The sequence below is a fragment of the Oncorhynchus kisutch genome, linkage group LG13, assembly GCF_002021735.2.
Source record: "Oncorhynchus kisutch isolate 150728-3 linkage group LG13, Okis_V2, whole genome shotgun sequence".
NCBI lineage: Eukaryota > Metazoa > Chordata > Actinopteri > Salmoniformes > Salmonidae > Oncorhynchus > Oncorhynchus kisutch.
In genome coordinates, this window is record NC_034186.2 from 32,237,579 (window position 1) to 32,309,667 (window position 72,089).

Consider the following 72,089-nt stretch of genomic DNA (forward strand, 5'->3'; position numbering starts at 1 on the left):
AAACTGTTTTTCAGTCTCTTGGTCCCAGCTTTGATGTACCTGTACTGACAAAGCCTTCTGGATGATAGTGGGGTGAACAGGCAGTGGCTCGGGTGGTTGTTGTCCTTGAGGATCTTTTTGGCCTTCCTGTGACATCGGGAGCTGTAGGTGTCCTGGAGGGCAGGTAGTTTAACCCCGGTGATGCATTGGGCAGACCGCACCACCCTCTGGAGAGCCCTGCTGTTGTGGGCGGGGCAGTTGCCCTACCAGGCGGTGATACAGCCCGACAGGATGCTCTCAATTGTGCATCTGTAACAGATTGTGAGGGTTTTAGGTGCCAAGCCAAATTGATTCAGCCTCCTGAGGTTGAAGAGAAGCTGTTGCGCCTTCTTCACAACACTGTCTGTGTGGGTGGACCATTTCCGTTTGTCAGTGTTATGTACACTGTGGAACTTCAAGCTTTCCACCTCCTCCACTGCTGTCCTGTCAATGTGGATAGGGGGGGGGGGGGCTCCCTCTGTTGTTTTCTGAAGTCCACTATCAACTCCTTTGTTTTGTTGACGTTGGGTGAGAGGTTATTGTCCTGGCACCACACTTCCACACCACATTGAGGGGATTCGATTAAGAGGGTCCAGTTCACCAGGTGGTGGAGTTTGTATGGAGTTCCTTTTGTGCCATTAATATCAAGTAAAACTTTTGAAGGTGAGAACAAAATTCTTTGTATTGCAAACAAAATAATGATATTGAAAGCAGAACATAAACCCAAAAGAATTGAGAGCAAAAATATTGCAAGGAAATAATTTAGAAATGCCAGAACAAATGTATTGTAAATTGATGCCCCCATATTTGATGCATTTATTTGATAACGCGATTAAAGTAAACGCCTCCCTCTTTGCCTGCAAATGTTCCTTGCTTTTGTTACATTACCCTGGTGTTTGCTTTAGTTTGTAAGTTCTGGTGTATTCATTCCAGTAGCATAGCAACCTGCTTTCCACTGCTGGTTTGTCTCCAAAGCTAAGCAGTGTTGGTTCTGGTCAGTCCCTGGATGGGAAACCAGATGTTCCTGGAAGTAGTGTTGGTGGGACAGTAGGGGGAACCCTTCCTTCTGGTCTTTTGGATGGGCTGTTAAACTGATGTCCTGACTCTCTGTGGTCATTTAAAACCCCATGGCACTTATTGTAACATAAAGCTGAATTATCACGACAAAGCTGGTTGGCTAATGAAGATGCATTATATATGCTGCCCTCTAAACCCTACCTACATTGACTGATAGGATTTATAATAGTGCCTTCCTACTTTTTTACATAGTAAGGGGGAAACTCACCTTATCCACCCCTTGGGTGATGCACAGCAACCATTTTGTGCTAAAAAACACTCACCCACAATACTTTAAAGTAGTAAGTAGTTTTTTGGGGTATCTGTACTTTGCTTTACTATTTATATTTTTGACAACTTTTACTTTTACTCTTTTACTCTTTTACTCTTACGACCCTCCCACTCTGTCTGCCGTATTCTCTCTCTGTTATTTCCTTATTAGGATGCTGGTGGGCGGAGTTGGGAGGGTCGTCAGCTACATGGGAAACACCTGGGCCCGGTGTCTCCCAGGATAAATACACCACTTCCCCATTCATGGAGGAGACACTCTCCATGCAGACACCTTTATGGATTTTGTTGTGTTTCTTGGTGGTTTTTGGGTTGTTTGCGACAGCATCTTTCAACACCCTGCATTATCACATTCATGCATGCAAAACACTCACTTACACTACTGATTACTGATTACACACACCATTGTATATTTTCCTTAGTTGCTTTAGTTAATAAATATATATTTTGTTACGCCTTATCTCCACGTTGTCTCCCTTTTGTTACGGGCTTTGAGCCGGTTCGTGACAACTACTACATTCCTAAAGAAAATAATGTACTTTTACAACATATATTTTGAATGCTTAGCAGGACAGGAAAATGGTCCAATTCTTGCACTTATCAAGAGAACATCCCTGGTCATACCCTGCCTCTGATCTGGCAGACTGACTCAACATAAATGCTTTGTTTGTAAATGATGTCTGAGTTTTGGAGTGTGCCCATGGCTATCTGAACATTTTTAAAAAGAGACTTGTTCTGTCTGATTTGCTTAAAAATGAACTTGAAATTATTTATACTTTTACTTTTCATACTTGACTATTTTTTAGCTATTACATTTACATTTGATATTTAAGTATATTTAAAACCAAATACTTTTTTACTTTTAATCAAGTAGTATTTTACTTGGTGATTTTCACTTTTATTTGAGTCATTTCTATTAAGGTATCTTTACTTTTACTCAAGTATGACAATTGGATAGTTTTTTCACCACTGCCTGGGGTCCACACAATACTTGAAACATGACATAATACAGAACATTAATAGACAAGAACAGATCAAGGACAGAACTACATCCATTTAAAAACAGCACACATAGCCTACATATCAATACATACACACAAAATATCTAGGTCAAATAGGGGAGAGGCGTTGTGCTGTGAGGTGTCGGTTTATCCGTTTTTTTAAACCAGGTTTGCTGTTCATTTTAGAAATATGAGATGGGAGGGAGTTCCATGCAATAGTGGCTCTATATAATACTGTACATTTTCTTGAAATTGTTCTGGATTTTGGGACTGTGAGGAGGAGGTGTTATGGTGTGGGGGTGCTTTGCTGGTGACATTGTCTGTGATTTATTTAGAATTCAAGGCACACTTAACCAGCATGGCTACCACAGCATTCTGCAGAGATATACCATCACATCTGGTTTGGGCTTAGTGGGACTATCATTTGTTTTTCAACAGAACACTACATGATTCTCCTATAGGATTATCTGATACAGAGCAGAATTCATGGTTTCTTCTATTAAGGCAAGTCGTCCAGGTCCTGAGGCAACAAAGCATCCCCAAACCATCACACTTGACCGCCATGCTTGACCATTGGTATGAGGTTCTTACACTTGGAAGCACCTGAAGGATCATCAATAATGTTCTATGGACAGATGATTCAAATGTATAACTGTTTGGATGACATGGTCACATTTCAACTGGCGAAAACCAAACACTTAATTCCACAATGTTGACTCAAGTTTGCCATAAAAGCACCTGGAAGCATTTGTAAGCACCTGCATGATCATCAAGACTCTTGGAAGAATGTTCTATGGACAGATGATTTAAAAACATAACTTTTTGGATGACATGGGTCCCATTATGCCTGGTGAAAACCAAACACTTCATTCCACAGTAAGAAAGTCTGGTGATGGTAGTGTGATGGTTTGTGGATGCTTTGCTGCCTCAGGACCTGGACAACTTGCCTTAATAGAAGGAACCATGAATTCTGCTCTGTATCAGATAATTCTATAGGAGAATGTCAGGCCAACCGTCTGTGAGCTGAAGCTTAAGCGCAGCTGGGTCATGCAGCAGGACAATGATCCAAAACACACAATCAAGTCTAAATGAAATGCAAGAAATTTTAAGTTTTGGAATGGTCTAGTCAAGTCCAGACCTAATCCCAATTGAGATGTTGTGGCAGGACTTGAAACGCACAGTTCATGCTTGAAAAACCACAAATGTCGCTGAGTTATAGCATTTCTGCATGGAAGACTAGGCCAAAATTCCTCCACAGCAACGTGAGAGCTTGATAAACAACTACAGGAAGTGTTTGGTTGGAGTCATTGCAGCTAAAGGTGGCACTTGAGTGTAAGGGGGCAACTACTTCTTCACATAGGGGCACTGGGTGTTGCTTAACTTTGATTATGAAATAAATTAAATACATATGTCATTATTGTGTTATTTGTTCACTCAAGTTCCCTTTATCTAATATTAGGTTTTGCTTGAAGATCTAATGATGTTCAGTATCCAAAATATGCAAAAGTAGAGACAATTAGAAAGGGGGCAAATACTTTTTCACGACACTGTAACATATATCCGTGGCCATAGAGTCAGCTACCATACTCAGTAGCTTTCCATCTAAGTTGTCAATGTCAGGAGGTTTGTCATTCTTGATCGATAACAATCATTTCCCCACTTCTCCCACACTAACTTTACAAAATTCTAACTTACAATGCTTTTCTTTCATTATTCTGTCAATTTTATGCATGAATACATTGGCTCACTGTTCGTTGTTGGCATTTCCTGCCTAAGTCTGCCCACTTGGCCAATGAAGTAATCATTCAAATAATTGGCCTACATCAAATGATTTTGTGATGAATAAGCCATCTGATTCGATGAAAGATGTAGCTGAATTCGTCTTTCTGTCCATAATTTCATTTAAAGTACTCCAAAGTTTTTTTTCCATCTTTCTTTATATCATCGATCTTGGCTTCATAATATAGTTTCCTCAATTTGCAGTAAGTCAGCCAGTCAGATGTGCAGACAGACTTATTAGACACTCCTTTCACCCCATCTCCTTCAACCATAGAGTTTTTAAATTCCTCATAAATCAATGGAGCCATAACAATTCTAATAGTCCGTTTCATAACAGGGGTAATAATTGAAAGAAGTTCAGCGTCTGGATGCTCCTCATTAATCACGTCAGACCAACACATATTTTTAACATCAAACATATGAGTCACAGCAACATCTTTTGTATGATCTCTAATACATTATTGTAGGCCCAGCTTTTGGAACTTTGGCTCTGCTAGATACAGCTACTAGATTGTGATGACTGCATTCAATGGGTACGGATACAGCTTTAGAACCAAGTTCTACAGTATTAGTATGAATGTGATCAATACATATGGATGATCTTGTTCCTGTAGTGTTTGTAAACACCCTGGTAGGTTGATTAATAACCTGAACCAGATTACAGGCACTGTTTACAGTGAGAAGCTTTCTCTTGAGCGGACAGCTTGATGTAAACCAGTCAATATTCAGGCCACCAAGAAAGCTGGCCTCTGTTTACATCACATACACTATCAAGAATTTCACACACATTATTTAGATACTTACTGTTAGCACATTATGTAAATTATGTAAATGAGTCTCAGAAATGGCCAATGTATGAATGTTATCTGATGTTAGCAAGTTATTGATTTCACAAACCTTATTTCTAAGCTACATATATTAATTTAGGCTATTTTCTGGGCTTTTCAGAGATAAACATAATATGGGAAATAACAAACAAAACAAACAAACATTCAGAAGTCCATCAATCAGGTGTGTGTAAGTATGTGTGTGTGCTGAAGCTACAAACCCATAGGTAAGGCCCTCTCATACCTTCTAGGCTTTTGGGAGGGAGGGTGGACAATGACCCTATCATAGCGGATGTAAGCAATGCCCCTACTCGCTCTGGCAGCTTTCATGGCCGTGATAAGTTATTTTCTCTTCTGGCACATAGCTTCAGAATGGTCCTTGTTGAGGAAGATGTACATTCCTCTCAAGTTCTTGGCTATTTCCAGAACAGCTACCTTGTCCTTGAACCTCTGGAACTTGACTGGGCCGGTCACCTGAGCCGGTGGTTGGTTTTCCAATCCTGTGGGCGCACTTCACTTCAATATTCCTGTCGTCCATCTTCAATTTCTAAGAGATCATTTCCCTCACTTTGTCCTCAGACTCCATCCAGGTGTCATGTGGAGATTCTGCAAATAGTTCTGCCTTGATTATCCCTTGAAATAATCTGATTTCTCCATCATTGTTATCATGGATTCACATACAAAACTGATGTCCTCTCTCAATGACATGCAGATTGCTGTTATCTTGCCTTTTAACTGTTTGAACTCATCGAGCTGACCCTGGGAGAACTCTGTACTGTTCTTCAGGTCCTGAACCTCTGGTCAGGTCATCCATTATTTTATTAGTTGACTCCACCAGTAATTATCAACATGGAATTGGGCCATGTTGGTAATTTAGCCATGACACCAGGTAATTACCACCCCTAGTCTTACATTAAGTGCCATGGGATTTTTTTAAAGAACCACAGAGAATCAGGACTTCAGTTTAACGTCCCATCACAAAGACGGCAACCTAGACAGGGCGATGACCCCATCACTGCCCTGTGGCACTGGAATATGATAGTAAAACCAGAGGGAAAAGTGTCACCTACTGGCACTCCAACACTACTTCCAGCAACATCTGGTCTCCCATTCAGGGACAGACCTTGCTTTTAGCTTCAGAGGCAAACCAGCAGTGGGATGCAGTGTGCTATGCTGCTGGAATCGATGTGATAAGCAAAGGCCAGGGTACCATAACCAGGCAAAGAGCAAGGCATTTGACCACAATCACCTCATCATCTAAAATTATTTTCCTGCCTGGGTGTGAAGTTGGTGATGTAAAACATTGTTTATTATAATGCATTTCTTTATAATTATGAAATAAAGATGTCTCCAACCACCATATCAGACACTCACAAAGTGAAATCATATGTGTGTACATTGAACAATCAATTGGTGAGCCTCAAATATTCCATTCATATGTACACTGAGTGTACAAAACATTAGGAACCCCAACTCTTTCCATGACATAGACTGACCAGGTGAATCCATGTGAAAGCTATGATCCCTTATTGAAATCCACTTATATCAGTGTAGATGAAGGGGAGGAGACAGGTTAAAGAAGGATTTTTAAGCCTTGAGACAACTGAGACATGGAGTGTGTATGTGTGCCATTCTGAGGGTGAAAAAACAAAATATTAAAGTGCCTATGGACAGGGTATGGTAGTAGGTGACAAGTACACCGGTTTGAGTGTGTCAAGAACGGCAGTGCTGCTGGGTTTTTCACATTCAACCGTTTCCCATGTGTATCAAGAATGGTCCACCACCCAAAGGACATCCAGCCAACTTGACACAACTGTGGGAAGCATTGGAGTCTTCATAGGCCAGCATCTCTGTGGAACTCTTTCAACACCTTGTTGTCCATGCCTCAACGAATTTACGCTGTTCTGAGGGCAAAGGGGTGGAACTCAATAGTAGGAAGATGTTCCTAATGTTTTGAAAACTCAAAGTATATATCCACTGCGTAGCCTACATGAATTGCAGCAAAGTTGGTTCCTGTTTCAGTCACATCTGTGGCAGGGGTGAAAGTAGATTTAATTTCTTCCAAGTGTGGTGAAACTGATGGTTTGTCGGGAACTGATGGCTTCTACGGTTGTAGCTAGATGGAGTTAGGAGGTTAGGAGAATTAGATTAAGGTTAGAAAAAGAGTTATGCTTAGCTAAAATGCTCCGGTTGTCCCTAATGCGACAACTAAGTGGAGCTGTACTCCATCTAGCCACAAACGTAGAAGCCATCAGCTCTGAGAAGTCGTCAGTATCACCATACCAGCTTACTTACACTCCTGGTCTTTGGTCATACTTGTGTGGGTAAAATAAACACCATAATGATTGGTTGACAATAGAGCCTACCACAATGCAGGCGATGGCTGCAGAATGAAGATGATAAAGAGAATCTGCGGCAACTTGCAGTCAACTGAAGTTAAAACTTCATGACTGTTGATCACGTGGCTTTTATAAAGTTCATGCAGTCTACATAAAGGTGCAGGTCAGACAGTTTATTCCCATAATGCAACACACTGACTTGGTAAAACCAAACCGCCCAATATGATCAGTTTTGGAGTATTTTCCAAAACTGAGATTTGCGAGATTTAGGGAAAACTATTATGTTCCTAAATCCTTCGATATTTTAGGGTTGGATATTGATTTCATTCATGCCCAGTAATGCCCAATAACATGGGATGGTAATGCTGTGGGAATTTACCAGTTGTGAAGTTGTAAATATCAGTTGGATGCATTCATGTGCTTTGAACTCATTGAGAAATGCAGATTGGCTAATGGCCAACAAGCTGCATCAACCATAAAACAAAAAGTACCGCTATCATGCTTGTAAATTCTAGTGTTCAAAAACCATAGATTACTTTTTATAAATAATGTTTTATTGTAGCATTTAACTGCCAAAAATGCTGTTATCAAGGTGACATCAGAAGTTAGTATGTGGGAGAAGTTGCAGCTAAGGATGAAAGACGAATTTCCCACAAATAAATACCAGTTTGAGGGCCGTTCAAGTGGATTTTTCCCAGTCGTATGTGGTTTATTCGCACTTCCCACTTGGTTACGAACACAGCATAATGCCTAAGAAGAATTATCATGCAAGGACAAACAGCTGCACTGAGTGCACTCTGTCCAATCAACCAACAGAATCAACCTACAGAAATACACGAGACAGCAATACATAGACATCTTTGCCAATGTTATGTTGAAATAAGGAGACTTGGTGTTTATAAAGGACTTTCCAACTCAAACATCCTCACATTCGTGAGCTAACGTTAGATTCACAAACACAATGGTCATCAAAGATAGAGGTTGTGTTCCCCTGCTCAGATGCTTCTGAAGCATGCCGGATATTACAATGCCTGGATACTGTAGGTAGGCTATTTTCCTTATCAGCTAGCCACATCTTATGTTGTAACAATCTGTTGCCCGAAGCTACAGTTAATGATGTGACATGCAACATCTGAGCAGGGGAACATGACCAGATACTGATACTCTAGAATTTAGGAAATGCTCAGAGGTTGGGATTCTTGACAAATCACATTCATGTTGTCATGCGTCACAAGGATGCTAAGCCATTCGTCACGCGTACAGTGGCTGTTTGGGATGTTTCAAGTAAAGAGGAAGCATAGAGATAGATAGAGGACTCTAGTGCCAAAAAGCCAGTTTTAGCATGGGCATTTTCAAGTAGTAAACTGGATGGGACTTCCTATGGTCTAATGATGAATCACATAATTCCATCCAGGTCACCAGGAAGGATCAGCCAATTAATTATACTAGTGAGGAAACAGTCCATAACTGCAGGTGGCAGTAAATCGCCAAACTTGGCTTTATACCTGTTGAAACAACACACTCTAGGTGGCAGTGTGCACCTGTTCAGTTTTTTTGCCAACTCATAGAAGTAGTAAAAAGTACAATTGACTACTACAAAATAGAGCCCCACAGTGGAGGTGTCACAACCCCCATAAAACCTAGCGGTCAAACAGGGAAATGGTACCAATCATTTTTCCACCATTCATTTTTTTCTCATAGGGAATTTTATAAACACTTAAAATAAGTGCTGTGTTTCGTGTAGGCTTATCTTGATGTGACTTTTTGATAACCTGGACAAGGTGACTTTTATCAATATATTCAGCTTAATTTATTCTCAGACCCGGAAATGCTAATTAGGATCAGCAGATATCATGCAAGACTACAAATCCCTGCAAGCTCCTGCACGTCCTCTCTAGCTGACACCTTTGTCAACAGGTATTGGGTCAATTTAAAACTTGCACAAGGCAGTTCACAGAATTGCACATTTAAAGACATTTTGCCAATTTATTCATTACTAAATTTAGCTAACATTAGAAAGTTAATCCAGAGATTCTTACCTTTGCCTCGATATGGCAGTCTCGTCTAGATCATCATGGCATTTGTAGTTCTTTATGATAGCCACATTATCAGCTAATTAGCATTCATTTTTATGGGGTAAATACAGGCAAATATATTGATAAAAGTCACCTTGTTCTAGAGCAATTTACACAGTTATCAATATGTCACACCAGGGTAAGCCTACACTGAACACAGCCCTTAAGCGTTTCTAAAATCCGCTATAAGAAAAATGAGTGGTGGAAAAACGATTAGAACCATTTCCTTGTTTGACCTCTAGGTTTTATGGGTATTATGACATATACTGTGATACCCTGATCTCTCTTTTGAAGAACATATCAAGACCATTTCAAGGACAGCTTTTTTCCATCTACGTAACATTGCAAAAATCAGAAACTTTCTGTCCAAAAATGATGCAGAAAAATTAATCCATGCTTTTGTCACTTCTAGGTTAGACTACTGCAATGCTCTACTTTCCGGCTACCCGGATAAAGCACTAAATAAACTTCAGTTGGTGCTAAATACGGCTGCTAGAATCCTGACTAGAACCCCAAAAATGTATCATATTACTCCAGTGCTAGCCTCTCTACACTGGCTTCCTGTCAAAGCAAGGGCTGATTTCAAGGTTTTACTGCTAACCTACTAAGCATTACATGGGTTTGCTCCTACCTATCTCTCTGATTTGGTCCTGCCGTAAATACCTACACGTACGCTACGGTCACAAGACGCAGGCCTCCTAATTGTCCCTAGAATTTCTAAGCAAACAGCTGGAGGCAGGGCTTTCTCCTATAGAGCTCCATTTTTATGGAACGGTCTGCCTACCCTTGTCAGAGACGCAAACTCGGTCTCAACCTTTAAGTCTTTACTGAAGACTCATCTCTTCAGTGGGTCATATGATTGAGTGTAGTCTGGCCCAAGAGTGGGAAGGTGAACGGAAAGGCTCTGGAGCAAAGAACAGCCCTTGCTGTCTCTGCCTGGCCGGTTCCCCTCTTTCCACTGGGATTCTCTGCCTCTAACCCTATTACAGGGGCTGAGTCACTGGCTTACTGGGGCTCTCTCATGCCGTCCCTGGAAGGGGTGCGTCACCTGATTGGGTTGATTCACTGATGTGGTCATCCTGTCTGGGTTGGCACCCCCCCCTTGGGTTGTGCCATGGCGGAGATCTTTGTGGGCTATACTCGGCCCTGTCTCAGGATGGTAAGTTGGTGGTTGAAGATATCCCTCTAGTGGTGTGGGGGCTGTGCTTTGGCAAAGTGGGTGGGGTTATATCCTTCCTGTTTGGCCCTGTCCGGGGGTGTCCTCGGATGGGTCCACAGTGTCTCCTGACCCCTCCTGTCTCAGCCTCCAGTATTTATGCTGCAGTACTCCTTGCTGTCCCCAGTCTACCTGGCCATGCTGCTGCTCCAGTTTCAACTTCCACCTGACTGTGCTGCTGCTCTAGTTTCAACTGTTCTGCCTTATTATTATTCGACCATGCTGGTCATTTATGAACATTGAACATCTTGACCATGTTCTGTTATAATCTCCACCCGGCACAGCCAGAAGAGGACTGGCCACCCCACATAGCCTGGTTCCTCTCTAGGTTTCTTCCTAGGTATTGGCCTTTCTAGGGAGTTTTTCCTAGCCACCGTGCTTCTCCACCTGCATTGCTTGCTGTTTGGGGTTTTAGGCTGGGTTTCTGTACAGCACTTTGAGATATCAGCTGATGTACGAAGGGCTATATAAATAAATTTGATTTGATTTGATTTGATTTGATTTGAGTAGTTTGTGTCGGGGGGCTAGGGTCAGTTTGTTATATCTGGAGTACTTCTCCTGTCCTATTCGGTGTCCTGTGTGAATCTAAGTGTGCGTTCTCTAATTCTCTCCTTCTCTCTTTCTTTCTCTCTCTCGGAGGACCTGAGCCCTAGGACCATGCCCCAGGATTACCTGACATGATGACTCCTTGCTGTCCCCAGTCCACCTGGCTGTGCTGCTGCTCCAGTTTCAACTGTTCTGCCTTCTTATTATTCGAACATGCTGGTCATTTATGAACATTTGAACATCTTGGCCATGTTCTGTTATAATCTCCACCCGGCACAGCCAAAAGAGGACTGGCCACCCCACATATGCTCTCTCTAATTCTCTCTTTTTTTCTCTCTCTCGGAGGACCTGAGCCCTAGGACCATGCCCCAGGACTACCTGACATGATGACTCCTTGCTGTCCCCATTCCATCTGACCGTGCTGCTGCTCCAGTTTCAACTGTTCTGCCTTATTATTATACGACCATGCTGGTCATTTATGAACATTTGAAAATCTTGGCCATGTTCTGTTATAATCTCCACCCGGCACAGCCAGAAGAGGACTGGCCACCCCACATAGCCTGGTTCCTCTCTAGGTTTCTTCCTAGGTTTTGGCCTTTCTAGGGAGTTTTTCCTAGCCACTGTGCTTCTACACCTGCATTGCTTGCTGTTTGGGGTTTTAGGCTGGGTTTCTGTACAGCACTTTGAGATATCAGCTGATGTACGAAGGGCTATATAAATAAATTTGATTTTATTTGAAATACATTTGATTTGATTTGATTTACTGTGGTATTCTATCGAGATGGCCTAAGTGGCGCTGCCTGTGCTCTCACAGACACCATAATGGGACAGATACAATCATGTGATCAGTGTTGGGGAGTAGTGAACTACATCTAATTCAATTAGTAATTTAATTACATTTTGCAGTAGCTTGGTGGCAGTTGAACTCAATTCAAGTCTTGGTAGTGCTGTCAGTAGTTAATGACTTTTTTGTCATGCAGTGGTGTAGCCAGCTAATGGAACTACACAAAACGTTCTTTGCTAAAATAAAATATGGGTGAAATAGGCAAGAATGTCCTTTCTTTTTCAGCATCAGACCTGCCTAATTCTTACTTGAAACATAGTTTTCGTGGATAATAGGCTGAATTACACATTCTGCTAACATCTGACTCCAGAGTGATCTGACCTTGCAATTTGTAGTCTACACCATTTCAGATTTAGAAATGATAATTTATCACAGAGTAGTTTGGATGTGGTGAACTGCTTTTTCAAAGAAACTTTAATTAAGTAAACTATATGTTTCCCAAGGGCTTTAGTGTAGCTTAACTTTTCCACTGTGAAGGTATTGGTAGCTTGGTAAACTATATTTTCAGAGTAGCTTCCCCAACACTAGATGTGATGTCCATCTAACTCTACGAGAGGAACACACAATGGTAGTGAACATAACACACCCACTTCAAACACTTCAAGTTCAGCCCTCCTTTAATCAACTCCATCAGTTTTTGATGACGCTGGTATTGTCACACCCAGATCAGTTTCAACTGTCTTTGTGTTTGTCTCCACCCCCTCCATGTGTCTCCTATCTTCCCCATTATCCCCTATGTATGTGTACCTGTGTTCTCTGTTTGTATGTTGCCAGTTCAAATCAAATCAAATTTTATTTGTCACATGCGTCGAATACAACAAGCCCTTAACCAACAATGCGGTTTCAAGAAAATACCTAAAAAAAAGTAAGAGATAATAATAACAAATAATTAAAGAGCAGCTGTAAAATAACAATAGCGGGGCTATATACAAGGGGTACCGGTACAGAGTCAATGTGCGGGGGCACCGGTGTCGGGGTAGTTGAGGTAATATGTGTATGTAGGTAGAGTTATTAAAGTGGCTATGCATAGGTAATAACAGAGAGTAGCAGCAAAGTAGAAGAGGGGGGCAATGCAATAGTCTGGGTAGCCATTTGATTAGATGTTCAGGAGTCTTATGGCTTGGGGATAGAAGCTGTTTAGAAGCCTCGGACCTAGACTTGGCACTCCGGTACCACTTGCTGTGCGGTGGCAGAGAGAACAGTTTATGGCTAGGGTGGCTGGAGTCTTTTTAGGGCCTTCCTCTGACATCACCTGCTATTGAGGTCTTGGATGGCAGGAAGCTTGGCCCCAGTGATGTACTGGGCTGTACGCACTAACCTCTATAGTGCCTTGAAGTCGGAGGCAGAGCAGTTGCCATACCAGGCAGTGATGCAACCCATCAGAATGCTCCTGATGGTACAGCTGTAAATCCTTTGAGGATCTAAGGACCCATGTCGGAAAGATATCAGTTTGTCTCTGTGAATGGTTTGTCCTCTGACAAATCAACTGTAAATTTCGGTGTTCCTCAAGGTTCCGTTTTAGGACCACTATTGTTTTCACTATATATTTTACCTCTTGGGGATGTTATTCGAAAACATAATGTAAACTTTCACTGCTATGCGGATGACACACAGCTGTACATTTCAATGAAACATGGTGAAGCCCCAAAATTGCCCTCGCTAGAAGCATGTGTTTCAGACATAAGGAAGTGGATGGCTGCAAACTTTCTACTATTAAACTCGGACAAAACAGAGATGCTTGTTCTAGGTCCCAAGAAACAAAGAGATCTTCTGTTGAATCTGACATTTAATCTTAATGGTTGTACAGTCGTCTCAAATAAAACTGTGAAGGACCTCGGCGTTACTCTGGACCCTGATCTCTCTTTTGAAGAACATATCAAGACCATTTCGAGGACAGCTTTTTCCATCTACGTAACATTGCAAAAATCTGAAACTTTCTGTCCAAAAATGATGCAGAAAAATTAATCCATGCTTTTGTCACTTCTAGGTTAGACTACTGCAATGCTCTATTTTCCGGCTACCCGGATAAAGCACTAAATAAACTTCAGTTAGTGCTAAATACGGCTGCTAGAATCCTGACTAGAACCCAAAAATTTGATCATATTACTCCAGTGCTAGCCTCTCTACACTGGCTTCCTGTCAAAGCAAGGGCTGATTTCAAGGTTTTACTGCTAACCTACAAAGCATTACATGGGTTTGCTCCTACCTATCTCTCTGATTTGGTCCTGCCGTACATACCTACACGTACGCTACGGTCACAAGACGCAGGCCTCCTAATTGTCCCTAGAATTTCTAAGCAAACAGCTGGAGGCAGGGCTTTCTCCTATAGAGCTCCATTTTTATGGAACGGTCTGCCTACCCATGTCAGAGACGCAAACTCGGTCTCAACCTTTAAGTCTTTACTGAAGACTCATCTCTTCAGTGGGTCATATGATTGAGTGTAGTCTGGCCCAGGACTACCTGACATGATGACTCCTTGCTGTCCCCAGTCCACCTGGCCATGCTGCTGCTCCAGTTTCAACTTCCACCTGACTGTGCTGCTGCTCCAGTTTCAACTGTTCTGCCTTATTATTATTCGACCATGCTGGTCATTTATGAACATTTGAACATCTTGGCCATGTTCTGTTATAATCTCCACCCGGCACAGCCAGAAGAGGACTGGCCACCCCACATAGCCTGGTTCCTCTCTAGGTTTCTTCCTAGGTATTGGCCTTTGTAGGGAGTTTTTCCTAGCCACCGTGCTTCTACACCTGCATTGCTTGCTGTTTGGGGTTGTAGGCTGGGTTTCTGTACAGCACTTTGAGATATCAGCTGATGTACGAAGGGCTATATAAATAAATTTGATTTGATTTGATTTGATGCCAAATCATCTCCTTGTCCTTGACTTGATCATGTTGAGGGGGAGGTTGTTGTTGTTATTAGTGATGAGCTTTGAAGGCACCATTGTGTTGAACGCTGAGCTGTAATCAATGAACAGCCTTCTCACATAGGTGTTCCTTTTGTCCAGGTGTGAAAGGACAGTGTGGAGTGCAATAGAGATTGCATCATCTGTGGATCTGTTGGGGCGGTATGCAAATTGGAGTGGGTTTCTATGATAATGGTGTTGATGTTAGGCATGACCAGCCTTTCAAAGCATTTCATGGCTACAGACGTGAGTGCTACGGGTCAATAGTCATTTAGGCAGGTTACCTTAGTGTTCTTTGACACAGGGACTATGGTAGTCTGCTTGAAACATGTTGGTATTACAGACACTTGCCAGTTGGTCAGCGCATGCTTGGAGGTACAAATCCTGGTAATCCATCTGGCCCTGCGGCCTTGTGAATGTTGATCTGTTTAAAGGTCTTGCGCACATCGGTTGTGGAAAGCGTGATCACACAGTCGTCTGGAACAGCTGATGCTCTCATGCATGTTTCAGTGTTATTTTCCTCGAAGTAAGCGTAGAAGTTATTTAGCTCATCTGGTAGGCTCGTGTCACTGGGCAGCTGTTGGCTGTGCAACCCTTTGTAGTCTGTAACAGTTCGCAAGCCCTGCCACATCCAACCAGCATCAGAGCCGGTGTAGTACAGTTCGATCTTAGTCCTGTATTGACGCTTTGCCTGTTTGATGGTTCGTCTGAGGGCATAGCGCGATTTCTTATAAGCTTCCGGGTTAGAGTCCCGCTCCTGAAAGCAGCAGCTCTACCCTTTATTAGCTCAGTGCGAATGTTGCCTGTAATCCATGGCTTCTGGATGGGGTATGTACGTACAGTTACTGTGGGGACGACATCGTCGATGCATTTATTGATGAAGCCAGTGACTGATGTGTACTCCTCAATGCCAATCGAAGAATCCCTGAACATATTCTAGTCTGTGCTAGCAAAACAGTCCTGTAGTTAAGGATCTGCTTCATCTGACCACTTTTTTACAGGCCGAGTGACTGGTGCTTGTGTAAGCAGGAATCAGGAGTATAGAATTATGGTCAGATTAGCCAAATGGAGCGCGAGGGAGAACATTGTACGCTTCTCTGTGTGTGGAGTGATGGTGGTCTAGAGTTTTTTCCCTCTGGTTGCACATTTAACATGCTGATAGAAATGAGGTAAAACTGATTTAAGTTTCTCTGCATTAAAGTCCCTGGCAACTAGGAGTGCCACCTCCTAATGTCTTGTCAGGTCTTACTAGCGTGCTTTCCATGTCTTCCTGCTTTCTCAAGTTTTTGTTTCCTAGTTTCCCCGATTACGAACCTCTGCCTGCCCCGACCCCGAGCCTGCCTGCCATTCTGTACCTTACTGACTCTGCCCTGGATTACGGACCTCTGCCTGCCCTTGACCTGTCTTTTGCCTGCCACATGTTTGGGTCAATAAACATTTGTGATTCTAGCTGTCTGCATCTGGGTCTTTTCCTGAGTTCTGATAGATATAGTAAAATGGAATTTTGGCAAAGTTGGGAATCCCCTGAATGAAACAGATAAGGAGGCTTTTGTAGCCATGCCCATAAAGTAGCACTCCAGTTTCCTTTTCACCTCATTTATCACTTGATTTACTTAACAAAAGGCACATCTTACTAGGTGGTCCAGGTATGTCATGACATAGTACAAGTCCTCTATTGTTCAAGCAGAGAGAAAGCAAATGACATCGCGGATTCTCATCAGACCAACTCCTTGAAGTTTGCAGTTGTGTTTAAAAAAAACAATTTTGCTCAAAAAGTATTTTTTTACCCTTCAGTGTGTGTATTTTACTGAATTTATACTTATGATATTCCTTTTCAACAGTAAAAGTGCAAAAATCACTGAAAGACGTCTTTAATTGTACAGTGGCTTGCGAAAGTATTCCCCCCCTTGGCATTATTCCTATTTTGTTGCCTTACAACCTGGAATTAAAATGGATTCTCGGGGGGGTTGTATCATTTGATTTACACAACATGCCTACCACTTTGAAGATGCAAAATATTTTTGTTGGTGAAACAAACAAGAAATAAGACAAAAAAATGGAAAACTTGAGCGTGCATAACTATTCACTCTCCAAAGTCAATAGTTTGTAGAGCCACCTTTTGCAGAAATTACAGCTACAAGTCTTATGTCTTTATAAGCTTGGCACATCTAGCCACTGGGATTTTTAGCCATTCTTCAAGGCAAAACTGCTCCAAGTTGGATGGGTTCTGCTGGTGTACAGCAATATTTAAGTCATACCACAGATTCTCAATTGGATTGAGGTCTGGGCATTGACTAGGCCATTCCAAGACATTTAAATGTTTCCCCTTAAACCACTCAAGTCTTGCCTTAGCAGTATGCTTAGGGATATCGTCCTGCTGGAAGGTAAACCTCTGTCCCAGTCTCAAATCTCTTGAAGACTAAAACAGGTTTCCCTCAAAAATTTCTCTGTATTTAGCACCATCCATCATTCCTTCAATTCTGACAAGTTTCCCAGTCCCTGCCGATGAAAAACATCCCCACAGCATGATGCTGCCACCACCATGTTTCACTGTGGCGATGGTAAACTCAGGGTGATGTTAGATGTTGGGTTTGTGCCAGGCATTTTCCTTGATGGCCAAAAAGCTAAAGTTTAGTCACATCTAACCAGAGTACCTTCTTCCATATGCTTGCGGAGTCTCCCACATGCCTTTTGACAAACACCAAATGTGTTTGCTTATTTTTTTCTTTTAAGCACTGTTTTTTTTTCACCCCACTCTTCTGTAAAGCCCAACTCCGTGGAGCAGATGGCTTAAAGTGGTCCTATGGACAGATACTTCAATCTCCGCTGTGGAGCTTTGCAGCTCCTTCAGTGTTATCTTTGGTCTCTTTGTTGCCTCTCTGATTAATGCCCTCCTTGCCTGGTCTGTGAGTTTTGGTGGGCGGCCCTCTCTTGGCAGGTTTGTTGTGGTGCCATATTCTTTCAATTTTTTTTATAATGGATTTAATGGTAGGATATGCAAAGTTTCTGATATTGTTTTATAACCCAACCCTGATTTGTACCTCTCCACAACTTTGTCCCTGACCTGTTTGGAGAGCTCCTTGGTCTCCATGGTGCCGCTTGCTTGGTGGTGCCCCTTGCTGAGTGGTGTTGCAGACTCTGGGGCCTTTCAGAACAGGTGTATATCTACTGAGATCATGTAACAGATCATGTGACACTTAAATAAAGTCCACCTGTGTGCAATATAACTAATTATGTGACCTCTGAAGGTAATTGGTTGTACCAGATCTTATTTAGGGGCTTCATAGCAAAGGAGGTGAATACATATGCACGCACCACTTTTCATTTAATTTTTATTTTTTTTAAACAAGTTATTGTTTTAATTTCACTTCACCAATTTGGACTATTTTTGGACTATTTTTTGGACTATTTTGTGACTATGTCCATTACATGAAATCAAAATTAAAATCCATTTAAATGACAGGTTAAAATGCAACAAAATAGGAAAAATGCCAAGGCGGTGAATAGTTTTGCAAGGCACTGTAATTGTTATCACCTCGGATCTGACCACTGAGGTACAGTACCAGTCAAGGGTTTTTCTTTATTTTTTAAAACTATTTTCTACATTGTAGAATAATAGTGAATACTTCAAAACTATGAAAAAACACAAATGGAATCATGTAGTAACCAAAAAAGTGTTTATATTTGAGATTCTTCAAAGTAGCCACTCTTTGCCTTGATGACAGCTTTGCACACTCTTGGCATTCTCTTAACCAGCTTCATGAGGTAGTCACCTGGAATGTCTTTCAATTAACAGGTGTGCCTTGTTAAAAGTTAAATTGTGGAATTTCTTTCCTTCTTAATGCGTTTGAGCCGATCAGTTGTGTTGTGACCAGGTAGGGTTGGAATAAAGAAGATATCCCTATTTGGTAAAAGACCAAATCCTTATTATTGCAAGAACATCTCAAATAAGCAAAGAGAAATAACTGTCCATCATTACATTAAGACATGAAGGTCAGTCAACATGGAACATTTCAAGAACTTTGAAAGTTTCTTCAAGTGCAGAAGCAAAAAACATCAAGCGCTATGATGAAAATGGCTGTCATGAGGACCGCCACAGGAAAGGCAGAGGATACGCTCATTAGAGTTAACTGCAACTCAGATTGCAGCCCAAATAAATGCTTCACAGAGTACAAGTAACAGACACATCTTAACACCAACTGTTCATAGTAGACTGCGTGAATCAGGCCTTCATGGTTGAAATGCTGCAAAGAAACCACTACTAAAGGACACCAATAATAAGAAGAGACTTGCTTGGGCCAAGAAACATGAGCAATGGACATTATATCGGTGGAAATCTGTCCTTTAGTCTGAAAAGTCCATATTTGAGATTTTTGTTTCCAACCTCAGAGTAGATGAAGAAGAAGAGTAGGTGTAGGTGAACAGATCATCTCCGCATGTGTGGTTCCCACCGTGAAGCATGGAGGAGGAGGTGTGATGGTGTGGGGGTGCTTTGCTGGTGACACTGTCTGTGATTTTTTTAGAATCCAAGGCACACTTAACCAGCATGGCTACCACAGCATTCTGCAGCAATACGCCATCCCGTCTGGTTTGCACTTAGTGGGACTATCATTTGTTTTTCAACAGAACAATGACCCAAAACACACCTCCAGGCTGTTTAAGGGCTATTTGACCAAGAAGGAGAGTGATGGAGTGCTGCATCAGATGACTTGGCCTGCACAATCACCCAACCTCAACCCAATTGAGATGGTTTGGAATAAGTTGGACTGCAGAGTGAAGGAAAAGCAGCCACCAATTGCTCAGCATACAGTGGGGCAAAAAAGTATTTAGTCAGCCACCAACTGTGCAAGTTTTCCCACTTTAAAAGATGAGAGAGGCCTGTAATTTTCATTATAGGTACACTTCAACTATGACATACAAAATGAGGAAAAAAAATCCAGAAAATCACATTGTAGGATTTTTTATGAATTTATTTGCAAATTATGGTGGAAAATAAGTATTTGGTCAATAACAAAAGTTTATCTCAATACTTTGTTATATACTCTTTGTTGGCAATGACAGAGGTCAAACGTTTTCTGTAAGTCTTCACAAGGTTTTCACACACTGTTGCTGGTATTTTGGCCCATTCCTCCATGCAGATCTCCTCTAGAGCAGTGATGTTTTGGGGCTGTTGCTGGGCAACACGGACTTTCAACTCCCTCCAAATATTTTCTATGGGATTGAGATCTGGAGACTGGCTAGGCCACTCCAGGACCTTGAAATGCTTCTTACGAAGCCACTCCTTCGTTGCCCGGGCGGTGTGTTTGGGATCATTGTCATGCTGAAAGACCCAGCCACGTTTCATCTTCAATGCCCTTGCTGATGGAAGGAGGTTTTCACTCAAAATCTCACGATACATGGCCCCATTCATTCTTTCCTTTACACGGATCAGTCGTTCTGGTCCCTTTGCAGAAAAACAGCCCCAAAGCATGATGTTTCCACCCCCATGCTTCACAGTAGGTATGGTGTTCTTTGGATGCAACTTAGCATTCTTTGTCCTCCAAACACGACGAGTTGAGTTTTTATCGAAAAGTTATATTTTGGTTTCATCTGACCATATGACATTCTCCCAATCTTCTTTTGGATCATCCAAATGCTCTTTAGCAAACTTCAGACGGGCCTGGACATGTACTGGCTTAAGCAGGGGGACACGTCTGGCACTGCAGGATTTGAGTCCCTGGCGGCATAGTGTGTTACTGATGGTAGGCTTTGTTACTTTGGTCCCAGCTCTCTGCAGGTCATTCACTAGGTCCCCCCGTGTGGTTCTGGGATTTTTGCTCACCATTCTTGTGATCATTTTGACCCCACGGGGTGAGATCTTGCATGGAGCCCCAGATCGAGGGAGATTATCAGTGGTCTTGTATGTCTTCCATTTCCTAATAATTGCTCCCACAGTTGATTTCTTCAAACCGAGCTGCTTACCTATTGCAGATTCAGTCTTCCCAGCCTGGTGCAGGTCTACAATTTTGTTTCTGGTGTCCTTTGACAGCTCTTTGGTCTTGGCCATAGTGGAGTTTGGAGTGTGACTGTTTGAGGTTGTGGACAGGTGTCTTTTATACTGATAACAAGTTCAAACCGGTGCCATTTATACAGGTAATGAGTGGAGGACAGAGTAGCCTCTTGAAGAAGAAGTTACAGGTCTGTGGGAGCCAGAAATCATGCTTTTTTGCAGGTGACCAAATACTTATTTTCCACCATAATTTGCAAATAAATTCATAAACATTCAGGGGTTTTTTGTCTCATTTTGTCTGTCATAGTTGAAGTGTACCTATGATGAAAATTACAGGCCTCTCTCATCTTTTTAAGTGGGAGAACTTGCACAATTGGTGGCTGACTAAATAATTTTTAGCCCCACTGTATGTGGGAATTCCTTCAAGACTGTCCTCATGAAGCTGGTTGAGAGAATGCCAAGATTGTGCACAGCTGCCATCAAGGCAAAGGGTGGCTACTTTGAAGAATGTCAAATATAAAATGTATTTTGATTTGTTTAACACTTTTTTGGTTACTACATGATTCCATATGTGTTATTTCACAGTTTTGATGTATTCACTATTATTCTACGATGTAGAAAATAGTAATTATAAAGAAAAACCCTGGAATGAGTAGTTGTGTCCAGGGAGCTGAGAGAAGCAGAAGGGTGTGTTAAAGATCAACTCTGTTACATTGAAAAACTACTGAAATGTAGAGGCAAAATGTTGTATGATCGATTTATGATTGGTTTCAAGTGCGTAACATTACTATCCTGTGCATAGGAATTACATTTTTGTACCATCAATAAATATTTTTGCTTAAGTCTTGTGAGCACTGTCAATAGTCACCAGGTTAAATTGTATTTGCAATACCTGGGCTCGCTAGTTTTTAATCAATGCTATTGATTGATAACATTGCAATACATCTAGGCTAAACATGTATTATCTTCCATTCCCTGATGAATCTGAATAACCATATAGTATCACTTTACAGTGGATTCAGAAATTATTCACACCCATTGACATTTCCACCTTTTGTTGTGTTGCAGACTGAATTTAAAAATGATTAAATTTAGATTATTTTTGTCACTGGCTTACACACAAAAACCCATCATGTCAAAGTGGAATTACGTTTTTTGAAAATGTTTAAAATGAATTTAAAAAATGGTCAATAAATATTCAACACCTTTGTTATGGCAAGCCTAAATAAATTCAGGAGTAAAACATTTCTTAACAAATTGCATATTAAGTTGCATGGACTCATTCTGTGTTCAATAATAGTGGTTAACATGATTTTTGAATGACTACCCCATCTCTGTACCCTTCACATACCATTAATTGTAAGGTCCCTCAATCAAGTAGTGAATTTCAAGCACAGACTCAACCACAAAGACCAGGGAAGTTTTTCAGTGCCTCGCAAAGAAGGGCACCTACTGGTAGATGTGTAAAATATAGAAAAAGCAGATGCCGAATATCTCTTTGAGCATGGTGAAGTTATTTATTTAGCTTTGGATGGTGTATCAATACATCCAGTCACTAAAAAGATACAGGTGTCCTTACAAACTCAGTTGCCGGAGAAGGATTTCACCTTGAGCCTAATGGGGATTTTAAAACAGTTACAGAGTTTAATGGTTGTTATAGGAGACAACTGAGGATGGATCAACAACATTGTAGTTACTCCACAGTACTAACCTAATTGACGGAGTGAAAAGAAGGAAGCCTGTAGAGTATAAATAAATATATAGTGCTGGGAAAAGTGCCCAATTGTCATACTTGAGTAAGTAAAGATAACTTGATAGAAAATGACTTGAGTAAAAGTGAAAGTCACCCAGTAAAATACTACTTGAGTAAAAGTCTAAAAATGTTTGGTTTTAAATATACTTCAGTATCAAAAGTAAATGTTATTGTTAAAATGTATAAATAATTTCAAATTCCTTATATTAAACAAACTAGACAGCACGATTTTCTTGTTATTTAAATTTACAGATAGCCAGGTGCATATTTCAACACTCAGACATAATTTACAAACAAAGCATTTGTGTTCAGGAAGGAAACTGCTCAGGGATTTCACCATGAGGCCAATGGTGACTTTAAAAGAGTTACAGAGTTGAATGGATGTGATAGGAGAAAACTGAGGATGGATCAACAACATTGCAGTTACTCCACAGTGCTAACCTAATTTACAGAGTGAAAAGAAGGAAGCCTGTACAGAATACAAATATTCCAAAACATGCATCCTGTTTGCAACAAGGCACTAAGGTAATACTTTAAAAAAATGTGTCAAAGCAATTCACTTTTTATTCTGAATACAAAGCGTTATGTTTGGGGCAAATCCATTTCAACACATTACTAAGTACCACTCTCCACGTTTTCAAGCATAGTGGTGGCTGCATCATGTTATGGGTTTGCTTGTAACTGGGGAGTTTTTCAGGATAAAATAGAAATGGAATGGCACTAAGCACAGGCAAAGTCCTAATGGAAAACCTAGTTTAGTTTGCTTTCCATTAGACACTGGGAGATTAATTCACCTTTCAGCAGGACAATAACCTAAAACATAAGGCCAAATATACTCTGGAGCTGCTTACAAAAAGACAGTGAATGTTCCTGAGTGGCCGAGATACAGTTTTGACTTCAATCTGCTTGAAAATCTAGGGCTTTTCAGGGAATTTTCAAATGAATAATAGGCAGATGTTGCACAAACTAGTTGTGGCAAGCTCTTAGAGACCCAGAAAGACTTACAGCTGTAATCACTGCCAAATGTGCTTCTACAAAGTATTGACACAGTGGTGTGAATACTGATTTAAATACGATATTTCTGTATTTCATGTCTAAAAACATGTTTCTCTTTCATCATTATAGGGTATTGTGTGTAAATGGGTGTGAAAAAGTTATATTTCATTTATTTAGAATTTTAACACAACGAAATGTGGAATAAGTCAAGGGGTATGAATCCTTTCTGAAAGCACTATACATGTAGCAGAAACACTCTGATTTATAGAGACTAATAGACTTATAAACCATTAGGCCTAGTGGGTTATTGATAAATTGAATGCTGATATTTGGCATCAGTCAGCTGCTGATGAGGTTTCAGCAGTGAGCAATGTGAACAGTCAGCAAAGGATGCCTACATGTACAGTATATAGGCTCTGTTTAGTATTCACCCAGCATTCTTCCTATTATGACCTAGAAAAATGACATGAACCATGATGATTACTGAAAATAAAAAAATTTAAAAGGAGGAAAGAAATGCCTTCCCAAAATGTATTGGAAAAAATGCATTATAGCTAAGCCCACAACGCACTGTAGCCTAAGATATGTAAGATGCTGATGCGGCAACAATGACAGTTCAAGTAGGTTACCATATTTTGCTGACATATTGCCATCATCACCTAGACATTAACATTGCATATCCTCAGACAGCCATGTATGTTCAAATTTATAGAAATGTTAAAAGGGAGAGAAAACTGTACTGCTGATTATTGCAAAGATTTCTTCCTGTGGATTCTCTGAACATTCATCAGCCATAGTGTGTTGAACTAGAAGTAATTATTGTCTCTGAAGATAAAAAGAGAGTGGGCAATTTTGGAAAATAAACTAGTGATAGAATGACCTTAAATATTTTTTAACTCCTTTTCCAATAAGACCATTTCATCTGAGTTTTTGATAAAGGGATTACTGGATTGCATTATGCAGCACTAGTCGAATCTGGATGTGGAGGTGCCAATTTGATTGAATAATTCTTGTTTCCTTTTTTGCAAACCTTGCAATCCTTTTGGAAGCTAAAATTCAGCATAATGCAAGATTTACTTGTGGTCTGGGAAAGCGATGAGGTTCGTCCCTCATGCCACATCCGTTCACTTCAGACGTGGGGAAAAGCTGCAGCCAACGCCATCACTAGTCAGAGCTGGTCAGTTCAGAATCCATTATCGTCCTAAAACGCAAATGACAGAGCACAATTTGCCTGTCAGTGCATCTATTATTTGACACTAGTGGTTGTTTTTTTATCTCACAAGCTGAAACCCTGACCCACAATCATTAGGTCTGTCAGGGTTAATCAACAGACTCTTGACTTGCCCAATTTTCTGATAAGACCTTATTGCAGGTATGGGGTAAGTGGGATGGGGTCATGGTGGAGGGGGCATATGTTGGGGCCTCTGTTTTGTCTGGATGTTTCAGAGCATTCAAATGCTTGGAATGAATCACTTTAAAAAAGTGCCCAATTTCTCACGTAAAACATTATCAGTCCACAGCCCTCTCTACTACTTCTTTGATATATACAGGTAGTGAGATCTGAGACAACAAAGCCAACAGTTGAAGTAATCTGCATTCATTGAAATCATTCAGTCACCCACTGAAAACATCTTAGGGGGCCATATATTCCCCCCATTATCTGGGAGTTTGTTCTCCTATACACATAGCATACTTAAAGGAAAATACTTTGTCATGTTTTTTTGCAGCAAGCAAACATTCAAATGTGTAAACTGACATCCTCCATGAAAATATATGTGTAAACTGACATCCTCCATGAAAATATATGTGTGATGTATGATGATAACTGTTATGAACCTGTAATGTAATGAAATTATTACCAACAACCTGTAATGTAATGAAATTTTTAACCAACAACATACTATTAGGATAACACACTGTTAATAAGCTGACATTAGAAACTTATCAAAACAGCTATGCTCTGCTCAACAACAAAAAAGTTTATTCCCAATAATCATTCTTAGACTTATTTAGAACCTATGATTTAATATGTGCTCACACATTTTTGCTATGACAGAATTTGCTATGCATTTGCCTCTTCAAAACACTTGACGACTTGATAAAGTTGATAGGATCCAATTCTAGTAAACCATTCTAAAATTCACAAAGTACTGTTTCCTAAACTTGGCTAAATATCTGCGTGAGAAAATATCATATTAACATGTAAAGCAGAGTTGAATATTATCAACACTGCTGTTATCAAAGTTACAATATCAATACTCTCTTAGGAGTAAGTAAGCAAACACATATAACAAGACATCTATTAGAAGTCACCTCTATGTCAACCTGACAATAAACAAACCACTAAACATCTATCTTTACTCCAGACTATCTATACATTATTTCACCAACAAATGTAGTAATATGTCTGTTAAAGGTACAAGGAATGACCCCTAGTTATACAATACCACATATTCTTTCTATATAACTTCTTTCCTTTAGATGCAATCACACATCAATTAAATGAACCACTACATAAAGTATACGACTGAAACTGAACACTACTAAGTTAAACGTTGCATAATATAACGACTTTGAATATACCCCCTCTCTGCATCACAGACATGGGGAGAATGCACCCAGATCCATAAATGTAAAATAAATGCCCCATGTCCCTGAAGTGCCACATTGTCATGCTTAATCATCTGAGTCTGAATCATAAACAATCTGAGAACTTTTATTGTGTTTCTCTATTTATGCATATCCCTGAAGGTGTTGCCTTTAGATACTTCCTACCAAAAAAAGGGAAACAAATAATTACAAAAACAAAAAAATGAAATACCTTTCAGATGCCCAGAGGAAGGCTGTGGACAGACAGATGATGTGATATATTTCTCCCCCTCATTCTTAGGCAGCTTCCTCTCTCTGCGGCTGAAAGCAAATGCTTTGAGACTCTGTGGCATATTTAATTAGAAGCAAGCTGTTTGCACTATCAGTGTGAGGATCTACCTCTCCAATCTCTCGTGAGTCAATCTTCCCCATCTCTGATTTTCTTTTATATTTATGCTGGAATATTTAATTGTAGACAAAAGGTTACTCTGGCAGCATTCACCGCACAGAGGCAGAATAATCTGCTTTAAAAGGCTTGACATTTCAGGCTTTTCAAAAAGGCTGAAAAAATTATATCCCTGCTTTTGTTAATCAATGAAGTAGAACTCCCCTGAACAAAAGAATTAAATTGCTTGGTTGGTTTAATAAAACCAACAGAAATAGCTGCTTCCTCTGGGCTTTTTGTGTGTAGGCTCACCACATGCACCCAGCACTGTAATTCCATATGATTTTGGGGCAAAACTCTAATTTATCCACACAGTTGGCTTTTTAAATCCTATTGAAACTCCAGCCCTCCAGCCAGTGTGCCTGCCTGATGGAGGACAGATTCATCATTAAACCTGACTTTCACTGACTGCTGCAGGTCCACTACAGTTTGAAATTTCTATACTGCCCTTGCCTTGGAAAACATTGTAATTATGCAAATGATAGGGGCAATAATTAGGACCTTCAACATCTCATTGTGTTGCTCCAGTGTGCTTCATTCCAATGGGAAGAGAGATAACCATGTTCTATTCTATTTTAAATTGCTCAGAGCAGATGTTTGGTTAAAGTTCTGTTCAGTCCTATATTATTGCAATCCTAGGGAACTGACCATGTAATGTAAGAACAATTATGTTCTTTCTAGTTACACTACATTACCAAATGTATGTGGACACCTGCTCGTCGAACATCATCTCGAAAATCATGGGCATTAATATGGAGTCACCCCCCTTCGCAGCTATAACAGCCTCCACACTCTTCTGGAAAGGCTATCCACTAGATGTTGGAACATTACTGAGGGGACTTGATTCCATTCAGCCACAAGAGCATTAGTGAGGTCGGCCACTGATGTTGGGTGAATAGGCCTGGCTCGCAGTCCGTGTTCCAACTTATCCCAAAGGTGTTCGATGGGGTTGAGATCAGGGCTTTGTGCAGGCCAGTAAAGTTCTTCCACACCAATATCAACAAACCATTTCTGTATGGACCTCACTTTGTACACGGGGGCATTGTCATGCTGAAACAGGAAGGCCCTTACCCAAACTGTAGCATTAAGATTTCCCTTCACTGGAACTAAGGGTCGTAGCCCGAAACATGAAAAACAGCCCCAGATTATTATTCTTCCTCCACCAAACTGTACAGTTGGCACTATGCATTGGGGCAGGTAGCTTTTTCCTGGCATCTGCCAAACCCAGATTCGTCCTTCGGACTTCCAGATGGTGAAGCATGATTCATCACTCCAGGGAATACATTTCCACTGCTCCAGAGTCCAATGACTGCGAGCTTAACACCACTCCAACCGAAACTTGGCATTGCACATGGTGATCTTAGGCTTGTGTGCGGCTGCTCAGCCATGGAAACCCATTTCATTAGGCTCCCGATGAATAGTTATGTTGCTTCCAGAGGCATTTTGGTACTTGGTAGTGAGTGTTGCAACTGAGGACAGACGATTTTTATGCGCTATGCACTTCAGCATTGTTGTTGCTCCTAGACGTTTCCACTTCACAACAACAGCACTTAAAGTTGACTGGGGCAGCTCTTGCAGGGCAGAAATTTGAGCAACTGACTTGTTGGAAAGGGGGCAGCTTTTTAGTAAGGCCATTCTACTGCCAATGTTTGTCTTTGGAGATTGCATGGCTGTGTGCTCGATTTTATACGCCTGTCAGCATCGGGTGTGGCTGAAATAGCTGAATCCACTAAGTTGATGGATTGTCCGCATACTTTCGTATATACAGTGCATTCGGAAAATACTCAGACCCCTAAAATGTTCCCACATTTTGTTGAGCTACAGCCTTATTCAAAAATTGATTACATAGTTTTCCCCCCTCACCAATCTACATACAATACCCCATAATGACAAGGCAAAAACAGGTTTCTACAATTTTTTGCAAATGTATTAAAAATAAAAAACTGAAATATCACATTTATATAAGTAATCAGACCATTTACTCAATACTTTGTTGAAGCACCTTTGCCAGCGATTACAGCCTCGAGTCTTCTTGGGTAGGACACTACAAGCTTGGCACACCTGTATTTCGGGACTTTCTCCCATTCTTCTCTGTAAATCCTCTCAAGCTATGTTAGGTTGGATGGGGAGCATCGCTGCACAGCTATTTTCAGGTCTCTCCAGATATGTTCGATCAGGTTCAAGTCCGGGCTCTGGCTGGGCCACTCAAGGATATTCAGAGACTTGTCCCGAAGCCACCCCGGCATTGTCTTGGCTTGCTCAGGGTTGTTGTCCTGCTGGAAGGTGAACCTTTGCCCCAGTCTCAGGTCCTGAGCGCTCTGGAGCAGGTTTTCAAGGATCTCTCTGTACTTTTCTCCATTCATCTTTCCCTTGATCCTGACTAGTCTCCCAGTACCTGCGGCTGAAAAACATCCCCACTACATGATGCTGCCACCACCATGCTTCACCATACAGATGGTACCAGGTTTCCCCCAGATGTGACACTTGGCATTCAGGCCAAAGAGTTCCTTGTGCCTCGACACAATCCTGTCTCGGAGCTCTATGGAGAATTCCTTCGACCTGATTGCTTGGTTTTTGCTCTGACATTCACTTTCAACTGTGGGACCTTATATAGACAGGTGTGTGCATTTCCAAATAATTTCCAATAAATTGAATTTACCACAGGTGGACTCCAATAAAGTTGTAGAAACATCTCGAGGATGATCAATGGAAACTTCGAGTCTCATAGCCAAGGGTCTGAATACTTATGTTAAAAATGTATTTCTGTTTTTTATTTGCAATACATTTGCTAAGATTTCTGTTTTTGCTTTGTCATTATGGGGTATTGTGTGTCGATTGATGAGGAAATGTTTTAATGTAATCCATTTTAGAATAAGGCTGTGACATAACACAATGTGGAAAAAGGGAAAGGGTCTGAATACTTTCCGAATGTACTGTATAGTGTATGAATGAGTGCCTGTTGTAATTTGAGTGACTAACGTGTGACTATTTGGCATTACATTCCCACTGCTGTACAATACTGTGTGTTTGTACTGTACATGTATGTATTATACATGCACTGTTGTTCCATTGGATGTGTATATATACACATATATTTTTTTTTTGCATGTCAAACAAGCAGGTCTCTGGACAAAAAGTATCTGAACAATAGTATTACATCTGGGGAATAGGTAAAAAGGCTGATTTCTAAGTATGTTATACATTACCTTAATAATAATGTGTTCTGAAAAACACTGTATTTGCACAATTCTCTTTTATTAATGCATGAGCATTTTCAGGTCCAGAGACGCTGGACCAGATAGGCAACATATTTTATAGGACACTAAATTACTAAGCAGGAAGTAGCTAGGGACTAGGCATACATTTCTATAGAATTGGGACCCTATCATTTTGCGACAGTGCTGAGCAATTGACTTGAGTCTTTACGACATGTGCCTTTAATTTCTGTCAGGCCAGAAATATACAAGAGAAGTCACGGATCAAAACATGAGGGGTCATCTGTGACTTTGTTCATCGTAAACAAGTGTATAAAAAGTTATGTTGCAAGTCTTTGATAGAGGCGGATCTTAGCAATAAAACATGGTGAGTTAGTATTGATTATATCGATGCTACCGTGAAAGGATAGCTTACTGCATTGAAGTGTTTAGACAAGAGCAGAAGCTTTAGAATTGCGTTAGTAAAGCTGGCTAGCCAGCCAGTTAGCTAACTAGCGACTGTAGCAGCATACTAGTGAAAGTGAGCAAGCTGATAGAGTGTGTGTAACTACGACTAACAGCCATACAGTTGGTGGCTAGCTAACATTACTCATCCTAGACCCCTGACGCATAAATGGTTAACGTTACAGCTAGAAACAAATAGCAGCATGACTACTGCAGCGCCATCATGTGGAAACCATTAAGGTACATGACCTACAGATCACACAGGTTTTGACCACATATCTGAGATGTGACCACTGCACTAGCTGACTTTGATTATAAACATGTCTTGTAGGCTTTATATGAAAAGGTTGCGATATCTTCCTCTACTAATGAACATCCATAATCGATTCACAGGCCAGTTCCATGGTGGCAGTGGGGCTCACCCTAGCAGCAGCTGGATTTGTAGGTCAGTTTATCTTTAAGGTACAGAATATGCAGATTTGATGGATTTTGTGACACTAAAATGCGGATCCTCCTTGATTCAGGTCGCTATGCCATGCAGGCCATGAAACACATGGAACCCCAAATGAAGCAAGCTATGCAGAGTTTTCCCAAATCGGTAAGATTGTATGGGCTTTCACACGTGTTGGCCTCTACAAGACACAATGAATGGCATTAGTCTGACTGAACTCACATTGGTGCTGTGGTGGAACAAGTACCTAATTGTCATAGTTGAGTAAAAGTAAAGATACCTTAAATAGAAAAGGACCCAAGTAAGTCACCTAATAAAACATTAGGTTTGAAATGTGTAGTTTTACTTTTGATACATAAGTACATTTCAAATTCCTTATTAAGCAAACCATATGGGACCATTTTCTTAATTTACAGATAGCCAGGGGCTTTCTCCAACACTCAGACATAATTTACAAATGAAGCATTTGTGTTTAGTGTGTGCCAGATCAGAGGCAGAAGGGATGACCAGGGTGGTTCTCTTGATAAGTTTGTGAATTGGACCATTTCTGTCCTGCTAATCATTCAAAATGTAACAAGTACTTTTGGGTGTCAGGGAAAATATGGAGTAAAAAGTACAGTTCTTTAGGAATATAGTAAATTGAAAGTTGTCAAAAATAAGAGCCAACAAAAACTACTTACACCACTGCATCTGTTATACAATTGTAACTGTCTTGTTGCAGGCTTTTGGTGGTGGATACTACAGAGGTGGATTTGATCCCAAAATGAACAAGAGAGAGGCGTCGCTCGTTCTAGGAGTCAGGTACTGTAAATTTCACTGTGATAAGCAAATGCTTGACTTTATTGCACTAATGCATCATATTGTTGTCCCCAGTCCCACAGCTAACAAGACCAAGATCAGAGAAGCCCACAGAAAACTGATGATTCTTAATCACCCCGATAGAGGTTTGAGGAACTAGTACAATGTGTGGTCATTACTTTTATTTAGACCCATTGCGCTTGTAAAAATGTATTGGATCACACTGTACTCTAAAAATGCACATTTTGTTCTATTGCAGGTGGATCACCATATCTTGCAGCTAAAATAAATGAAGCAAAGGATTTACTTGATGGACAACTAAAGAAATAGATCAGATAATCACATTGCACTTGGTTTTTCTTATTAATTGTGCCCAAATAAATAATGTAAGAGATCAAACTCAGTCTTCCTCTCTACATTACTCATGTTTTCAGGACAAAGGTGGATTTGGATCTAAATGGAAGATCGGGTTTTATTTAAGAACTACCGGCATACAAAACATATTGCACATCAAACCAGAATGAGCATAAAAAAACAGAATTGTAGTTTACCAAACCAACATCTGGGAACTTCTCTTTCAGTAGTCCAAATTGTCACCTGCATGAAAATACGGTCTTCAGCCAGTGTTAGGAATAACAGCTTTTTAAATACTGTACACTTGATAAACCAAATAAAGCTCCTTCATGAGACCAGTTACTGCCACCATAATTCCAGCCTCTGGTGGGTGCATTTCAGCATACAGGTTCACTACTATGTGGAGTGTCATTCAGAAAAAGAAAAAAAATTGACATTGAACATTAACAGACCAGTTTCCAGACTAATGTTATTCTTATGGAAAATAAATTACAATTCAGTGCAAAACTCTTCCAGACTGCATTTCCTCGTATGAAGAAGTGGTTGCATATTAAAATGTAACAAAAAGCAGCTAACTCAACAAATATTAGGATAACTGGATTCTTCCTATCTTTGCCATCACTGACAAAACGTTTACTACAGCCAGGCAACTAACTATGTTGAATCTATTCTCAAGGCACAACATCAGATCATGTACTTGAAACATACTCTTATGTCTCGGGTTCAGTGCTAAATCTCTCTGTGTCCCATGTTGAGGGAACTGAAAAGTGCAGTAGAGAATCTGGAAGTCCATGACTATCTTTGGCAAGCTTGTACAATAACTATTGTAAAAATGTAGTACAATTAATGAGTTTGAGTGGATTCGTAGATTAGGAAACCCCGTTCAGGACAGGCTGCTGGTCACCATTCCCTTGGTAAGTGACTTTGGCAACCTGTTCTGTGGAAGCCCTGCCTGGTTCGTCACCTCTTCCATTGCTGGGTCCGTTGCTTGTATTTGCTTCTGCAGATAGGCTGTGCTCCGCGATACACTCAACCTGCCCCTAAAAGACACAGGTAGAAACAGTTACAGAAGCTTGACCAAAGACACACTTCACATCCATGTGTTGATACAATTCTGGGAATTGAAAACCAGCCTGGTCTCAACTCATTGGAAGGGTTTTGTACATTACCACGATTCTTTCTCTGGCCTGGGACCGACCTGTATGTAACAAGTATCTCATAGTAGTAGTGCTGATTTATGATCAGTTTAACCTTTTAAATCACAATGAGTAATTTATTTAACCAGGCAAGTCAGTTAAGAACAAATTCATGATTGCCTACCCCGGTCAAACCCTAACGACACTGGGCCAATTGTGCGCTGCCCTATGGGACTCCCAGTTAGTCAGTTGTGATACAGCCTGGAATCGAACCAGGGTCAGTAATGACATCTATAGCACTGAGAAGCAGTGCCTTAGACCGCTGCGTCACTCGGGAGCCCCAAGTAAGAACCGGGGGATCTGATCCTAGATCCGCACTCCTATTCTGATACATACAGGCCCTGAAGTCTGATTTGTAGCATTGTTTTCCAGACTCACCAGTTCTTTTTTGTTCTTTTTCAGTTCTTTTTGGTTAGTCTGTCTGCTTTGTGATTCAGCACGGGATATGTAATCTGCCACTGTAACTGCAAAACAAAGAATGTTAGAACCACTTTTACATTGGTAATTCATTTAACTAGAACTTAAATCAGATGTCATCATAGCTAATTAAATAAAAACAATGAAAAAACAGACAATGCAGTTAAAAATAACTAAAAAGGTAGTCTTAGGAGTGCAAGTGAGAAATACAGGCAACTAGTATTATAGCAAGGAAAACTCAATGAATTTTCACAACCTTAAAACGGTTGTCAACCAGTAGCTGACATGTTAGTGAATTGGAGTGGTAACATTAAAAACAATGGGTCTTCTTGATGGCATGCCTTTCCTAAGTTTCTCCCTCAGCTCCAGATAGAGAAATTGAAGAGGCTTCCCAGAGCAAGTTGATGGTTACTGGTTGAATCACTTTACTGCTAGCGAGGGAAAGTGTTAAGCACACGCTTTGGTAAACAAACAGGCCGTTCACCACCGTTTACCTGGTTGCTTTTCCTCTGGTGGGCGGACACTGCGTCTGCTGCTACGGTTACGCCGTTGCGGTTTAGCTTTTGAGTCATCTATGTGGGGGAGAATTTGTGCAGAACCCTCAGTGAGAGTATTGCATAAGGATAGACTTGGGATTGGTGTAAATTTATGATTCTATCCTTTTTTGGTCTGTCACGGAGGTAATTGCCTCCCATCTAATGCTTATGAGAGTGTTTGTTGTTGAATCCCATTGGCTCCCAGGGATTGTTTATTTTACTCAAGACACCTTTATCCAGAAGGGACTTACCAAGGCTATTCTCACTGAGGGAAGCGTTATCTGATTCACTCATGCCATCAATGACTGTTGTGTCCTCGTCAGTCCGACGGCGGCGGGAGCGGCGGCGGCGGTTTGTGTTGAGGTTGGAGTCGCTTGCATCAGTGTCAGCCGTCTGGTCTGTCTCTGTGTTGTCAAGCACACTGTATGGGTTGCCATAAGGATCCTTCAGAGCTACAGAGTAAGCAAAATGGCTTAATATTTAATACCTATCGTTTGAGGAACAATTCAAACCTTCATGTGATCATTCATGATAAACATAAAGGATAACAAATTATTGTCTGATGTCATCAGCATGTGTATGACCCATCAATTGTGTCTGCAGCTGTACCGGTGTTGGGGGCTCCTCTCCCTGCTCCACGGCCCCTGGGCCCTCTACCCCTCCCTGGACCAGCTCTCCTCCTGCTGTCTCTCTGTTGTCGAGTCCCCCTCTCCGGTTCTTCTCCCGCCAGGGACCAGTCACTCAGCTCATCCTTACGCTCAGAGTCAGTCTCAGAGGCATTGGATTGCTCAGAGTTTGTGCCTGAAAGTCAAACATAGCTTTTTAATACCACATGGCTGATGACTATCACATTCTGTTGAGCTATAGCATTATATCCCAATATCAATATTCCCCTAGCTAGACTGTCTTAACTTTTGACTGACCACCTGATAGGTGTGGAAGACTGGCTTGTAATGGGAGAATCTACAAAATGTCTTCAGTATCATTGTAAACATGACACTCACCATAGCCGGAGGTGTAGTTGGGGCCCCTGCGTCCGCGGCCTCTGCCGGTGTAGGAGCGGCTGGTGTGCACGGCGGTAGCAGCCACACTGTCGTCTGTGGTGTAGCCCTTGTCTGCTGGGCGGCCAGATGAAGGCCTGTGGCCCATCCCAATCTGCCTCAGCTGCTCATCTATCTGCAGTCTCTCCATACGCAGCTGCTCGACTTCCTGCAGTCGACGACAGGCAAACATGTCACAAAACAAACTCCTACAGCACTGACTCAAACCATTAGGAGGAGTGTGTTACTGTAGATCACTGCTTACGTTCAGGTAGGCAATGTGGTACTCCAGAAGTACCTGGACATTCCCAATATTCTCCTTAGTGCCGACAAATGTAAACGGGACCATTCCCTGTGTCAGCGCATCACAAATAAATGATGTTATTATGGGTGAAGAGTGTTTCGATGACAATATTGATCTCTTTGTCTACTAAGTGAGCTAGAAAGTAGCACAAAAGTAAGGGCTTACTTCTTGACGTGGCTGTGTGCCATCCTTGTCCCCTTCAATCCTAACTCTCACCACTCCAGACTTGTCAACGATCTCCTGAATGACTTTCCCATTCTTGCCAATTACCTTGCCTGAAAAAGCCACAAAGAACTTGTGTGAACTGCCACAAACACACCATCACTTTAATTTTATAATGATCAAATCCATCTCCATACATACCGACCAAGTTCCTGGGGATCTGAACAGAATCTTCAAGAAACTCCAGATAATTCCTTGCCTTCTTAACTGCCTCCTCATTCTTGAAGAATACAAAAGGTTGTTTTTCTTAAAAAGGTCCTGGTGGTAAACACACGTCTGTAGTTCACACACACACGCCCATAGTTCACACACACACACACACACAGACACACACACACGTCTATAGTTCACACACACACACACACACGTCTATAGTTCACAGACACACACACACGTCTATAGTTCACAGACACACACACACACGTATATAGTTCACAGACACACACACACACGTCTATAGTTCACAGACACACACACACACGTCTATAGTTCACAGACACACACACACACACGTCTATAGTTCACAGACACACACACACGTCTATAGTTCACAGACACACACACACACACACACGTCTATAGTTCACACACACACGTCCATAGTTCACACACACACGTCTATAGTTCACACACAAGTCTGTAGTTCACACACGTCTATAGTTCACACACACACACACACACACACACGTCTATAGTTCTCACACACACACACACGTCTATAGTTCTCACACACACACGTCCATAGTTCACACACACACGTGCGCAGTTCGCCCACGCACGCACACGTGCGCAGTTCGCCCACGCACGCACACGTGCGCAGTTCGCCCACGCACGCACACGTGCGCAGTTCGCCCACGCACGCACACGTGCGCAGTTCGCCCACGCACGCACACGTGCGCAGTTCGCCCACGCACGCACACGTGCGCAGTTCGCCCACGCACGCACACGTGCGCAGTTCGCCCACGCACGCACACGTGCGCAGTTCGCCCACGCACGCACACGTGCGCAGTTCGCCCACGCGCGCAGTTCGCCCACGCACGCACACGTGCGCAGTTCGCCCACGCACGCACACAGTTCGCCCACCCACGCACACAGTTCGCCCACAGACACGCACGCCCGCAGTTCGCCCACAGACACGCACGCCCGCAGTTCGCCCACAGACACGCACGCCCGCAGTTCGCCCACAGACACGCACGCCCGCAGTTCGCCCAGACACGCACGCCCGCAGTTCGCCCACAGACACGCACGCCCGCAGTTCGCCCACAGACACGCACGCCCGCAGTTCGCCCACAGACAAGCACGCCCGCAGTTCGCCCACAGACACGCACGCCCGCAGTTCGCCCACAGACACGCACGCCCGCAGTTCTTTTACAGACAGGCACGCCCGCAGTTCGCCCACAGACGCGCCCGCAGTTCGCCCACAGACGCGTCCGCCCACAGCCGCGTCCGCCCACAGCCGCGTCGGCAGTTCGCCCACAGCCGCGTCGGCAGTTCGCCCACAGCCGCGTCGGCAGTTCGCCCACAGCCGCGTCGGCAGTTCGCCCACAGCCGCGTCGGCAGTTCGCCCACAGCCGCGTCGGCAGTTCGCCACAGACGCGTCCGTAGTTCACAGACACGTCCATAGTTCACACCTACCCACACGATCACACGCACACATCCGTCCATAGTTCACACGTCCATAGTTCACACGCACACACGTCCATAGTTCACACGCACCCACACGTTCACACGTCCATAGTTCACACACGCACACATCCGTCCATAGTTCACACACGCACACATCCGTCCATAGTTCACACGCACACATCCGTCCATAGTTCACACGCACACATCCGTCCATGGTTCACACGCACACATCCGTCCATAGTTCACACGCACACATCCGTCCATAGTTCACACGCACACATCCGTCCATAGTTCACACGTCCATAGTCCTGTCATACAGACTACCGTTCAAAAGTTTGTTGTCACTTAGAAATGTCCTTGTTTTTGAAAGAAAAGCATATTTTCGTACATTAAAACATCAAATTGATCAGAAATACAGTGTAGACAATGTTGTAAATTAATATTGTAGGCCAGCAAGGCCAGCATCCCAAAGTCGCCTCTTCAGTGTTGACGTTGAGACTGGTGTTTTGCGGTTACTATTTAATGAAGCTGCCAGTTGAGGACTTGCGAGCCGTCTGTTTCTCAAACTAGACACCCTAATGTACTTGTCCTCTTGCTCAGTTGTGCACCCGGCCTCCCACTCCTCTTTCTATTCTGGTTAGAGACAGTTTGCACTGTTCTGTGAAGGGAGTAGCGTTGTACGAGATCTTCAGTTTCTTGGCAAATTCTCACATGGAATAGCCTTCATTTCTTAGAACAAGAATAGACTGACGAGTTTCAGAAGAAAGTTCTTTGTTTCTGGCCATTTTGCGCCAGAAACAAATCGAACTCACAAATGCTGATGCTCCAGATACTCAACTAGTCTAAAAAGGCCTGTTTTTTTTATTGCTTCTTTAAATCAGCACAACAGTTTTCAGCTGTGCTAACATTATTGGAAAAGGGTTTTCTAATGATCAATTAGCCTTTTAAAATGATAAACTTGGATTAGCTAACACAACGTGCCATTGGAACACAGGAGTGATGGTTGCTGACAATGGACCTCTGTTCGCCTATGTAGATATTCCATTAAAAATCATATTTTTCCAGCTTCAATAGTCATTTACAACATTAACAATGTCAACACTGTATTTTTCATCAAATTCATGTTATTTTAAAGGGGCAATTTTTTTTATGCTTTTCTTTCAAAAACAAGGACATTTCTAAGTGACTCCAACCTTTTGAACGAACGTCTATAGTTCCCCTCATAAGGTCTTGAAGCAGCAAAAGCATTAGCACACCTCTCCGTAAATTCTGAACGTCCCGCTCCCCTCATCCAGCTCGATAGCAGTGACTCCAGGCAGTTTTCTGGCTTGTTGAATGTTGCTTCCATGGCTTCCAATGGCAAGGCCCATGAGGTCCACCCTGACTGTAAACTCCTCTTGGAAACCAGATGCCAGTTGCTTTGTACTCTTGAGAGGAGATCGTTTTGAGTGAAAGATCTTACATTCACAGATGCCATTCATTTTACTATTATCCAATTTAATTCTGTCAAGCGCATGAATTCATGTGTTTTTATGCCAGGATGCAATTATGAAAATGGCCCTTACCTCCAGATGTTTAGTGGCCTCCTCATTTCGGGACATGAGCATGAGCTTAGTACGAATGCTCCTCAGGTGCATGTCACTGAGCAAAGACACTCGCTTAACTGTGGCTTCATTTATGGACTGCAAGGAAACAAGAATATAAACATAAATAAAATGGTCAAAACACATTAACTGGTAGGGGGAAAAATGTATAGTTACATATCGGGATATTATTTTTGAAGATATATCATATTTTCACAATATTATTTTGCGCTAGTTGGCTGTGCCTGCACCAGTATTTTTTTCCCATAGCTTGTTCTCCATCTTTTTAAATAGGGACCCAATTTGTTTTCAGGACTTATTTCCACAACTGGTCCAAACTAGTTCTCTCATGTCTCTTGTCCCCCTGCAGCAGACATACAGCTGAAGTCGGAAGTTTACATACACTTAGGTTGGAGTCATTAAAACTCGTTTTTCAACCACTCCACAAATTTCTTGTTAACAAACTATAGTTTTGGCAAGTCAGTTAGGACATCTACTTTGTGCATGACAAGTAATTTTTCCACCAATTGTTTACAAACGGAGTATTTCACTTAAAATTCACTGTATCACAATTGCAGTGGGTCAGAAGTTCACATACACTAAGTTGACTGTGCCTTTAAACAGCTTGGAAAATTCCAGAAAATGTCATGGCTTTAGAAGCTTCTGAAAAATAATGTCTATTAGCCTGAGTCAATTGGAGGTGTACCTGTGGATGTATTTCAAGGCCTACCTTCAAACTCAGTGCCTCTTTGCTTGACATCATGGAAAAATCAAAAGAAATCAGCCAAGACCTCCACAAGTCTGGTTCGTCCTTGGGAGCAATTTCCAAACGCCTGAAGGTACCACGTTCATCTGTACAAACAATAGTACGCAAGTATAAACACCATGGGACCACGCAGACGTCATACCGCTCAGGAAGCATACGCGTTCTGTCTCCTAGAGATGAACATACTTTGGTACGAAAAGTTTAAATCAATCCCAGAACAGCAAAGGACCTTGTGAAGATGCTGGAGGAAACAGGTACAAAAGTATCTATATCCACAGTAAAACAAGTCCATTATCGACATATTGCTCAGCAAGGAAGAAGCCACTGCTCCAAAACCGCTATAAAAAAGCCAGACTACGGTTTGCAACTGCACATGGGAACAAAGATCGCACTTTTTGGAGAATATAACTTTTCGGCCATAATGACCATTGTTTTGTTTGGAGGTAAAAGGGGATGCTTGCAAGCCGAAGAACACCACCCCAGCCGTGAAGCACAGGGGTGGCAGCATCATGTTGTGGGGTTGCTTTATTGCAGGAGGGACTGGTGCACTTCACAAAATAGATGGCTTCATGAGGGGGGGAAAATGCTACTCACTGGACCCTATGATCACTCGGCTACACATGCCTCTCCCTAATGTCAATATGCCTTGTCTATTGCTGTTTTGGTTAGTAATTTGTCTTATTTCACTGTAGAGCCTCCAGCCCTGATTAATATGCCTTATGTTCCACCCCCCCCCACCCACACGCGGTGACCGCACCTGGCTTAAATGGTGCCTCTGGAGACAAAACCTCTCATCGTCACTCAATTCCTAGGCTTAGTTCCACTGTACTCACATCCTACCATACCCTTGTCTGTACATCATGCCTCAAATCTATTCTTCTGTGCCCAGAAACCTGCTCCTTTTACTCTCTGTTCCGAACGCACTAGACGACCAGTTCTTTTAGCCTTTAGCTGTACTCTTATCCTACTCCTCCTTTGTTCCTCTGGTGATGTAGAGGTTAACCCAGGCCCTGCAGCCCTCAGCATCACTCCCATTCCCCAGGCGATCGCATTTGTTGACTTTTGTAACCATAAAAGCCTTGGTTTCATGCATGTTAACATTAGAAGGCTCCCCCCTAAGTTTATTTTATTCACTGCTTAGCACACTCTGCCAACCCGGATGTCCTAGCCGTGTCTGAATCCTGGCTTAGGAAGGCCCCCAAAATTCCTGAAATTTCCATCCTTAACAATAACATTTTCCGACAAGACAGAACTGCCAAAGGGTGCGGAGTTGCAATTTTCTGCAGAGATAGCCTGCAGAGTTCTGTCATACTATCCAGATCTGTGCCCAAACAATTTGAGCTTCTACTTTTAAAAAGCCCCCCCCCCCCCCCCCCCCCCGTTGAGCCCTGGACACCGTATGGGAATTGATCGCCCCCCATCTAGCTTCAGAGTTTGTTCTGTTAGGTGACCTAAACTGGGATATGCTTAACACCCCGGCAGTCCGAAAAATGTAAGCTAGACGCCCTCAATCTCACACAAATCATCAAGGAACCCACCAGGTACAACCTTAAATGTGTAAACAAGGGCACCCTCAGATGTTATCCTGACCAACTGGCCTTCCAAATACACCGCCGCTGTCTTCAATCAGGATCTCAGCGATCACTGCCTCATTGCCTGTATCCGCTACGGGTCCGCAGTCAAACGACCCCCCCCGCATCACTGTCAAACACTCCCTAAAACACTTCAGCGAGCAGGCCTGTCTAATCAACCTGGCCCGGGTATCCTGGAAGGATATTGACCTCATCCCGTCAGTTGAGGATGCCTGGTCATTCTTTAAACGTAACTTCCTCACCATCTTAGATAAGCATGCTCCGTTCAAAAAATGCAGAACTAAGAACAGATTTAGCCCCTGGTTCACTCCGGACCTGACTGCCCTCGACCAGCACAAAAACATTCTGTGGCGGACTGCAATAACATCGAAAAGTCCCCGCGATATGCAACTGTTCAGGGAAGTCAGGAACCAATACACGCAGTCAGAAAAGCAAAGGCCAGCTTTTTCAAACAGAAATTTGCATCCTGTAGCTCTAACTCCAAAACGTTCTGGGACACTGTAAAGTCCATGGAGAACAAGAGCACCTCCTCTCAGCTGCCCACTGCACCGAGGCTAGGTAACACGGTCACCACCGATAAATCCATGTTAATCGAAAACTTCAACAAGCATTTCTCAACGGCTGGCCATGCCTTCCTCCAGGCTACTCCAACCTCGGCCAACAGCTCCATCCCCCCCGCAGCTACTGGCCCAAGCCTCCCAAGCTTCTCCTTTACCCAAATCCAGATAGCAGATGTTTTGAAAGAGCTGCAAAACCTGGACCCGTACAAATAAGCTGGGCGTGACAATCTGAACCCTATTATTTCTGAAACTATCCGCCACCCCTATTACCAGCCTGTTCAACCTCTTTCATATCGTCTGAGATTCCCAAGGACTGGAAAGCTGCCGTGGTCATCCCCTTCTTCAAAGGGGGAGACACCCTGGACCCAAACTGTTACAGACCTATATCCATCCTGCTCTGCCTATCTAAGGTCTTCGAAAGCCAAGTCAACAAATAGATCACTGACCATCTCGAAACCCACCGTACCTTCTCCGCTGTGCAATCTGGTTTCCGAGCCGGTCACGTGTAAACCTCAGCCACGCTCAAGGTACTAAACGATATCATAACCGGCATCGATAATAGACAATAATGTGCAGCCGTCTTCATCGACCTGGCCAAGGCTTTCGACTCTGTCAATCACCATATTCTTATCGGCAGACTTTGTAAACTCTCCTTTCAGACTCATATCAAACATCTCCAATCCAAAATCAAATCTAGAATCGGCTTTCTATTTCGCAACAAAGCCTCCTACACTCACGCCGCCAAACTTACCCTAGTAAAACTGACTATTCTACCGATCCTCGACGATGTCATCTACAAAATGGCTTCCAATACTCTACTCAGCAAACTGGATGCAGTTTATCACAGTGCCATCCACTTTGTTACTAAAGCACCTTATACCACCCACCACTGCGACCTGTATGCTCTAGTCGGCTGGCCCTCGCTACATATTCGTCGCCAAACCAACTGGCTCTAGGTCATCTATAAGTCCATGCTAGGTAAAGCTCCGCCTTATCTCAGTTCACTGGTCACGATGGCAACACCCACCCGTAGCACGCGCACCAGCAGGTGCATCTCACTGATCATCCCTAAAGCCAACACCTAATTTGGCCACCTTTCCTTCCAGTTCTCTGCTGTCTGTGACTGGAACGAATTGCAAAAATCATTGAAGTTTGAGACTTATCTCCCTCACCAACTTTAAACATCTGCTATCTGAGCAGCTAACCGATCGCTGCAGCTGTACATAGTCCATCGGTAAATAGCCCACCCAAATTACCTACCTCATCCCCATACTATTTTTAGTTATTTACTTTTCTGCTCTTTTGCACACCAGTATCTCTACCTGCACATGACCATCTGATCATTTATCACTCCAGTGTTAATCTGCTAAATTGTAATTATTCGCCTACCTCCTGCCTTTTGCACACATGTATATAGACTCTTTCTTCCTTTTTTCCCCCCTACTGTGTTATTGACTTGTTTATTGTTTACTCCATGTGTAACTGTGTTGCTGTCGGTTCACACTGCTATGCTTTATCTTGGCCAGTTCGCAGTTGTAAATAAGAACTTGTTCAACTAGCCTACCTGGTTAAATAAAGGTTAAATAAAAATGAAATAAAAAAATGAACAAAGCCTCTTTCACTCATTCCACTAAACACATCCTCGTAAAACTGACAATCCTACCGATCCTTGTCTTCGGGCGATGTCATTTACAAAACAGCCCCACTCAGCAAATTGGATGCAGTCTATCACAGTGCCACCCGTTTTATCACCAGAGCCCCATATACTACCCACCACTGCGACCTGTATGCTCTCGTTGGCTGGCCCTCACTACATATCTGTCGCCAAACCCAGCAGGTGTATTTCACTGGTCATCCCCAAAGCGAACACTTCCTTTGGCTGCCTTTTCTTCCAGTTCTCTGCTGCCAATGACTGGAACCAATTGCAGAAATCTCTGAAGCTGGAGTCTTAGATCTCCCTCTCTTACTTTAAGCATCAGCTGTCTGAGCAGCTTACCGATCACTGTACACAGCCAATCTCTAAATAGCGACTATCTCCTCCCCATATTATTACTTACCTACTTACCTACCAGGTCAAACATACATACAAGTTGTGGCAAAATGGCTTAAGGACAACAAAGTCAAGGTATTGGAGTGGCCATCACAAAGCCCTGACCTCAACCCTATAGAAAATTTGTGGGCAGAACTGAAAAAGCATGTGCGAGCAAGGAGGCCTACAAACCTGACTCAGTTACACCAGCTCTGTCAGGAGGAATGGGCCAAAATTCACCCAACTTATTGTGGAAAGCTTGTGGAAGGTTACCCGAAACATTTGACCCAAGCTAAACAATTTAAAGGCAATGCTACCAAATACTAGTTGAGTGTATGTAAACTTCTGACCCACTGGGAATGTGATGAAAGAAATAAAAGCTGAAATAATTCACTCTACTATTATTCTGACATTTCACATTCTTAAAATAAAGTGGTGATCCTAACTGACCTAAGATTCTTACTAGGATTAAATAACAGGAATTGTGAAAAACTGAGTTTGAAATGTATTTGGCTAAGGTGTATGTAAACTTCCGACATCAACTGTATAGTGAGTAAAATCAGTATCGAAATACATATAGAATTGTGAGAATCCCAATACATATCGTATCGGCACCTAAGTATCATGAAAATATCATATTGTGAGGTCCCTGGCAATTTCCAGCCCTATTTCATTGGTATACTCAAATCTGCTGGAACTGAAGAAAGTGTCAGAAAGATGTATACATACTTACCAGTACAACCAAGCTACTTGTTTCTGAACAGTAGACAATCCGACAAGCTCCCACTGCCTTTTTGAAATCTTTATGCGCTTGTTCACTTTCGCACCTGAAGTAGAAGGAACTATAATCAGATTCTAAATTATAATGCATGTAAATAACATCCAACAAATAACCAGTCTATATCACAATCAGAAACTACTTTTAAACAAGGTACATACGCTGCTTTCAGGTCGTCGGGAACTGGGACTGTGCACTTGAAGAAGGAGCTCTTTGACACCGCCTTGTTGATATTTACAGGCCGAAGACGTTCAAATGTGACTATTTCATTGTATGTGGCGTCACAGGCAGCATACTCGATCACATAGAACTACATAGTAAACACAACACAGGTTACATATCAACTTGCATGAAACTGACAAACATAACAGGATGAGGAAACCCGAGGACAAACATCAAATAAACATCTCCTTGATGAAACAACTCTCAAATTACATTATAGGACCAGTGAAATTGTAACCACAGTTAACTACTCACATCTCCCTTCATCATGCGCACTTTGGCAAGCCACCAGCCACATGGCTCCTGCTCATTGGCCCGGGAGAAGATCTGGTACAGAGAGAAACAAGGGGAGATAATTAAAAATAAGACATCCTATGGAAACGGTGTCTGTTAAATTTCTATGAAGATAGAGAGCCAGTTCTCACCTCCACCTCTTCTCCCTCCCCGATGTCCTTTTTACCATCGGCTGGAGGTGGCATCCGAACATCACTAAAGGGAACTTGTCTCTCTGGTTGCCAACTTCATTAACAACAACAAGCATTTAGATCAGTATCAAAGTTATGCCCAAACTAATACCACTATCTAATACCACTTCAATATGACAAACTACAACCTGACAAGAACTGACGAATTACCACACTTACTTGTTCTCAAAGGCAATAGCGAGTGAATCGTCATGGACATCTTTGACAAATCCCTAGAGAAAGGACAGCAGTACTTTAAATTCAGAAGTGCTCCCCTAGCCCTAGATTATATATACTGTGCAGTGAAAAAGTATTTGCCCTCTTTCTAATTTGATCTACTTCTGCATATTTTGATACTGAATGTTTTCAGATCTTTTCAGAACCAAAACAGCCATCCAAAAAGTTATACTTTTGACTCATCTGTCCATAGAACATTCTTCCAAGAGTTGACAATAATCCAGGTGTTTTTTGGCAAACTTCAGTCATTTTTATGGATGAGATGGGTCCCATTATGCCTGGTGAAAATCAAATACTATAGTCCACTGGAAAAACCTCATACCAATGGTCAAGCATTGTGGTGATAGTTTGGGGATGCTTTGCTGCCTCAGGACCTGGATGATTTGCCTTAATAAAAGGAACCATGAATTCTTCTCTGTATCAGAATTTTACAGGAGAACGTCAGGCCATCCATCTGTGAGATGAAGCGCAGCTTCATGCAACAACACAATGATCCAAAACACACAATCAAGATACATGAAATTGGCTAAAAGCAACAAATTGGAATGGCCTAGTCAAAGTCCAGACCTAATCCCAATTAAGATGTGGCAGGATTTGAAACAAGCAGTTCATGCTTGAAAACCCACAAATGTCGCTGAGTTAAAGCAGTTCTGCATGCAAGAGCGGGCCACAATTCCTCCACAGCGATGTGAGAGACTGATCAACAACTACAGGAAGCATTTGGTTGCAATCATTGCAGCTAAAGGTGGCACAACCAGTTATTGAGTGTAAGGGGGCAACTACTTTTTCACACAGGGAATTGGGTGTTGCACAACTTTGTTAATTAAATAAATAAAATAAGTATACATTTGTTGTGTTATTTGTAAACTCAGGTTCCCTTTATCTAAGATTAGGTTTTGGTTGAAGATCTGATTACATACAGTATAAAAATGTGCAAAAATCAGAAAGGGGGCAAATACTTTTTCACAGCACTGTAGCTTGTTGCTAGGAGATGTTTAGGTCTATTCTAGTCAAGAACTCGACCAGGGCACTGTGATATCCTTTCACTATGTGGATCTTTGATTCAGTGAATACAAAAATAGACCTGGTGCCTAAAGTATCTGCTGAATCTGACGACAGCTGAGCTGAGGACTGAGAGCAGCTGACACGGCATAGATCAATCAGTGGGCCTAAGACTGGGCATTCATGGAATAACTTCAGGATAATGTGTTGTTCACATTTCCAACTTTCTGCAATAGTCTAACAACATCCACAACGAGTACAAACATTTTCACCAAATGTATGTTCTTAAACGGGCAAGTCCTTCTATACACAACATTTCAGCTAGCTAGCAAGTTAGTTCCTTATTCAGACTTCAATAGGACCAAATGAAAACAGTGAGCTGGCTATGATTAAAATATGAATTTAACAAACGTTTTACTTTAAAATTGTTTTATGATTAACACATATGGTTAGCATATATACACTTTTAGATAGTCTAGCAGGTCATAAAGTTACTCAGATCCATGCTGATTCAAGACGAGCAAAGTCAAAAGAGCAACCGAACCCGTTAGTTCAGCTAGCCAAGTTAACTAGCTAGTACCTAGCTAGCTGGTTGATGCTAACAATAGACAACCCGCCCGACTAGCTGTTAATTAAGTCAGAAACATTCCTCAGTGTTTTCGTCCAAGAAAACTAATAACGTAATCATGTAACGTTAAGACAAACAGGACGTGAATAAACGTTGTTGCAACAACAAAAACGGACAAGAGGCCAAATAGCTATAATATTTGGCTATCAAGATAGCGTATCTAGCTAACGTTTCGTAATAGCTAGCTAACTACCAACGTCAGACATGTTGAAAACACATATCTAGTTTAGTGTGTGTAGCTAGATTACGTTTGTTGACAATAGTTGGGGAACAGATGTGTGAGTCATGTTTTATAAAACATGATTATGGTCAGTTTACATTAATGTTAAGAATTGATTTACCTTATAATATGCTCCGTTGGAGCCACGGACCTCCACCGTCAGTTCATCCATGTTGGGCATGCAATGCATGCCGGGGAGGAGTTCTAGAAGTTTACAAATGGTACAAGTCTAGAAGTGTACTTGCAAATTGATAGGCCAAATTCAATGTGCACATAATCCATACTCCAGGATTACAACATTGTTGTCCATAACATAGGCCTACATTTAACAGATTTAGTTAGCTAAATGAAAACACGGGGTAAATAATGTGACACTTCACAGCATTGCACAACATATATTCTATGATTTAGGTTAGCTACATTGTAAAATGTGGATATCAACAAGACCTATCATTGATTTTTGCACACTGTAAATCGCCTGAGCAAGTGCATTTTAGAAATGTGGACATGTATCATCCATCAACTTTGCTATCCATGACATTAGACAGAGGACCAAGATGAGGACCAAACTTTGAAATGGCCTGATGTGCTGGCAATTGTAGTCAATGAATTGACAGGCATAAAGGCTAAACTTGTGAATCAGAAATCCGAGATGAATAATGAAAAGGTTTTTGTGTCACTCAAAAATTGTCAATTTATTCAGATGTAAATGTTGTTATGATGCTGGAATTCAATCAAAACCACACTGCAGGATAACATTCTCCTGATACAGTGCCTTAAGAAAGTACACCCCTTGGACTTTTTCCACATTTTGTTGTGTTCCAGCCTGAATTTACAATGTATTCAATTTATATTTTTGTCACTGGCCTACACACAATACCCCAGAATGTCAACGTGGAGTAATGTTTTTAGAACATTGAATGTTCCCGAGTGGACTGGTTACAGTTTTGACTTAAATTGGCTTGAAAATCTATGGAAAGACTTGAAAATGGCTGTATAACAATGATCAACAACAAACTTGACAGAGCTTGAAGAATTTTTCAAAGAATAATGTGCAAATATTGTACAATACAGGTGTGTCTTAGAGATTGACCCAGAATGACTCACAGCTGTAATAGCTGCCCAAGGTGATTCTAACGTGTATTGACTCAGGGGTGTGAATAGGAGATACAGTCTATTTATGTATGACATTTTCAACAAATTTTCCAACATTTCTAAAAACATATTTTCACTTTGTCATTATTATTGTGTGTAGATGGGTGACAAGAAAATTGATTTGCTGGTTTTAAGCATTCAACTTTCAAATAGCTCTTTGTTGACTGTTGCTGGTTGTTATCATTCACCATCAGCTCCGGCCTGTACCCTAAATGCCCTAAGATCTCTTCTGGCCCCTTACACTAAATCTGTATTTGTCCTTCTAGGTGACCTAAATTGGGACATGTTTAAACCACCTGACCAAGTCCTAAAGCAATAGGACTCCCTAAATCTCACTCAGATTATTACCAATCACACAAGGTATGACTCCAAACACCCAAAAAAGGCTACTCTCCTTGATGTTATCCTCACAAATAGTCCTGATAGGTATCAGTCTGATGTTTTCTGTAATGACCTTAGTGATCACTGTTTAACAGCCTGTATTCACAATGGCTGCTCAGTGAAACGACCTGTCCTGATTTGTCACGCTTGCTAAAAAACTTTAATGAGCGAGCCTTCCTTCATGAACTGGCCTCTGTAAATTGGTATAGAATCAACTTGATCCCCTCTCTCGAAGATGCTTGGACCTTCTTTTTTGATATTTTCAGTGGTATTGTTAACAAAACTCCCCCATAAAGAAAATGAGAATTAGAAACAGGTTCAGCCCCTGGTTTGACTATGATCTGGCAAAGTTACTCCACCTCAAGAATTCCATTTGGCGAAAGGCTCGGCACACGCATACTCAGGCTAACTGGCTCTCGTTCAGGCAAATGAAAAATAAGTGCACTCAGGCTATCCGGAAAGGCCAAAGTTAGTTACTTTAAGGAGTAGTTCTCTCTCCCTGTGGGTCTAACCCCAAGAAGTTATGGAAAATGGTTAAAGACCTGGAGAAGAAACCCTCCTTCTCACAGCTGCCCATGTCCCTTAATGTTGATGATGTGGTTGTTACTGACAAGGAGCACATGGCTGAGCTCTTTAATCACCACTTCATTAAGTTAGGATTCCTATTTGACTCAGCCATGCCTCCTTGCCCATCCAACATTTCCTCATCTCCCACCCCTCCTAATGCGACTAGCCCCGATGCTCCTCCCTCTTTTTCCCCTACCCCGCTACAAAGTTTCTCCCTGCAGGCGGCCACTGAGTCCGAAGTGCTAAAGGAGCTCCTTAAACTTGACCCCAAAAAAACGTCTGGGTCTGATGGTTTAGACCCTTTCTTCTTTAAGGTTGCTGCCGCTAACATCGCCAAGCCTATCTCTGACATTTTTAACCTGTCTCTTCTCTCTGGGGAGGTTCCCATTGCTTGGAAGGCAGCCACGGTGCGTCCTTTATTTAAAGGGGTTGATCAAGCTGGTCCTAACTGTTATAGGCACATTTCTATTTTGCGCTGTTTATCAAAAGTGTTGGAAAAACTTGTCAGTAATCAACTGACCAGTTTTCTTGATGTCTATAGTATTCTCTCTGGTATGCAATCTGGTTCCGTTCAGGTTATGGATGTGTCACTGGAACCTTAAAGGTCCTAAATGATGTCTCTATTGCCTTTGATTCTAAGCAATGTTGTGCTGCTATTTTTATTGACTTGGCAAAAGCCTTTGATACGGTGGACCATTCCATTCTTGTGGGCCGGCTAATGAGTATTGGTGTCTTTGAGGGGTCTTTGGCTGGTTTTCTAACTACCTCTCTCAAAGAGTGCAGTGTATAAAGTCCGAACATCTGCTGTCTCAGCCACTGCCTGTCACCAAAGGAGTACCCCAAGGCTTAATCCTAGGCCCCACACTCTTCTCAATTTACATAAACAACGTAACTCAGGCAGTAGGAAGCTCTTTCATCCATGCAGATGATACAGTTTTAAACTCAGCTGGCCCCTCCCCGGATTTTGTGTTAAACTCCCTTCAACAAATCTTTCTTAGTGTCCAGCAAGTTTTCTCTGCCATTCACCTTGTTCTGAACACCTCCAAAATGGGTTTGGTAAGAAGAATGCCCCTCTCCCCACCGGTGTGATTACTACATCTGAGGGTTTAGAGCTTGAGGTAGTCACCTCATACAAGTACTTGGGAGTATGGCACTGTCCACTGTCCATCTCTCAGCACATATCAAAGCTGCATGCTAAGATTAAATCTAGACTTGGTTTCTTCTACCATAATCGTTCCTCTTTAACCCCAGCTGCCAAACTAAGCCTGATTCAGATGACCATCCTATCCATGCTAGATTATGGAGACATAATTCATAGATCATCAGGTAAGGGTGCTCTCGAGCAGCTAGATGTGCTTCACCATTCGGCCATCAGATTTCCCACCAATGCTCCTTATAGGACACATCAATGCACTCTATACTCCTCTGTAAACTGGCCATCTCTGTATACCTGTCGCAAGACCCATTGGTTGATGCTTACTTATAAAACCCTCTTAGGCCTCACTTCCCCCTATCTGAGATACCTACTGCAGCCCTCATTCTCCACATACGACACCCGTTCTGCCAGTCACATTCTGTTGAAGGTCCCCAAAGCACACACATCCCTGGGTAGCTCCTCTTTTCAGTTCGCTGCAGCTAGCAACTGGAACGAGCTGCAAAAAAACACTCAAACTGGACAGTTTTATCTCTGTCTCAATCATGGACACTCTTACTGACATTTGTGGCTGCTTCGCGTGATGTATTGTTGTCTCTACCCTCTTTCCCTTTGTGCTGTTGTCTGTGCTCAATAATGTTTGTACTATGTTTTGTGCTGCTACCATGTTGTGATGCTGCCCTATTGTGTTGCTACCATGTCATGTTGTGTTGCTACCATGCTATTTTGTTGTCTTAGGTCTACCTTTATGTAGTCTTGTGGTGTCTCTCTTGTCGTGATGTGTATTTTGTCCTATATATGTATTTTATATTTTTAATCCCGTCCCCGCAGGAGGCCTTTTGCCTTTTCGTAGGCCGTCATTGTAAATAAGAACAGACTTGCCTAGCTAAATAAACGTTCAATAGAAAATAGATAAATACAATTGTGGCTTGGGGACAATGTTGTGGCTGGGACTGTTGTGAATCAATCTGTAGAGTAAACTGAAGCATGCAAACACACAATATTTGCTGTGCAAATAGGCCTTTTTTTACTTTATTTGAATGAAAGTTTCTCTCCCAGTGCATAAACAATGTGCTTTTCCATCGTGCATGTTTCACAGTGTGGATGTATTGAATCTGATTATTTTATTTAAAACTATTTTGTGACATCTAGTGGCCAATATAAAATATTTTTTATTTCCAGTCTGCTCCCATATACCCGCCAGGAACATCATTGTCCTTCCACACAAGACCGTATTTGAATGGATTCTAATTGTACACAGACTGTTTCTGAAATAAATAATACAGCAGAATGCATACTGCAGTTTTCTGAAAATAAATTCTGTAGAAAATATTGAGTGATAGACAAACACTTGATTTGATATTTACAGTTATAGCCAGACATGTTTTAATTGCAGTGCCTTCAGAACGTGTTACGGTGTTACAACCTAAATTTAAAATGGATTAAATCTGGGGGGTTTTCTCACTCATCAACACATAATACCCTATAACGACAAAGTGAAAACGTGTTAATATTTTGAAAATGAAATACAGAAATATCTCCGTTACATAAGTAGTCAATATTTTGTAGAAGCACCCTTTTTTCCAAGAGCTTTCCACATCTGGATTGTGCAACATTTGCCCATTATTATTTTCAAAATTCTTCAAGCTCTGTCAAATTGGTTGTTGATCATTGCTACACAACCATTTGCAGGTCTTGCCATAGAAAACTCTAACTCAACCACTCAACATTCACTGTCTTCTTGGAAAGCAACTCCAATGTAGATTTGGCCTTGTGTTTTAGGTTATTGTCCTGCTGAAAGGTGAATTAATCTCCCAGTGTCTGGTGGAAAGCAGACTGAACCAGGTTTTCCTACAGGGTTACTTCTTTTCACTCTCAATTAGATTAGTACTGTGGAGTAACTACAATGTTGTTGATCCATCCTCAGTTTTCTCCTATCATAGCCATTCAACTCTGTAACTGTTTTAAAGTCACCATTGGCCTCATTTAGAAATCCCAGAGTGTTTTCCTTCCTGTCCGGCAACTGAGTTAGGAAGGAAGCCTGTGACTTTGTCGTGACTGGGTGTAATGATACACAATCCAAAGTGTAATTAATAAATTCCCCATGCTTAAAAGGATATTCAATGTCTTTTAGACATTTTTTACCCATCTACCAGTAGGTGCCCTTTGCGAGGCATTGAAAACCTCCCTGGTCTTTGTTGAATCTTGTGTTTGAAATTCCCTGCTCGACTGAGGGACCTTATAGTATGTGTGGGGTACAGAGATGAGGTAGTCATTCAAAAATGTTAAACACTATTATTGCATACAGATGCGTCCATGCAACTTATTATGTGACTTGTTAAGCACATTTTTACTCCTGAACTTATATAGGTTTGCCATAACAAAGGGGTTGGATACTTATTGACTCTAATTCAGCTGTTCATTTTTTATTAATTTGTAAACAATTCGAAAACGTAATTCCACTGTGGCATTATGGGGTATTGTGTGTAGGCCAGTGGCACGGTCATCTCAATTTAATCCATCTTAAATTCAGCCTGTAACACAACAATGTGGAAAAAGTCAAGGGGTGTGAATAGGCACTGTAATTATTGCAGAATTTGCAAACAACCCTCAATGAGTATCCTATTTGTGAAAACAACCTTGTTTTTTCAAGTTATTCTGAGTCCTCTGATTGTTTACACAATAAAATGTAGTGAGAAAAACATAATAGTATAAAGACATGTAACTTTCCAACAAAATAAGTATTACAGACATGAATTATGACTTATCATATTCAGTATTTATGTTGGTGCACATATGTCCCTGTGACACCGTCCCAATAAGAAGAAAAAAAATCGAATCAATAAGACATATGCTTGTGAAAATATTCCACTGGGCTCCAGAGCTATTACCATATAACCATTTAGGGCCCAGCTGATAGTCTGTCCTCACTTTCAGATTTAAACCAGTTTACGAAATCCATTATGCTAAGCCTGAACACTAGTGGAAATGATGAATGATTACGAAATACATAATCTCCGGTGGTACCATCATTGCAATATGACAGCCAAATTTCATTCATCCTATCAAATCTTTCCTTATTTAAGAAAGAAAATGACTGGCCCAGTAATCAGATATACAGCAGGGCTGTCTCCAGGAGTTAAGCCAACTTCCATTAGGCTTTTAACCTCTCTCACATTTTAGTAAAATGCATGCACATAGAGATACAAGTGTGTTCCCCATGTCTGACCATTCATAGTTTTGACATCCCTTTTGCTTGAATCACTCTCAAATGGTGAAAGTATTTTGTAAAATATTATCTTCCAGTAATGGTTGTTTGAAACATTGCTGCCTTATAAGTGGTTTATATAGCTGCATGCTACTTTCCTTGAAACCACATTGTATAAAACCATATCTGGCTAAAGAAAAATTGGTAATGCTATGAAAGATAAGATTTGTTTTCAACTGATAAATTAGTGACCTATCTTAATAGGTGTTTTGGGTCAATAATAACCACTCAGACATTCAACATAAACTCAAAGAGACATCATTTTGGCACCAATCTTAATTCACCAGCCATGAGATAAATATAAAATCATCAGTCTCTCATTTATCGATCAAAATGAGCATATTTGATTTTTCTCTCTCTTGAGATGTTCCTCTCCTGTTACATAAACATCAACAGGAGGTGAGAGAAACAGAGAGGGCTTAACATCTATTACTGTTTGTTCTCAATGCATGTCCAATGTTCTTCCAATCTTTGATGCATTATAGGTATAATTGAAAATTAGTAGTACATATTTTTTGGGGAGGGTAATTTATCATGGTTCATTGTTCCCCGCTGACACTTTAGCCCTGTCTCTAACAAGGCGTTGGTAGCTCGAGGGTTGAGCCATGGAGAGCAATTATGCTGTAGTGATGCATTTTCACTGCTTTGTTGCTAATTGTGGCCTCCCTTCTATTGAATTGTGAGTCGAGTAAAAGAGCTTGTTGGCTCGATGCAGGAGAGCTGCCTGGGCCGCTCTCGCCATTATCAAAGATACTCTTGATCTTTTCAAAAGCAGGAAATAGATTTTCTCCCTGTTCAACAGCAAAAAAAGTAATTTGCAATGCGTCCATTAGTTCTTCATTAAAGCAAGATTAAATTGCACTGCAAATCACATCTGCCTTTCAATGATTAAAGGGTGGCATTTTTGGGGCCAAAACGAATTACTAGTCAAAATGAATGGGAATGAAAAAACAGACATGTTTTTACATTAGATAGTGTGGCCTGTAATTAGATTCAGGCTAATTCCACTATTTCTGCTTCTTTAATGAGAAGAGACTGTCCTCATCTTTTTGTCTCTTTTTGTAGGCCATGCTAACAGCTCCAAATGTATCATTTTGATAACACAGCGTTTACATAAATTCATTTTTCTAGTTACCTGCCACAAGTGCCAAATCTGTGAGGGACGGAATTCTTATTCAATACTCAATGAGGGGATGGGGGTGGGTGGGTGGGGGGGTAGTTATTTGCTGGATTTATGTTGTTATTCTATAAAAACCTGACAATTATTTATTGAGAAGAGCGTGTAGTTGCACTGATTTGTTGTCAGCTGACATTTGGAGCTGGGATATCAGTTGGTCTTCTACTACTTCAACTCTCTAGTCTCTACTCCTAAAAATGACACATTTATAACATGAAAGCTGTTCAATAGTGAAGGCTGTACACCTTTACTGTTTGTCTCTGACTCCGTGGTCTTAAATGTTACACATTAGCTTGCTCTTCTAAATGAAGAAAATGCCATTGGGGCAAGGATTGTCAGATTAATGTAAGACCCCAGAGCAACCCAGGGACACAAACAGGATTTAATATGTTCAAGAGAAGCACACCTCGGCCTGTAATGCATCATAGAAAAATTATGAGGATGTAAGCATAACATGCTTATGTCAGATATTCCTGATTTTTGTGAGACATAAAGTGCAGAGTATACATCAAATTAACATGTCTGCATTTGTTAAACATCTTGCAATCAGAGCTGAGTCAATAATGATCTCAACTTTAGCTTTTACTTATAGTATGAACCTAGTATTTCAAAAACCATTTAGTAAGTTCTCAGCTGATTACTCCTCTGAAAAATGTTTGCTCCCCAACATTTCCACATGCAATGCGTTTTCAGAAGACCAGACGTCCTTTCCTTGCAAAAAAATATATGCAGTAGCACTAATTTTTAAGCACAGGAATCGTTCTATTTCTGCTGAAGTGAGATTTTGCTCCACAGCCCGTAGTCGTTCCAGAAATTCAAACCTCATAACATTTCAGCCAAAGCTTATACTAAGCTTGTTAGTATTTCTGATGCAGTAGGTGATATGGCCGCTGCATTACCATAAATCAGCAGAATTAACTATGATCTTCAACAGCATGTTTAAAACTGTCTGACAGAAGTTTGCAATATGCTGCACAGAATATTATGATAACAAGCCATAATAAATGTTTATAATCTACTTTGGGCCAGGGTTCAAATGCATTCTATATTATTGCTTTTTCTCCCCCACCCCCCAAAAAACTGTTCCACAATCATGACCAAGTGACAGATGGACACTTAACTATTAATATAAGAAAATGGTTTGGGTCAAGAAAAACTCTCCAAGAACATAGAAATATTCTTCATACAATTTTCTCCACGTAGTGAAATGAATGAATCAACTGTAACAATTGAGGAAGTTCCTCTGTTACACCTTATACCTAGAAAGCAGTGTTAACATCACTACTACTGTGTGGCTGCATACCAGGAAAGTATTCAAGCTTTGAAAAATATTCAAGTTATGTCTCAAGGCAACTTTAGACACGAGGAAATTAATATGGTATACTATCAGAAAATACCAAGGTCATTCTTTGAAAGGGTTACCAGCTTTATAGGATTCCTTTGTTGACACATACAGTACATATCATATTGGGATTAGCATTCCATTTGCAGGGACAAAGGTCTCTTTGAAACCCCAGAATCTATAGTGGAGGTGCCCAGCCAGAAAATAACATACTTAAACACCAATGGATTTCATAAGTACCTTACCAAGGATCAGTGCAGACAGTCTGAAACACATGACTAAACAATGCATGTAAAATATATTTATGGGTAAGGTTATGTATGCTGTTTGCTGGGGAAAACAGAAAAGTATTTAGTATCTGAATAATGACTGGTGTGAATAGGAGATCACATCGTATGATCTTCTGTAACTTTCCCATGTCCTCTAAGAGTGCACACCGAACACAGAAGTGTATGCACGCATGACTATAAGTTGCTTTGGATAAAAACATCTGCTATATGGCATATATTATTATTATTATTATTATTATCAGTCATTGGATGGTAGAGTGACTGAGTAATGGTTGCACTTTGATTTATAATGAGTAAATAGCAACATTTTTCAGTGCATTGTTTTGTGCAAACAGTCATAACACAAGATTCAGTAAGCAACAACAGTAATATTACTCTGGTGTTGTGGAGCACCAAGACTGTGTTTATATTACACTACAGGTGAAAAGTTTTAGAACACCAACTAATTCAAGGGTTTTTCTTTATTTTTACTAATTTCTACATTGCAGAATAATAGTGAAGACAGCAAAACTATGAAATTACACATATGGAATCATTTAGTAACCAAAAAAGTGTTAGACAAACCACATTTATTTATATTTGAGATTCTTCAAAACACCCTTTGCCTTGATGACCGCTTTGCACACTCTTGGCATTCTCTCAACCAGCTTCACCTGGAATGCTTTTCTAACAGTCTTGATGGAGTTCCCACATATGCTGAGCACTTGTTGAAGCTTTTCCTTCACTCTGCGGTCCGACTCATCCCAAACCATCTAAATGTGGTTGAGTTCAGGGGATTGTGGAGGCCAGGTCATCTGATGTAGCACTCCATCACTCTCCTTGGTAAAAATAGCCCTTACACAGCCTGGAGGTGTGTTGCATCATTGTCCTGTTGAAAAACAAATTATAGTTTCACTAAGCCCAAACCAGATTGGATGGCGTATCGCTGCAGAATGCTGTGGTAGCCATACTGGTTAAATGTGCCTTGAATTCTAAATAAATCACAGAAAGTGTCACTAGCAAAGCACCCCCACACCATAACACCTCCTCCTCCATGCTTTATGCACACCGCGTCTCCCACACCGCGTCTCACAAAGACACAGTGTTTGGAACCAAAAATCTCACATTTCCACCGGTCTAATGTCCATTGCTCATGTTTCTTGGCACAAGCAAGTCTCTTCTTATTATTGTTGTCCTTTAGTAGTGGATCCTTTGCAGCAATTTGACCATGAAGGCCTGATTCACAGTTGATTCAACAGTTGATGTTGAGATGTGTCTGTTACTTACTCTGTTACTTACTCCGTGAAGCATTTATTTGGCCTGCAATTTCTGAGGCTGGTAACTCTATTGAACTTGTCCTCTGCAGCAGAGACTCTAGGTCTTCCTTTCCTGTGGCAGTCCTCATGAGAGCCAGTTTCATCATAGCGCTTGATGGTTTTTGCGACTACACTTGAATTTTCACATTGACTGACCTTCATGTAATTTCTCTTTGCGACAGTTAATAATTAATCCAATTTCTGAACTGTGTTAAAATGAAATACAATGCCTTCAGAAAGTATTCATACCCCTTGACTTATTCCACATTTTGTTGTGTTACAGCCTGAATTAAAAATCTATTTTCATTTATATTTTCTGACCTAACTACACACAACACCCAATAATGACAAAGTGAAAACATGTTTCTAGACATTTTTGCACATTTCTTGAAAATGAAATACAGAAATATCTCATTCACATAACTATTCACTCCCGAGTCCATACTTTGTAGAATCACCCTTGGGCGACGATTACTGCTGTGTATTTTTTGGGTCTCTAAGAGCTTTTATTCTTAACAAAATCTATTCAAGCTCTGACAAGTTGGACAGCCATTTTCAAGTCTTGCCATAGATTTAAGTCAAAACTGTAACTATGTCACTCAGGAATATTCAATGTGGTCTTGGTAAGCATCTCCAGTGTAGATTTGGCCTTGGGTTCTAGGTTATTGTCTGGCTGAAAGGAGATTTCTTCTCTCAGTGTCAGTTGGAAAGCAGACTGAACCAGGTATTCCTCTAGGATTTTGCATGTTTATAGCTGTATTCTGTTTTTTTATTTTGAAAAAAACCCTCCCTAGTCCTTGCCGATGACAAATGCCCATAAAGTGATGCAGCACCGCCATGCTTGAAAATATCAAGCGTGGTACTCAGTGATGTGTTGTGTTGATTTGCACAAAACATAATGCTTTGTATTCAGGACCAAAAGTTCATTTCTTTGCCACATTTTTTGCAGTATTACTTAAGTGAGTTGTTGCAAACAGGATGCATGTTTTGGAATATTTTAATCTGTTCAGGCTTCCATCTTTTCACTCTGCCGTCATTTAGGTTAGTCTTTGAGGAGTAAATACAATGTTGTTGATCCATTCTCAGTTCTCAGTTCTCATATCACAACCATTAAACTCTGTAACTGTTTTAAAATCACCATTGGCCTCATGGTGAAATCCCTGAGCAGTTTCCTTCCTCGCCGGCAACTGAGTTAGGAAGGACGCCTGTATCTTTGTAGTGACTGGGTGTATTGATACACCATCCAAAGTGTAATTAATAACGTCACCATGCTCAAAAGTATATTCAGCGTCTGCTTTTTTTTTTTTTTTACAGATCTACCTTTCGTTTCCCTCTTTGCTAGGCATTGAAAAACCTTCCTGGTCTTTGTGGTTGAATTTGTGCTTGACATTCACTACTCTATTGAGGGACCTTACAGATAATTGTATATGTGTGGTACAGAGATGGGGTAGTTATTCAAAAATCATGTTAACCACTATTAATAAACACAGAAAGAGTCCAAGGAACTTATGTGATTTGTAAAGTCAAGTTTACTCCTGACCTTATTTAGGCTTGCCATAACAAAGGGGTTGGATTCTTATTGACTCAAGACATTTCAGCTTTTAATTTAAAAACAATTCTACAAATTCTACAAATGTTTTGTCTTTTGTTTTAGTATTAGTATGGTGAGTTGGGTGGGTTATCTATGTTAGTTTTTCTATGATTTGCCATTTCTTTGTTTGGCCTGGTATGGTTCTCAATCAGAGGCAGCTGTCAATCGTTGTCCCTGATTGAGAACCATATTTAGGGAGCCTGGTTTCTATTGTGTTTTGTGGGTGGTTGTTTTCTGTCTTTGTGTGTCTGCACCAGACAGAACTGTTCTGGTTGTTTTCTTTGTTATTCAGTGTTCAGTTTACATTAAGAAAGATGAACACGCATCACGCTGCGCATTGGTCCTCACCTTCTTCCACCGACGACCGTTACAACAAACAAAATTCCCCTGTCATTATGGGGTATTGTATGTAGATCAGTGACACATAATCTAAATTCAATACATTTTAAATTCAGGTTCTAAAAACAAAATATGTAAAAAGTAAAGTGCTGTGAATAGTTTCTGAAGACAATGAGCTGTAAGATAACTTATTGCTTGGGTTGGTTTTTCTACACAGTGTTATCTTTTAATATATACCATAGGACAAATGAATAGAAATGGTTTTATGTCTGTAATTAGAGAAATGAAGTGGGGAGGGACTAATGATTAAACAGAAAGCAAAGCATCTCATGAAATGTGTGAGAAATGATCCTAATGTGACCTATATGCGACTTTAATGTAAACCAATTTTGGCTCTGTTGTTTAAATTTTTATTTTATTTATTTATCTAGGCAAGTCAGTTAAGAACAAATTCTTATTTACAATGACAGCCTAGGAACAGTGGGTTAAATGCCTTGTTCAGGGGCAGAACGACAGATTTTTATCTTGTCAGCTCGGGGATTCGATCTTGCAACCTTTTGATTACTAGTCAAACGCTCTAACCACTAGGCTACCTGTAATAAGAAGTTTCCCAGAATTAGTTTACATTTGAATAAAATTGCAAAAGGCTAGTACTTGTATCTATGAATTTAATTTGAGCATAAGCAAAAACCCCTCATACATTATTTGGTTACGTTCCATCACTAGGAGAAATACCATAATGCACTGCAAATTCTATGCATGTTAATAATACATAGACATCCACCTGCTTTCAGATGAAATTATTTTTATTTTGTGTTGCCCAGTGCCTGGTTGGCCTTTCATAAATTACTTATGCACAGCCATTATTAAAATAGAGGGAAAGCAAATTAGAAAGTCTTCCTATCTCCACTGGATTTAGCAAAGCCAGGGCTGTAGCTAACACAGTCAGCATTTCTCTCTGAAATTCTGCTCTCCTGAAAATCCTCCCCTCATCTCTGCATTTCTATTTTGTTGTAGGAGCTGTGACCCTGTGTTTACTAAATTGACCAAAATCGTTTTATGATGACAAGTGTAATGGAATTTTCAGACTTCTTCAATGTGTGTATTAGAATGTATTTGTCGTTGGACTCAAACTTATTTTTGCTGTACAACGTGTCCTGTGTTGTTGCAAGAGACAATAACAAAAGCTCAATAGTTGAAAGATATCAATCTGAAATGGAACCTGGAACGCTTGTAGCTCTGCAGAGGATAATAATAACTTGTTCGAAAAATAATAAGTGTTGGAATGGGGTCAGATTCAGAGTGCTTTTACAAGCATTGCACTGAAATATGATTATTTTAGAAAAACTACTCTGTAGTCAAGTTAACATTGGGTGGTACGAGCTGTACATTTGCTTTGGTTACAGTTAAAGGCCTATACAGTGAAGGCCTGTTGGAGTGCGGGTTTGATTGAACAACTGCCTGGGGGTAGATATGCTGGGGTTAAAAAGCTTTCAATTCATAATTATCCAAGAACTTAAAGGCACTTCCATTTACTTTTACTTTTCAACCACATCCATATTGTCATGCTCTAGGAATTCAATGTAATACTTTTATTTTAAACTGAAATACTTTTTTTTGGACATTAATTTAAAACGTGTCATCTCTGCATGTTCAACTGTCTGATTGCCCCATGAAAAAATGACTCCATAGAAATGGAAGTCCCGTTTTGAAAAGGACCACTGGTTTTTCCATCTATGAGTCAAAGAAAAGGAATGAATGATTCTCAAATGCAAAAATCTGCAGTTTCATCAAAAGCAGTCAGGTCTGCCCTTAAGCCAGAGCCTAGTGTCATCACTGAGGCCTTTTCTTAATTGGATTTGCTGAACTCCTGCGATTTCTCTCCTCCACCCTCTCTAACCTTCTTTTGAAAAAGGTCAAAGGTAATCGAGGAGAGGCAGTGAGGAGAGGGAACATGGACGAAAATGTGCTTGCATAGAATGAGACTCCTTCTCCACTCACACGTCACGATTTGGCTTAATAACGCCAGTGTCAGAAGTGACTTCGAAGCAGGTTAGGAGAATTTACTCAGTAGGTTAAGATAATTAACATAACATAGCAGGTTAGGACAATTAGATTAAGGTTAGGAAAAGGGTTAAGCTGATGATACACTAGCAATTTGTCCGGCAATGTTGCCGAGCAATGTTTCTGGCAACGGAGTGGGGTATGAAATACTGAAGCAATGATCAGCAAAGAGTAACATGGACAGGAATAATAGGGCATAATACAGTAACTTAAAACTCAATTTCCCTATTTATTTAATCATCACCTCCAGCACGTTGGGCTCCTGAGTGGCGGTCTAAGGCACTGCATCTCAGTGCAAGAGGTGTCACTACAGTCCCTAGTTCGAATCCAGACTGTATCATATCTGGCCGTGATTGGGAGTCCCATAGGGCGGCGAACATTTGGCCCAGCGTCGTCCAGGATTGGCTGGTGTAGTCTGTCATTGTAAATAAGAATTTGTTCTTAACTGACTTGCCTCGTTAAATAAATAAAATAAATGTTGTTATCTGTTGATTGTTGTACTGGAATTTATCAGCAAACAAGCAATAATGAGGTGTTGCCCCTGCCCTGGGCATTCACTCAACCTACTGCCAGTCAAGTTAATGCAGACAATTAGATTTAGCAAACTTTTTACTTCACAATTCTAAGCTAGAAAGTGTAAATGGTATTCATTCAGCTGGCCAGCTAGTATAAAATACCAAAACGAAAAATGAAATGTAAAATCTACATGGCTAGCTAGCGAATTAGCTTGTTTGTCCCATTGATTTAGCATGGGTTTCGATTAGCATGGGTTAATTGATGAGCCTACACCCCAGTGTGGATATTTTCATCAGTTATTGAGCACAGTATGTATGTGTTATCGTATCATGATCAAATACTGCAGTGCGGAAACTTTTGAGACGTGAATGGCCAACATTTCACTCCAAAACGGGAGTTGATTTTCTCATTTCAGCTCAAAAAAGCCATGTTTTCCAAAATACTTTCAAAATGGCAGACTGATCACATTACCAATATCTGCACTCTGTAAAATGTGTATGTATAATGTATATTTAAAATGTATGTATATGTAGCAGAAAAGCTGTAAAAAACAAATTTAAAAAAAGATATCTGTCCTCCGAAGAAGGGGGGTGGTGGATGGGTAAATAATAAAAATATATATATATATATACACTACCGTTCCAAAGTTTGGGGTAACTTCGAAATGTCCTTGTTTTGAAAGAAAATCAATTTTTTTGTCCATTAAAACAACATCAACTTGATCAGAAATACAATACATTATTAATGTTGTAAATTACTATTGTAGCTGGAAACGGCTGATTTCTTATGTAATATCTACATAGGCATACAGAGGCCCATTATCAGCAACCATCACTCCTGTGTTCCAATGGCACACTGTGTTAGCTAATCCAAGTTTATTTTAAAAGGCTAATTGATCATTAAAAAACCCTTTTCAATTATTTTAGCACAGCTGAAAACTGTTGTTCTGATTAAAGAAGCAGTAAAAATGGCCTTCTTTAGACTAGTTATCTGTATCTGGAGTATCTGGAGCATCAGCATTTGTAGGTTCGATAACAGGCTCAAAATGGCAAGAAACAAAGGACTTTCTTCTGAAACTCGTCAGTCTATTCTTGTTCTGAGAAATTAAGATTATTCCATGCGAGAAATTGCCAAGAAACTGAAGATCTCATACAACGCTGTGTACTACTCCCTTCACAGAACAGCACAAACTGGCTCTAACCAGAGTAGAAAGACGAGTGGGAGGCCCCGGTGAACAACTAAGCAAGAGGACAAGTACATTAGTGTCTAGTTTGACATACAGGCGCATCATAAGTCCTCAAATGGCAGCTACATTAAATTGTACCCGCAAAACACTAGTCTCAACGTCAATCAATCAATCAATCAAATGTATTTAAAAAACCCTTCTTACATCAGCTGATGTCACAAAGTGCTGTACAGAAACCCAGCCTAAAACCCCAAACAGCAAGCAATGCAGGTGTAGAAGCATGGTGGCTAGGAAAAACTCCCTAGAACCTAGAGAGGAACCAGGCTATGAGGGGTGGCCAGTCCTCTTCTGGCTGTGCTGGGTGGAGATTATAACAGAACATGGCCAAGATGTTCAAATGTTCATAGACACTGTGGCCCCGTCTGACGATACCCCCAGACAGGGCCAAACAGGCAGGATATAACCCCAACCACTTTGCCAAAGCACAGCCCCCACACCACTAGAGGGATTTCTTCAACCACCAACCTACTATCCTGAGACAAGGCCGAGTATAGCCCACAAAGATCTCCACCACGGCACAACTCAAGGGGGGATGCCAACCAGGACAGGAAGATCACATCAATGTCTCAACCCACTCAAGTGACGCACCCCTCCTAGGGACGGCATGGAAGAGCACCAGTAAGCCAGTGACTCAGCTGCTGTAATACGGTTAGTGGAGAGAGGGGAACTGGCAAGGCAGAGACAGCAAGGGCGGTTCGTTGCTCCAGTGCCTTTCCGTTCACCTTCACACTCCTGGGCCAGACTACATTCAATCATAGGACCTACTGAAGAGATGAGTCTTCAATAAAGACTTAAAAGGTTGAGACCAAGTCTACGTCTCTCACATGGGTAGGCAGACCATTCCATAAAAATGAAGCTCTATATGACAAAGCCCTGCCTCCAGCGGTTTGCTTATAAATTCTAGGGACAGTAAGGAGTCCTGCGTCTTGTGACCATAGCGTACGTGTAGGTATGTACGGGAGGACCAAATCTGAAAGATAGGTAGGAGCAAGCCCATGTAATGCTTTGTAGGTTAGCAGTAAAACCTTGAACTCAGCCCTTGCTTTAACAGGAAGCCAGTGTAGAGAGGCTAGCACTGGAGTAATATGATTTTTAAAAAAGGGTTCTAGTCAAGAGTCACTGTGGCTGGTAGGCCTCTCCAGCCATGCATACACACCAGTAAAATAACGATTTAATCAATTTTAGAATACGGCTGTAATGTCACAAAATCTGGAAAAAGTTTCAGAATGCACTGTGTATATACAGTATATACAAATGTATGTGGACACCCCTTTAAATTAGTAGATTTGGCTATTTCAGCCACACCCGTTGCTGACAGGTGTATAGAATCGAGCACACAGCAATGCAATCTCCATGAATAAACATTGGTAGTAGAATGAAGACCTTTCCAAGCTGTTATTGTGAAGTGGAAACGTCTAGGAGCAACAACGGCTCAGCCACGAAGTGGTAGGCCACACAAGCTCACAGAATGGGACCACCGATTGCTGAAGCGTGTAACGTGTAAACACAGTCTATCCTTGGTGGCAACGCTCACTACCGAGTTCCAAAATGCCTCTGGAAACAACGTCAGCAGCATAACTGTTTGTCCGAAGCCTCATGAAATGGGTTTCCATGGCCGAGGAGCCGCACACAAGCATAAGACCACCATGCAATGCCAAGCATCGGCCTCCATGCGCAATGTAAAGCTCGCAGCCATTGGACTCTGGAGCAATGGAAACGCGTTCTCTGGAGTGATGAATCACGCTTCACCATCTGGCAGTTCCGGTTTTACAGATGCCAGGAGAACACTACCTGCCCGAATGCATAATGCCAACTGTAAAGATTGGTGGAGGAGGAATAGCGGTCTGGGGCTATTTTTCATGGTTCAGGCTAGACCCCTTAGTTTCATTGAAGGGAAATCTTAATGCTACACCATACAGTGCATTCGGAAAGTATTCAGACCCCTTCACTTTTCCACATTTTGTTGCATTACAGCCTTATTCTAAAATGTATTACATTTTTTTCATCATCAATCTACACACACCCCATAATGATACAGCAAAAACAGGTTTTTCAAATTTTGCAAATGTATTATTATTATTATTATTTTTTTTATATTTACAAAAGTATTCAGACCCTTTACTCAGTCATTTGTTGAAGCACCTTTGGCAGCCAATACAGCCTTGAGTCTTCACCATAGGGATGGTGCCAGGTTTCCTCCAGTCGTGACGCTTGGCATTCAGGCCAAAGAGTTCAATCGTGGTTTTATCATACCAGATAATCTGTGAGCCAGGCCTAATCGCACAACATCAGTGCCCGACCTCACTAATGCTCTTGTGGCAGAATGGAAGCAAGTCCCTGCAGAAATGTTCCAACATATAGTGGAAAGCCTTCCCAAAAGAGTGGAGGTTGTTACAGCAACAAAGGGTGGACCAACTCCATAGTAATGCCCATGATTTTAGAATGAGCAGGTGTGTCCACATACACTACATGACCAAAAGTATGTTTGGGATGCTATTGGAAACATTTGTAACACATATGGTAAAAAGCATTCATTGTCACACTTCTGCAATTACAGACTGCCATGTTGTTATATATACATATATAAATATTTATATATAACTATGTATTTTTACAATGAATTTCAATACATTACAGCATAATTGCATATGTAATTACACTGTAATAAGGACCCAGTGAAATGAAGTGTTATAAAAAACTATTCGGCGAAGGACTCAGGTTGGATACACATAGCCACCTTTCATCGAGGATAGTTAACGAGGAGGGGTGGACACTCTTCCGTTTGCCTACTAATGAATTGACATCTCCTCGACCACTTATTAGTTTCCGGGTCACAGCTTAGAGAGGGTGGAGAACGCCCTTACAAAAAAAGATTGCAGTCGACTGTGGTATTTTGGATGCAGTAATTGCAGAATAACTACAGCTGAACTTCAGTTATACTGCACTCTAGTAAGACAAAAAGTGTTTTTTTGGACACAGTATTTGCATGTATGGCACTTTTTCTCACAAGGGCAGACTTTTACCCAAATGAGAAAAGGCCTTAGACTCATCCAAGGACTTAAGGTCCTTCAGACAAAAAGGCTTAACCTGTTTATTCCCAAGGGAAACAGAGAAAAATGTTTAGTAAATCAAATGACCCGAGAGGAACAATGAATAAATTCAAAATATAAGCATGCCCAAGCCCAATGAAGAAACGTCAGCTGACTGTCTATCAAACTAATTATCCCAAAAACCTTTGCTAGTTTTTGTCAGTTGATGCAAGACAAGACGGGCCTTTACTCTTCGGCTGTACAAACAGTACACATTTGGAGAGCGGTGGGGGCAATGCATTAACGCCATGGACCATGGCACTACATTAGCAGAGAGCCTATGAATGTGCTCACTAACATGATGCAATGAAAAGGTCTTTGTGAGTTTCTGTGGGGAGATGAACCAGAGTTCTTGTCATGCATACACTACAAACTGGTCTCAGAGTGTTTCATATTATTCTGAACGTAAATCCAAGACACTCCATCAGGGCCAGTCCTTGCCGTTCTGCCGCCATAGGCAAGACCAGAAAATACCGCCCTCTGCAAAACTGGAATACTCACAGTAAAAGCAAAAATTACGGAGAAAATATGTATTTTCCAGAAGTTGAAAAAAAAAATCTGGTTCTTTTCAGTTCTGAATGAAAGTTGAAAATACTTATTTCCGGATCATGAAAATACATATTTTACAGACGTTGAATTTTGAATTGTTTTTACGGATGTTGAAATCAGGCTCTGAATGAAAGTTGAAAATAAGTAATTTATAGACGTCTATGTTTGGCCCAAATCAAGGCTGGCCCAGACCGGACAAGATCTGAACCAAACACAGTTCCTGACCGGATCAAAAATCAAGGCCGGTCCGGAACTGCACCAAAAAAAGACGTCCAAAAGGCGTCGACATCAGTCCATGCTTACTGAGGTGTAGCCTACAGTGGTGCCTGAAATTGAATTTTATGAACACCCATTTATGTGGTAAGCCTACCGTTTGTAAAACACAAATAAAAGACTGGGGTGTAGCCTACCATGTCGGCCTGCAATGAAATTTTATGAATGCACATACATGTGGTAGGCCCACCGTTTGTGAAAAAAGGCCATTGCATTGGCTTTAATAGTCCTGATTCCTGTGAATAATCAATGTGGCTATTTAAGCTCTGAATATCAGCTACCCAACTTTACCAGGAGTTATCGCAAGCCTATTTGCAATGTGTTTACACAGTGGGAAATGCAGAAGTATTTTCTTTTTCACTATGATCAGCCTGTCAAAAATTTAGGATACAAACTTGAATCCACTGATCATGACAGTGGGGTGAAACTCCTGGACAACAGTTGTTATTGTCCATGCCATATATTTTTAGGATATGTTGTTTGTTAACATGACAGAGCATTTTTTATTTCATTGAGTGCCATTTAGGTTAGGCTATTTGATCGGAGAAACCTGCATGATATAAAAAGTGTCAGTCTCCTTACATTGTCATACCTTTTATTTCCAGCCTGTAGGCTACAGAAAAGGCCACATACTCTTTCTACCATATCCTATATCTGTGACATGATTTATGTTTTTTTTTTTTACGCAACGTTGGTGGAGCACTGCAGAGATGCGTGTCTCCAACAGCACCCTGGAGAGGTGTTCTGGGAATGGACACGCAAAATATTTTGAGCACCAGCCTTTGACAAAGTGGGCCCTTCTTACCGAAGGGCGGCATCAGTGCTCAACTAAAAAGCCCATATGCCACTGGTTGGGAGAAATTGTCATTGTTTTGGGGATAATTATGTGAGGTTTTATGTGTTGTTGTTGGTGGTCTTGGTCAGTTTAAATCAGAAAATGCTGCTCTCGTCAATCTAGTGCCATAGGCCTAATCCTGCCTAATGAGCGGGTCGGCAGTGCACTCCATTTAGTATGAGATTTTTTCGTATTTTATGTATTATTTTGTGGATGTCCATCAACCATTTCCTATGACACATTACGAATTTGCAAAACTTATATGTTATGAATTTCGAATTGGTTGTGGCTAACGTTAGCTAGGCCAGTGTTAGGGTTAGGAGTTAGTTTAAAGGGTTAGGGTTGGGGTTAGCTAATATGCTAAGTAGTTACAAAGTAGCTAAAAAGTAGTAAGTAGCTGCAAAGTCGCTAATTAGTTAGAATGATGAGATTGGAAAAACGCAACCTTTAGGTTGCTCGACATTCACGTTATACGCCCATCAGTGGAGGTTCCTCAGAAGAGGAAGGGGAGCATCATCCTCCTCAGTGAATTTCATAAAAATAAAATTTTGAAAACATTTTTTTAAATCATCCTTTTTAGATAAAACTATACTAAATATATTGTATGTCACCAAATAATTGATTAAAACAATGTTTTGCAATGAAGATTTACAGTAGCCTCAACAGCACTCTGTACGGTAGCACCATGGTGTTGCCGGAGGACAGCTAGCTTCCATCCTCCTCTGGGTACATTGACTTCAATACAAAACCTAGGTGGCTCATGGTTCTCACCCCCTTTCATAGACTTACACAGTAATTATAACAACTTCCGAAGGACGTCCTCCAACCTGTCAGAGCTTTTGCAGCATGAAGTGACATGTTGTCCACCCAATCAAAGGATCAGATAATTAATATAGTACTGAAAGCATAATATATAGCTAGCTAGCACTAAAGTGCATAAAATGTGCTGAGTAGTTGACTCAAAGAGAGAGAAAGACAATAGTTGAACAGTTTTGAACTAATTAATTGATTAAAAAATGAAGGAAAAGCAAGAGAGAGGGTAATTTTTTCCCCCTTTCAGTTTCACTTACTTAGCTAGCAAATGCAGCTAGCTAGTTTAGCCTACTCAAACAGAGGAATGCTATGTTAGCTAGCTGACTATATCCAACACAACAGTGGTACTCTTCTAAGTCAAGGTAAGTGTTTGGTTTGACTAATTTATTGCCACCGGGGCCTGTCGGTGTAACTGCTAAACTGCTTACTGACTATACACTATAACATTACTGCATGATTGTAGCGGGTTTACTAATGCGTTAGTTCAATTAGCTATGACGTTACTTTAGTCAATATGGTGACAACATTGTAGGCTGTGTGTGGTCGGTTATGATATGGTTTGGCTTGGAAAGGTCCACATACGAAGGAAGTCCACAAATGAAGGAATACAACTTGGCTTCTATGAAAGTGAACTGTTTACACGTGATCAGGGGTGTATTCATTGAGCCGATTCTTTGAAAACCATGTCTTAAACGGAAGCAAACGGAACAAAACGGGGAAAAACATACCTGACTTTGGCCAATAGAAACTTGTTTGCAACTGTTGGACTAATGATTACACACTAGATCAGCTAGATGAAGGCAAGAGTGTGCAAACCTACTAGATCAGCTAGATGAAGGCAAGATTGTGCAAACCTACTAGATCAGCTAGATGAAGGCAAGAGTGTGCAAACCTACTACGTTGTAAATGTTCATTCATAAGCATAGGGAAAATTCAAGTCTCATGTAGTAGCCTAAACCTATCGATGTTACGTTGAATAGGGTAAATGGAATATGAATGACAGTCATCCAATGTGCTGTAATAGAAATAAGGCCATGCGCATAAAAACATTTTTTGTCCTCCCTCTTCATAAACTGCACCGGCCGCTAGAGAGACATGTTTTTACCATCCCACTGACGCCCACCCATCCAACCTCCTTCCGTTTTTGCCTGAAGAAACCTTCTGTCTTATGTAACCATACCAAATGTAACATATAATGCTAATTTTAGTGTCCCGGTTATACATTTACTATGTTATGTCTAGTCTATGAGAGCATGCACATCTCCAGCATCTTAAATGCCGCTAGAGACATGCTTTTACCTAACCCCCACTGTGAATGGAACAATGGAGTGCTAGGTGGAATTTCATTTTAATTTGAACATAGCCCATTGATTGGCACAATGCCCACTCCTCACACTATGATGTCTCCCCCTACCTCAATCTCTTTGCTTAGAATGCAATATTGCCATTGTGGGACCCAGAGAATGAGTTGACAGTGTACAATCAAGGTTACTGCTGTCAAAAGGTTAATGACTATTATGACTTTATAAGACCCCGATGTGACCCAGTGTTTTCAGATAACATTTGTTAAGTGAATTAAGTGGTTAAAATATTACGTTCTTTGATAAACTGAGATGGAGAAAAGCTTACCTTTATCATCACTAGAAGACATATTACTCTCATAAAATCTCATTTTCAATCTATTTGTACTATTAAGGTTAGACAAGTGTAGCGTGACGTAAATATAAATGTCAGAACTGTGGAGGACAGAGGGAAAATTATACTAAAATAATTGGGTAGACTACCTAGTTTTTTCACTATATTTATAATTGGCCACAAAGTACTTTAAAAAAAACTGTGTGCAGAGCTAGTGTTGTACTGCCCTCCAGTGGAAAGTATCAAAAGTGCATGTTTTCAGTTGAGCTCGCCACTGGGTCATATTACACTGAACAAAAATATAAACGCAACATGCAACAAAAGATTTTACTGAGTTACAGTTCATATAAGGAAATCAGTCAATTAAAATTAACGAATTAGGTCCTAATCTATGGATTTCACATGACTGAGACTACAGATACACATCTGTTGGGGCTCCCGAGTGGCGCCGCAATCTAAGGCACTGCATCTCAGTGCAAGAGAACCTGGTTCAATTCCAGGCTGTATCACAACAGGCTGTGATTGGGAGTCACATAGGGCAGTGCACAATTGGCCCAGCGTCGTCCGGGTTAGGCTGTCATTGTAAATAAGAATGTGTTCTTAACTGACTTGCCTAGTTTAAAGGTAAAATAAAAATACCTTTTTAAAAAAGTACAGGTGTGGATCAGAAAACCAGTCAGTATCTGGTGTGACCACCATTTGCCGCATGAGAAATCTACATATAGTGTTGATTGTGGCCTGTGGAATGTTGTCCCACTCCTCTTCAATGAGTAAAGTTGCTGGATATTGGTGGGAACACGGGGTCATACACGTCGATCCAGACAGCATTCCAAACATGCTCAATGGGTGACATGTCTGGTGAGTATGCAGGTCATGGAAGAACTGGGACATTTTCAGCTTCCAGGAATTGTGTACAGCATTATCATGATGAAACATGAAGTGATGGCAGCAAATGAATGGCACAGGATATCATCAAGGTCTCTCTTTGTATTCAAATTGCCATCAATAAAATGCAATTGTGTTCTTTATCCGTAGCGTGTGCCTGACCATTCCCTAACCCCACCACGAGACACTGTTGACAACATTTACATCAGCAAACTGCTCGCCCACATGACACGATACAGTCAGTCAGTCAGTCAGACAGTCAGTCATGACACGATA

At 41.1% G+C, this 72,089-nt stretch overlaps 2 protein-coding genes across 7 annotated transcripts; one reads left to right on the plus strand and one right to left on the minus strand.

Annotated features, from left to right (window-relative positions):
- The first annotated feature begins 30,095 nt into the window (after window positions 1-30,095).
- dnajc19 (DnaJ (Hsp40) homolog, subfamily C, member 19) lies at window positions 30,096-31,977 on the plus strand. 4 transcript variants are annotated; one of them, XM_020499089.2, is made up of 6 exons: window positions 30,097-30,248; window positions 30,719-30,766; window positions 30,850-30,923; window positions 31,498-31,577; window positions 31,650-31,720; window positions 31,834-31,977. In XM_020499089.2, exons 3-6 carry the CDS (start codon window positions 30,861-30,863, stop codon window positions 31,902-31,904), a joined length of 285 nt encoding a protein of 94 aa, XP_020354678.1. In that variant the 5' UTR covers window positions 30,097-30,248; window positions 30,719-30,766; window positions 30,850-30,860; the 3' UTR covers window positions 31,905-31,977. The 4 variants fall into 4 exon arrangements, with proteins under 4 accessions (XP_020354675.1, XP_020354678.1, XP_020354677.1 ...); XM_020499088.2 differs by having other exon boundaries at window positions 30,098-30,565; window positions 30,719-30,770; XM_020499087.2 differs by having other exon boundaries at window positions 30,098-30,248; window positions 30,719-30,770.
- A 39-nt stretch (window positions 31,978-32,016) lies between these two features.
- Window positions 32,017-47,594, minus strand: fxr1 (FMR1 autosomal homolog 1). 3 transcript variants are annotated; one of them, XM_020499084.2, is made up of 17 exons: window positions 47,472-47,594; window positions 45,444-45,496; window positions 45,225-45,318; window positions 45,055-45,126; window positions 44,739-44,887; window positions 44,533-44,626; window positions 38,835-38,951; window positions 38,526-38,696; window positions 35,785-35,863; window positions 35,587-35,696; window positions 35,383-35,469; window positions 35,082-35,286; window positions 34,687-34,878; window positions 34,329-34,529; window positions 34,036-34,113; window positions 33,503-33,588; window positions 32,021-32,968 (listed from the first exon to the last, which is right to left on the minus strand). In XM_020499084.2, exons 1-17 carry the CDS (start codon window positions 47,538-47,540, stop codon window positions 32,798-32,800), a joined length of 2,028 nt encoding a protein of 675 aa, XP_020354673.1. In that variant the 5' UTR covers window positions 47,541-47,594; the 3' UTR covers window positions 32,021-32,797. The 3 variants fall into 3 exon arrangements, with proteins under 3 accessions (XP_020354674.1, XP_020354673.1, XP_020354671.1); XM_020499082.2 differs by having other exon boundaries at window positions 35,383-35,475; XM_020499085.2 differs by lacking the exon at window positions 34,036-34,113 and having other exon boundaries at window positions 32,017-32,968.
- Window positions 47,595-72,089: the final 24,495 nt, after the last annotated feature.

What these genes read in the sequence shown, in the direction of transcription:
- fxr1 (XM_020499082.2), bottom strand. Translation starts at nt 47,540, where the DNA reads ATGCATTGCATGCCCAACATGGATGAACTGACGGTGGAGGTCCGTGGC. An exon ending in ACCACATTGCCTACCTGAAC is followed by an intron (nt 35,287 to 35,382) that starts GTAAGCAGTGAT and finishes CGTCGACTGCAG; the next exon opens with GAAGTCGAGCAGCTGCGTAT. An exon ending in AAAAGAACAAAAAAGAACTG is followed by an intron (nt 32,969 to 33,502) that starts GTGAGTCTGGAA and finishes TGTGTCTTTTAG; the next exon opens with GGGCAGGTTGAGTGTATCGC.
- dnajc19 (XM_020499086.2), top strand. An exon ending in AGCAGCAGCTGGATTTGTAG is followed by an intron (nt 30,771 to 30,849) that starts GTCAGTTTATCT and finishes TCCTTGATTCAG; the next exon opens with GTCGCTATGCCATGCAGGCC. An exon ending in TCTTAATCACCCCGATAGAG is followed by an intron (nt 31,721 to 31,833) that starts GTTTGAGGAACT and finishes GTTCTATTGCAG; the next exon opens with GTGGATCACCATATCTTGCA.